This window comes from Pelophylax lessonae, assembly GCF_965119305.1.
Source record: "Pelophylax lessonae genome assembly, chromosome: 6".
In the NCBI taxonomy this organism is placed as follows: domain Eukaryota; kingdom Metazoa; phylum Chordata; class Amphibia; order Anura; family Ranidae; genus Pelophylax; species Pelophylax lessonae.
Window position 1 is genome coordinate 75,749,392 of NC_138773.1, and position 72,089 is coordinate 75,821,480.

Here is a 72,089-nt window from a genome sequence, read left to right on the forward strand (position 1 = left end):
CATCTGTGCCATGCCTGTGCCATGCCTGTATCATGACCTGTACCATGCCTATACCATCACCTGTGCCATGCCTATACCATCACCTGTGCCATGCCTATACCATCATCTGTGCCATGCCTGTACCATGACCTCAAACTCACGCAATTTTTTACCACGTTTTTGCCGCAAAGCAATACCTATTACATTTTTCTTTTTGCGCCCAAAAAAAAAATTTTGAGCACTAGCCGCCACTGTCCAGCACATCCTTCCTGAGAACCAGTGCTCAGAACTGGATGGCATACTCAAGATGTGGCCGGACCAGAGTCTTGTAGAGTGGATTATTGCTTTATCAGTGGAGTGAATCCCCTTTTTATACATGCCAGTATTCTGTTGGCTTTGCTTGCAGCAGCTTGGCATTGCATGCCATTGCTGAGCCTGTTGTCTGCTAGGATCCCCAGGTCCTTTTCCATCCTAGATTCCCCCAGAGGTTCTCCCCCTAGTGAGTAATTCATGTTTGTATTTTTGGCACCCAAATGCATTACCTTACATTTTCCAACATTAATCCTCATTTGCCATGTTGCAGGAAAGAAATTCACATGTGTGTGGCCTGCTTTAGAATGAGTGAATCTTGAAAATGCTTCCGCAGGTACCCTCTGCATTATTGTAACATGACTAGATTGTTTGTGTCCCATGTAGTATACTTACATTAAGACCCCTTTCACACTACCGCGACTTGTCAGGCGACTGGTCAGCCTGACAAGTCGCGGTCCATGCAGTGCTACGGGAACCGTTCCAATAGGAGCGACTCAAGACGCTCCGACTTAGAAAAAAGTTCCTGTACTACTTCGGGGCGACATCGGAGCGACTTGCATAGACATTCATTATATGAAGTCCCCAAAGTCGTGCCGCGTTAGTGTGAACCGACACTAGGGCCCCTTTCACACTTGTGCAACCTAAAAGTCGTGCGATTTCACTGCAATTTTGCCACCGTGATTTTACCGCAATTTTAACGTGATTTTGACTGGACTTGAAGCAATGCCTATGTCTTTGGACCTCAAAATGCATTCAAATCGGGACTACTTTGAATTTGTTGCGACTTTTAAGTCGCACAGATATGAATGGTACTCATTGGAAATCATGGAGTACAACTTGTCATATGACTTTGCAGTCCCAAATCGCAGGACAAGTCTCACAAGTGTGAAAAGGGGCCTTACTGATAAATGAACCTTGTTGCAGTTCTGTTGGCTCTACTTAATACCTGAAAGTATTTCTATAACATATAAATGACTGATCGCTGTTGGAGTCTTGCACGACTTTCCCTGTTTGTTATATCTTTTTTTCTTCTCTCTGTTTCTGTATGATTCAGTGCCGGTTCACACATATGCGATGGGGGAACCCTGCGAATCCACTGTAGGTTCCCACATATCAATCAAATTGCAGGCAGTTCACACTGCCATATGCGAATCGCTGGGGGTGTCATGTCAATACAAAGCTAACGACACCCCCAGATCAGTTTGCATATTGCAGTGCGAACTGACAGTTCAGACATGAATTGGATTGCATTGGTGTGAACCACCATGCGATCCGATTCTGCTGCGGACCCAAAAAAGGGACCTGTGCGTGTTGTGTCTGAATCCGATGCGAATGCAGCCATACAATCTGTATGGCTAAATTTGCATTGCACAGACATTGCATGTGATTTTCAGAGCAGCGTGCTCCGAATCATATGTCTGTCATCGCTGTGAACCGGGACTCAATATAAAACCTTGTCATTCCAAAAAAAAGAAAGAAAAGAATGAGCGTATCTCCCAAACGGGGAAAAACAGACAGCAATAAAAACCTGACAGTGGTTCTAACCCCTCACCACTCCATCCCAAAAAAAATAAAATAAATAAGTTTTTCTGTTAGTCACAGGGTAAATACAGTTGTTCTGGATGCGTGTTAGCGGTCATCCTACAAGGCGGAGAAAGGGTTAACGCGGCCCTGTGGTCTGCAGTGACCAACATCTGGTAGTGATCAGGCTCAGTCTCCCCCCCATCCCTAATCCCTGCACTAGGGAAGGATCCGAAAAACCAAATCAGGGCTCTTTACAGCAACGTGTACATTAAAGGTTTCAGATTTCAGGGAAAAGTAAGAGACTTTTTTTTTTTTTTCCTTCTTCTGGCTTTCTGGGAATGAGGGGAGGAGAACAGGAAGCTGGGAAGGGTCTGGAAGCAGAATCTGGGTCAGACATGCGGTGGAGGAGGCAGGATGATCAGTAAGTTTGAGGGGGCCTATCATATGATCTATGGGGGGGGGGGGGGGCAGCTAGAGGATCCAACTCTGCCAAGCTCTGCTGGCTAGGATGATGGCAGGAAAAATACGTCACATTTCTTCTTTGAGTTCCATGCAAAGGTATTTCATGGACATCTTGTAAGTTCTGCAATCATTCTTATAGAGGATCATGGGATGCATTGCTCTGACGCATTACATAGGCGGCACTACATATATATACTCTATGCTGTTATCGCATTCTCTCTCTCATTTAATGTCATTTCAAAAGTCTCTTTCAATCTTTTTAAATCTCCAGCTTTTGTTAGAAGTAGAAAAATACGTGGAGATCCTGCCATCATGCTTCCAGCTCAGGTACTTCCTGTTATAGGGTGACAACACCCTCCTGCTATTTCCCAACATTGTTCCTGTGTTGTCACCCTGTCAAGCAGGCTTCTGCTGGGGACTGCATATTACACAGGCATGGTCCACTGCTGTCACCATCAGGAAACCTGCGCTATGGGTTGGATCACCCTTTCCGGGAAATGCACGGAAGTGCGCTGCCCTCTGCAGATGTGCGCAGGTACTATTCATTTTCTAACATGTGCATGCATCTAGCAAAGGTGGGTGTGTTTGCGGCCACCATAACACATGGTAGCGGGTGTGTTTACGGCCACCAAAACTCATGGCAGTGGGTGTGTTTGTGGCCACCAAAACTGATGGCAGTGGGTGTGTTTGTGGCCACCAAAACTCACAGTAGTGGGTGTGTTTGTGTACCAAAACAGATGGCAGTGGCTGTGTTTGCGGTCACCAAAACACATGGTAGCGGGTGTGTTTGCGGCCACCAAAACACATGGTAGCGGGTGTGTTTGCAGCCACTAAAACACATGGTAGCGGGTGGGTTTGCAGCCACCAAAACACATGGTAGCGGGTGGGTTTGCGGCCACCAAAACACATAGTAGCGGGTGTGTTTACGGCCACCAAAACTCAGGGCAGCGGGTGTGTTTGTGGCCACCAAAACTCACAGTAGCCGGTGTGTTTGCGTACCAAAACAGATGGCAGTGGGTGTGTTTGCGGCCACCAAAACTCATGGTAGCAGGTGGGTTTTCGGCCACCAAAACACATGGTAGCGGGTGGGTTTTCGGCCACCAAAACACATGGTAGCGGGTGTGTTTGCGGCCACCAAAACACATAGTAGCGGGTGTGTTTACGGCCACCAAAACTCATGGCAGCGGGTGTGTTTGTGGCCACCAAAACTGATGGCAGTGGGTGTGTTTGTGGCCACCAAAACTCACAGTAGTGGGTGTGTTTGTGTACCAAAACAGATGGCAGTGGCTGTGTTTGCGGTCACCAAAACACATGGTAGCGGGTGTGTTTGCGGCCACCAAAACACATGGTAGCGGGTGTGTTTGCAGCCACTAAAACACATGGTAGCGGGTGGGTTTGCAGCCACCAAAACACATGGTAGCGGGTGGGTTTGCGGCCACCAAAACACATAGTAGCGGGTGTGTTTACGGCCACCAAAACTCAGGGCAGCGGGTGTGTTTGTGGCCACCAAAACTCACAGTAGCCGGTGTGTTTGCGTACCAAAACAGATGGCAGTGGGTGTGTTTGCGGCCACCAAAACTCATGGTAGCAGGTGGGTTTTCGGCCACCAAAACACATGGTAGCGGGTGGGTTTTCGGCCACCAAAACACATGGTAGCGGGTGTGTTTGCGGCCACCAAAACACATAGTAGCGGGTGTGTTTACGGCCACCAAAACTCATGGCAGCGGGTGTGTTTGTGGCCACCAAAACTCACAGTAGTGAGTGTGTTTGTGTACCAAAACAGATGGCAGTGGGTGTGTTTGCGGCCACCAAAACTCATGGTAGCGGATGTGTTTGTGGCCACCAAAACTCACAGTAGCGGGTGTGTTTGCATACCAAAACAGAAGGCAGTGGGTGTGTTTGCGATCACCAAAACACATAGTAGCGGGTGTGTTTGCGGCCACCAAAACACATGGTAGCGGGTGGGTTTTCGGCCACCAAAACACATGGTAATGGGTGTGTTTGCGGCCACCAAAACACATAGTAGCGGGTGTGTTTGTGACCACCAAAACTCACAGTAGTGGGTGTGTTTGCGTACCAAAACAGATGGCAGTGGGTGTGTTTGCGGTCACCAAAACACATAGTAGCATGTGGTTAATGTAGCACGATTTTAAATATTGTAATTAAATGCTGTTGTTCTGTCAGAATAGCGCTACCTATCAGATTCTGCTACCGCAAGTGACATACGGATTAGAATAACTTACTGCGCATGCGCCATGCGTTCCAACATGGCCGCTATGCGCTCCAATAGGTTTCCTAATGTGACAAAACATGAAACAGAGGCAGACATCTTCTTACACCCATGCAAGTCTTGAATTTTACATTTATTTTAGCAGTAAACTCACCTTATATAATGAAATAGACTATTTTAGACGACCAAGTAAAATAGTCTATTTCATTATATAATCAGTTTGTCGCTGAGCAGTGCGGGGTGTACCAAGATGGCCGTCGCCACCTTCTACCTGCAGGTTTCTCGCTATACTTAGTAGAATACAATAATAATAGAAATGTAACACTGTGATTCAGTATATAAGGTGCGTTTACTGCTAAAATAAATGTAAAATTCAAGACTTGTGTGGGTGTAGGAAGTTTTCTGCCTCTGCTTTGTGTTCTGTCACATTAGGAAACCTATTGGAACGCATAGTGGCCATGTTGGAATGCATGGAGCATGCGCAGTAGGTTGTTCTAGTCAGTACATCACTTCCAGTAGCAGAATTTGATGGACTAGCTGTATTCTGACAGAACACCGTACTTTGTAGAATGTTCCTGTGCGTTTGGCAGCCAAAAATAAATGGGCTGATGGTTAAAAAAAAAAAAAAAAAAAAGCGCATGCTTGGATGCGCATATATGGTTTGAGGGAGCCCTGCAGCCATCTCTGAGGTACATGCATATAGAAAGGAAGTGCATACAAAGGGGCTGCAGGAGATCAGCAGCATGGAGATGCAGCAAAGGATAAGAAAATGTGAGAGCAAATATTTTATAGGGAAAAATGGTAACTATTTATAATACAAAGTGGCTTAGCAAACTTAGAGTAGAATTATAGCCAAAACATTTTTTTTTTCAAAAGAATATGGGGGGGGGGGGTTATAACCCCTGTAAGATTTTTTTTTTTGTTCACCATCTGTGTCCCATTGCAGAGATTTCCCTTCACTTCCTGCCCCATAGCTGAAACAGGAATTGAGAGGAAATTTCATACAAATTAAGGAAATCCCTTGGGGACCCCCAGGTGACCAGAACTAGTGTCCCCCATTGGAAGATTTCCCCTCAATTACTTTTCTGGGGACAACCCACAATTTGGGATTTTCTTTTACTTTCACTTTCAATGATAACAGTAAACAGGACAAATAGAGAGAGTGAATCTGCTTAACGGGGGCACAGACAGCAATAACAACTGACAGGGGTTCTAATCCCTCTCCACTCTATCCAAAACTGAAAAAAAAGTTTTGCCATTAGTAATACTTTAAAGCGATTGTAAAAAGTCACCTTGTAAAGCAGCCCATTCAGTTTAAAATAGAAATGTAATTCAAAACATTTTTGTATAGCTATAAAAAAGCATTATAAATACCTTTTTCCCTTTTTTGTAAGTGATCACATTCCCTCTGTTCTCAGCTACATAAGAGCTGGGGGAGGAGAAACAACAGGACACTAATCTTCCCAGTGAAAGGCTTTGCGGGGGTCAGAACAAGTCTGATCATTGGGGGAAAGCACACTTAGTTCCCAGCACAGCTAGAGAACTGACCACGGTGTGCTCTCCTGCTTAGTGTGGTCAGTTTTTTAACAGAAAAGCAAGGGGACTGGCAGGAACACCAGGGATTCCACATAAAGGAAGCAATACAAATAGAACAGAATACTTTCTCATACAAGTACATGGTACAGCAGGCACATATCACAAATATGAAATGTTGGGGTAACAAATGCTTTAAGTATAACTAAAGCTCTTTTTTCTTTTTGACAGAGTGCAGAATGAGTTGAACTCTTGTCAGGTTTTTATTGCTGTCTGTGCCCCCATTAGTCTGTGCCCCCATTAGTCTGTTCCCCCATCGTTCTGTGCCCCCATCGTTTTGTGCCCCCATCGTTCTCACTCAACGCGGTTTTGAAATCATGCGAGTTCAGGAGAGTAGTGCAGGAATTACATTTGGCAATTGGTGTGGCGCCGCAAAGCCGGCGTCGCACCCATTGGGACTCACCCATTGCCGGCAATAGGCTGCGATTTGACATGCGATTTACCTTGTCAAATTGCACCAATGTGAACGGGGGCTTAGAGAGATTTAAGAATTTCTATATTTATATTCCTCCTGTTTACTGTTATCACCGAAAGTGAAACCAAAAGAAAATCCCAAATTTTGGATTGTCGCCAGAACAGTGAGGGGAAATTTTCCAATGGGGACACTAGTTCTAGTGACAACCAGGGATTCTCTCAATTTTGAGGGATTTCCTTTTACTTTCTGTTTTGGCTATGGGACAGGAAGTGAAGGAAAATCTCCCTATTGGGGAAAAGATGTAAAAAAAAAAACTGAGGGGGTATAACCCTCCCTTACTCTATCCTTTGCCAAAAGTTCTACTTTAAGGCCTCATTCAAACTGGTGTCCTGTCGAAATAGCCAACTCGTCAAAATCTCCAACCACGTTACTTTCGGTGCGGCCCAAGTCATGATTAGTTGGCGTGACGTCAACACTGCGCAGATCGTCGAAGGTTGAGGAAAACTCGCCGCCGCCATGTTGGTACACTCAAAACATTTCGGTTTTCCCGTCCTATTGGTAAACTCAAAGGAGCAGTTGATCGTCCTCCATAGTTCTATAGAAGGGTCTTTACCGACAGGCCGTCATGTTATAATAAAATTCCAGTGAGCGGCCGATGTTTACCCGAGTTTTCCAAGGTAGGTGTACCGCCATGTTAGTACACCCAAAACATTTCTGTTTTCCCCTCCTATTGTTAAACTTGGGAGCAGCTGATCTTCCTCCATAGTTCTATGAAAGGGTATTTGCCGCCATGTTATAATAAAATTCCAGCGAGCGGCCGCTGTTTACCCGGGTTTACCAATAGGACGGGAAATAAGAGATGTTTTAGGTGTACCGCCATGTTAGTATACCCAGAACATTTCTGTTTTTCCCTCCTATTGGTAAACTCAGGAGCAGCTGATCTTCCTCCATAGTTCTATGAAAGGGAATTTGGTGACAGGCGGCCATGTTATAATAAAATTCCAGCGAGCGGCCGTTGTTTACCTGAGTTTACCAAGGTAGGTGTACCGCCATGCTAGTACACCCAAAAACATTTCTGTTTTCCCCTCCTATTGGTAAACTTGGGAGCAGCTGATCTTCCTCCATAGTTATATGAAAGGGTCTTTGCCGCCAGGTCGCCATGTTATAATAAAATTCCAGCGAGCGGCCGCTGTTTACCCGAGTTTACCAATAGGGAATCAGAAATGTTTTAGGTGTACCAACATGGCGGTGTTCTATAATTTTCCTTGACCTGCGGTGATCTGCGTATGCCCAGTGTTGATGTCATGCCAGCTGATCGTGACTCAGCTGCACCGGAAGTGACGTAGTTGGAGGTTTTGAAAATTTGGCTTCTTCGACAGCACACCGGCACTGTCAAACCTGCATTTACATGCTGTTAAATGACATTTCTAAATGCATATAAATGCAGTCATGTAATTTGCCAATGAAGCCATTCACACTGAGTGTTTACCTGCATTTAGGTGTCATCAGTTTAGAGAAAACAGAATTCTGTGTGTCCAGGATCCGATTAGACACTCTAAGCACATGTAAACGCGACAAAACATATGTAAACACACCTAAACCTACAGGGCTCATTTATACAGAAACCCTTGCATTCAGTATGCAGTTCTGCATGTGTGTTTGCCTGCATTTGTGGTGCACTATTTCCCATTATTTTTTATTTTTTATTTTTTTTACTGAGCTGCTTTTATGTGCATTTGCATCTTGAAAAACGCAGCACGTTGTACTTTTTTTACCCACTTCTGGAGCGGAAGATTTTCCCCCTTAATGACCAGGCCATTTTTCCCAATTCTGCACTGCGTTACTTTAATGGACAATTGCGTGGTCATGCCACGCTGTACCCAAATAAATTTGATGTCCTTTTCCCCCCCAAAAATAGAGCTTTCTTTTGGTGCTATTTGCTCACCTGTGCGTTTTTTTTTCTTTTTGGGGCTATAAACAAAAAATGTGACAATTTTGAAAAAAAAAAAACAATATATTTTACTTTCTGCTATATAACATTCCCATGCTACATATTTTTGGTAAAAAAAATCCCAATAAGTGTATATTGATTGGTTTGCGCAAAAGCTATCGTGTCTACAAACTAAGGGAAAGATTTATGTTATTTTTATTTATTTATTTTTACTAGTAATAGCGGCGATCGGCAATTTTTCACGGGACTGCGACATTGCGGCGGACAGATCGGACCCCTAAGTGACATTTTTTACACTTTTGGGGGACCTTACTACAGTAATCAGTGCTAAAAATGTGCATTGTTACTGTAATAATGACACTGGCAGGGAAGGGGTTAACACCAGGGGCAATCAAAGGGTTAAATGTGAGCTTAGGGGGTGATTTCTAACTGTAGGGGGATGGGCTTTTGGAATCAACACAGAGACCTATGTTTCTAAACAGGGGGAACAGAGGAGCTCTGTTATGATTCCAGAGAGAACGGTCTGCTGTGTTCAGCAGACCGCCGTTCTCTCTCCACAGGGAGCAATCGCGGGTGACCGGTGGCAATTGTGGCCACCTGCCCTGTGCATCATCTTCCCCTGTAGCGAATGGGGGCAGGCGCACACATGCCCCAGGAGCGCTCCCGTGAACCGCTGTACAATAACGGAGAGTCGCAGGGACCTGCCGCTGTATTTTGACGACGGTTGGTCGGGAAGTGGTTAAACCCACATGAAACACCGCAATGGTGTAAACTAGGCTCATTGAAGTTCATTTTTGAAAATTTTGAAATACAATATAAATAAAATGTTATATATAAAAAATTCCACAGAGTGCCAAAAGATTGAATCAGAATCTTCCACCTCGGTGTATGGTTCGCAAAATGTGAGTGCGGTCCGCCACCACCATCAATACACACGCTGTCTCTTACCACAGCAAATGAACCATTATTCCCATAATGGTCAATAGGGGGTTGAGTGATTCAAGAGGATCACACAGCCTATAATCCAGATCGATCTTGTGTCCGGATCACTTGTTAACCTCCAGGACAGGGCACATATGAATCAGGGAAAAGCCAGTGAAAAAAGTCTCATAGTGTAGTAGCTTAAAATCAGTTTTATTAGCAGTTTTATTTATTTATTTTTAATATTTGTATTATTTATAGGTTTTTATTTATAGGTTGCACTCACCAAAAGGTAGACAAAAAATAACGCCTGTAGCACATTAACGAACGGTGTATCAATCCGACAAAATGACTGACCTCCGAACGTGAAGTCGTGTGTGCAGAACCAGCTCCGCGTTTCGTCACATAGACGTCATCAGGGGGCGTGGCTCTGCATACGCTCAACGTCATTTTATACCAGCGGGGACGGAACTGAATTCGCAACATACGTGGTACGTTCCAAACGAGAGCCGGCAGCAACCAACTCGAGCCGGACCCCGAAGAGGAACTACATCACAGATGTTGCGTTCCAGACAGAACACGGCAAAAACCAGCAAAAGTCATATCCCGGAAATATATGCATCCGTACTCAAATATAACTAATAATTAGATAATCCCCTCTGGGAAAAGTCAATAACAGACACAAGTAAAAAAGAGGTGGCCAGATCATTAGATTCATGCTAAATTAAAAAAGTTGTCAGATACGGAGGTCTGACAACAAATAGCAGCAACTAGTGGACAAAGACTACATATACAGCTCATATCAATAGGCCATAATGTAAACCATAAAGGCTAGTAATAATATTCATAAACCCTTAAAAGGTTGACAATAAAAGTAAAATTAGATTAAAATAGATATAAAAGGGAGAACAGTATATAGGTGGAACACTTAGCCATAGTTAATAAATGCATTGACATCCCACTCCATGTTTAACCCAAAAGGTCTATAGCATTTCAGCCTGTAAATCCACTTGGTTTCCAACCTAGAGATTTCCCTTCTGACATGACTTGGATTCTGTGCCTCTCCACTCTTCCTCCAGACTCTGGGACCTTGATTTTCAAATGAAATGCAAAAGTTTCCACAGTCAGTGATGATTTGGCAGCCATGTCATCTGCTGGTGTTGGTCCACTGTGTTTTATCAAGTCCAAAGTCAGTGCTGCCCTCTACCAGGAAATTCAGAACACTGCAAGCGAAAGAAGCTACCCTGAAACAGGAAACCAGGGGCAGTGGTCATGACAACAGCTTACTGTAGGCAAGGATTAAAGATAAAGCAACTACATACTCAGTAAGGGATTACCTTAGTTGCTGAAAGTGCCTAAAAATTAGGGTTTGATATCACCTTAAGCCCCTTTCACACTTGTGCGACTTGTCCTGCAACTTGGGACTGCAAAGTCGCATGAGAAGTCAGTACTATTCACTTTAAGTCGCAGCGACTTTAAAGTAGTCCCTGCAGTACTTTGGTCCGACTTTGATGTGACTTGAGGTCCATAGGCCTCAAGATTACACAGGCAAATTCGCGGCAAAGTCGCACGAGTGTGAAAGGGGCCTTAAACACTAATGTGAAACAATAATGTATGGTAACCACAGCGCTGCCCTAATAAGGGGCATCCAAACGTCTCATATGATACAAAATAAACATTAGATAAAGGGCTAAAAAATAAAGTGCTGAAAGTGTTGAAAAAGTGTTAATAATAAAAGTGCTTTGTGCAATATCAAATCAAACAAATAGTCCATAAACATAAAAAAAATTCCATAAACTTTGGGTCTTGCTGCAATGTGAGTCCAAAGTGACGTGCTCCCCTCCTATGTGCTCCCACTCACCAGCTGTATGTACAAAACAGGCTGCGGTAATATATACGCCTTCCTCCACTCTTTGTACGTGGTGATGGTGTGCTCTTAAAGAGGTTGTAAACCCTCAAAAAAAATAAAAAACCCTGTAAGACAAAGGCATAATGAGCTAGTATGCATCGCATACTAGCTCATTATGAAATACTCACCTTAGAATGAAGCCCCCGCAGTGCCGCCCGCTCACCGGTGACACTGCTCGCATGTTTGGCCGTCCTGCTTCCTAGTTAGTGTCCTCCGGCTATCTGATTGGCCGGAGGCGCAATGACATTACCCTCGCGCATACGCGCGGGAGCCACCATTTAGGGCACAGGGCTCTTAAGGAACGGCACCGGTGGTAAAGTAAAGCACATCCTACTTCACTTTAGTGCGGCAAATTGGCTCGGCTGCACGAAACAACGTAGCCCTACATCAGTCGCGCGCGTGATGCTGAGGGGACAAGTGCGCCCTGCCCCCACTAGGCAGCATTGATGCCGATCCTCCGGACCGGCGGGCCTGATTGCCGCCGGGCACCCGCCATCGCTCCCCCGCTGAGAGAGGACGGTCAGCTGTTGTAAACACAGCCGACCGCTGTTCTCTCTGAACTGATCACAGAGCACCTGTGATCCTTCTATATAGGTTCACAGGTCTCTATGGTCATTTCACAAGCCCAACCCCCCCCCCACAGGTAGATAACACTCCCCTAGGCTCACATTTAACCCTTTGATCACCCCTAGGTTAACCCCTTCCCTGTCAGCGTCATTATTACAGTAAGGGCTCTTTCACACGGAGCGGAGCGCATTGCGATCCGCTCCGGCACTTTTTTTTTTTCACGGAGCGGATGACACTTGTGTCATGCGCTCCGTATGTCCGCATATGATCCCATCCGTTTGCGGATGATATACGGACATAATGTAAGTCTATGGGCATTGCAGATGTCAGCGGATGACACAGCTGACATCCGATTTTCCTTCCTTTCCGTTTTTTGAACGGAGGAAAAATAGGGTTCTGTTCCGTTCCAAAAAAACGGAACAAAACTGAAAGGAAGAAAATCAGATGTCAGCGGATGGTCAGCGGATGGTATTCCGCTGACATCCGCAATGCCATTGACATACATTATGTCCGTAAATCAAAAAAATAGGATGATTTGCGGACATACAGAGCGCCCGTGTGAAAGGGCCCTTACAGTGCATATTTTTAGCACTAATTACTGCAGTAATGTCACTGGACCCCCCAAAAGTGTCAAAAATGTCAGTTAGATTTGTCCGCCCCCTGTCTGCTAAAAATCGAAGATTGCTGCCATTACTAGTAAAAAAATAAATAAATAAATATGACATAAATCTTTCCCCTAGTTTGTAGGCACGATAACTTTTGCGCAAACCAATCAAAATACGCTTATTGGGATTGTTTTTTTTACCAAAAAATATGTAGCAGAATACAAATTGGCCTAAAAGGATGAAAAATCTAGATTTTTAAATAGTTTTTTGGAAATGTTATATAGCAGAATGTGAAAAATATATATATATATTTTTTTGTTTTTTTTAGAATTGTCGCTTTATTTTTATTTATAGCGCAAAAAATAAAAATCGCACAGTTGACCAAATACCACTAAAAGAAAGCTCTATTTGTGGGAAAAAAAAAGACATCAATTTTATTTGGGTACAGCGTCGCACGACGGCACAATTGTCCGTTAATGTAACGCAGTGCCAAATCGCAAAAAATGGCCTGGTCATTAAGGTCCACAAGTGATTAACAAGAGCAACGCCTACTGACTGGAGGTTGTAAGTATTGTCCAAGGAAATAAAACCTAGAAAAGCACTCATAATGTCGGAGTGCATTGGCCTCATTTACACTTCCCAATGAGGCCCTAATCTATGGATATCTGCTTCTGCTTTAATTTCGTTTCTCTTCGGCCAAACGGAAAAGAGCCAACTGTGGATTTCACAATATTTCATAATTGTTCTTCCATTATTGTGGCAAATTTGTGTAATTATAGAAAGTGATTTCTTTTTACAAACACAGCCCCGATTGGTACAGATTCTGTGAATCATCTCTGCCATTGAGTCATCAGAATAGCACTACTTGTATCTTGTGTTTAATTGACTCAGAAAGAGAAAGACGTCTATGACCTCTTCTTCCTCGCCCATGCACTCCTCTCCAGTCCTCTCCTCTCCATCCCTGAGGATCTGTTTACGGTTAGTTAGAAAATTCCTCTTTCCATCATCTCATCGTTTTTCTTTCCTTCTGTCTGTAGTTTGTGACTTCTTCCAGTTTCGAAGCCAGGATTCGCAGGAGCTGAGCGCAGATGGCTGTATGTGTGTATGTCTTTACCTTGGTGTCTATTGATACTTGCATCTGTCTCTACATTCTTAACCACTTCTGGACCGGAAGGATTTGCCCCCTAAACCACTTAAGCCCCGGAGGATTTGGCTGCTCAAAGACCAGGCACTATTTCGCGATTCGGCACTGCGTGAATTTAACGGACAATTGCGCGGTCGTGCGACGCTGTACCCAAATAAAATTGATGTCCTTTTTTCCCATAAATAGAGCTTTCTTTTGGTGGTATTTGATCACCTCTGCGATTTTTATTTTTTGCGCTATAAACAAAAAAAGAGCGACAATTCTGAAAAAAAAAAAAAACAATAATTTTCACTTTCTGCTATATAACATTGCTATATAACATTCCCAAATAAAATATTTACAAATCAAAATGTTTTAACATTGTAGGCAAATTTGTATTCTGCTACATATTTTTGGTAAAAAAAAATCGCAATAAGCCTGTTTTGATTGGTTTGCACAAAAGTTATTGCGTCTACTAACTACAGGAAAGATTTATGTCATTTTTATTGTTTTTTTTTTACTAGTAATGGTGGTGATCTGCGATTTTTTGTGGGACTGCGACATTGGGGCGGACAAATCGGACCCCTAACTGACATTTTTGACACTTTTGGGGGGACCAGTGACATTGCTACAATAATCAGTGCTAAAAATATGCACTGTTACTGTAATAATGACATTGGCATAACACAGTAAGTGATCAAGGGGTTAAACGTGTACCTAGGGGCGTGTTTATAACTGTATGGGGGCAGGGCTTGTGAAATGATCACAGAGACCTGTGATCCTACATAGAAGGATCACAGGAGCTCTGTGATCATTCCAGAGAGAACGGTCAGCTGTGTTTACAACAGCTGACCGTTCTTCTCTCTCAGCAGGGAGTGATCGCGGGTGGCAGGCGGCAATCGGAAGCCACCTGCCCCGTGCATCGGAGTCCCTGCTGACAAGTGGGGGCGGCGCGTGCTTGCCCCTAGCTGCAGGCGCGCGACCGACGTATACCTACGTCGGTTCTCGCAGGAGGGGCTGTCTGCCGCAGTAAGACTGCGGCGTGCAGTCCGGAAGTGGTTAAATAGAGTATGTCACAAAGAGAAGAGCTCTTTTGGCATGCAGAACTTCATCGTCATTATTTTTATCATGCAGGATTTATATAGCGCTGACATTTTACGCAGCGCTTTACAACATAAGGGCAGACAGTACAATTACAATACATTTTAATACAGTAGAAATCAGAGAGCCTTGCTCATCAGACCTTACGTCATCAAATAAATTAAAGAGGAGTTTTTTTATTAAAGTGGTATTTAACCCAAAACCAAAAATGTAATAAATTTCAGCTTACCAACTGTTTGACGTGGTGGTTGCATTAGTTTTCTTTTTTTAGGCTTAGGCCAGTAACACACCACCTGTATTCGAGTGTCTCCACTCTGAATGAAGGAGCACAGGGCATACCTTCGGACAGCAGCATTGTCAGTCTGATGGAGAGGATTGTTAGTGCTTTTTAAAATCTAGACCTAAGACTAGCACAGCCCCATTTTTACTTATAGGCCCCATGCACACGGGACGTTTTTACAGCCACTGGCCAGTGGTTGTGGGGGTTTGCGGGCAGGGGGCTCATCAGAATCTGGAAGCCCCCTTGAACAAGGGGGCCCCCCAGATCCCGGACCCCCTCCCTATGTGAATGGGTATGGGGTACATTGTACCCCTACCCATTCACCCCATAAAAGGCAGTGTATTTGAATAATGACAGGAGACGTTTTGGAAAGTTTATTAAAAATCTTCATCCGGTCTTCTCCACTCCGGTCTTCTCCACTCTGCTCTTCTCCCCCTCCGCTCTTCTGCTCTTTTGCTGTCCGCTCTTCTGCTCTTTTGCCCTTGGCTCTTCTTCTTTCTCCGGTCCTCCTCAGACGATGTCTCCGGTGATTATGCCGTTCTCCAGTCTCTGCAGCTTATTATATAGCCATTAGGGGCGTGGCATCTCGATGACGTCACCGGGAGGCCCCACCCCCTTATGTCACAGCCGACGTCGTCTGTGGGGGTGCACAGGGGAGCCTGAAGGAATGGAGGATTGCGTAAGTAAAAGTGCTTTTAAATCCCCTAGACCCACCTTTTTTCAATCAGGGTGCCCAGGCACCCTGAGGTGCCTTCAGGTTTCTTCAGGGGTGCCTTGGCAAATGAAGAAAAATTGCTCAAAAATGTAAGCCAGTGACTGGATGAAGCCTGCCTTTTAGTTACACAAAGCCAGAGGTTATCATTATGCACCATTACAACTTTCTACCTGCCAGCATCCTAAAAACCATTGACATCATCAGGCGCTTGCACATCATCCCTGTGCAACTAGACTGGTGCCAACTTCCTCTTCTCCTCCATGCCCCTGTGGTCAAAGGTCCTCTGGCATCATGAAGACCACTGTCAACTCCATAGCCCTACATTGGATGTGAGGACACCGAGGGACAATCTTCCGCCACAGCATGGGGGAACACCATCTGAAAGGGAGTGGAGGATCAGGTAAATAACAGTGACAAAGAGCATGACAAAGAGATGAGCCTATCAGCATGCTGTTTATCCTTTAACTACCTAGTCATGGGTTGGGGGTGGATCAAGACCTATGCTACTTAACTGCACCAGAAAAAACAATCAGATCTTCAGACTGAGTCCTACTGTTTGGCAGAAAGGAAGGGACAGAAATAAAATTCCTTTGTCAGGTAAAACAGCCCTGTATGTATTTTGCGTGTGCATTTATTGTTTGCATTAATAATATTCTGTATATTATCTTCTAGAATAAAATTATGTTTTTTTTAGATTCCCGAAATGTCGAAGCACATGTCTTAGAACACTTTCTCCGGACATTTGTTCACGCTGCTCTATTTACATATTCCATTGACTCCAACCTGTTTTGAACTGTTCAACACCATTAATCAGAACAAGTAAAAAACTTTTTAAAAAGAGATTTCAATATGGTAGCCTCAAAGTCTTCAGTAATTTGGTTATTATGGACATTGTTAATAGTGAATTCCCAAAACCTTATTAAGAACTTCAAGGAAGTAAGCTTGGAACATCAACTCCTAATTAGCGAAGTGAATCCTGATAACCCGGGTCATGACACAGCTGAATTTATTGAACTTCGTCACACTAGTGGTCAGAATGTATCACTCGATGGCTACACACTGGTTTTGTACAATGGAAAAACAAACACGGCCTACAAAGTGTTCAACTTAATGGGATATTCCACAGATAGAAAAGGTTTCTTCTTAATTGGATCATTGGCAGTCAAACCTAACATTGTTCTACCACCCAACACCATCCAAAATGGACCTGATGCCATAGCTCTTTATTTTGAAAAGGGTCCTTACAAAGAGTCAATGCAAGTTACTAGTGATGGGTTAATTGACGTACTTGTGCATAAGTCTAAGAGCTCTGACCAAGCCGAAGGTCTTCTTAGCATCCTCACACCAGGGAAGGAGGCTTTCCTGGAAGATGCCAATTTTCACTCAGCTGATGAATCGATTGGGAGGTGCCTGGACATAGGAGGTCAATGGACTTTTTACTTGACACATCTCTCCCCAGGCAGTGAGAATCACTGTAAGGGCATTCCATTTATGATCAATGAGGTGTCCTCGCCTTATGCTGAAGATCTATATGTGGAGATCTATGGCCCACCATCCACTTCACTCTCTGGATTAACTATAGGATTTATTAGTGGTATGGACCAGCAAGTCTATTTTTCTACGGATATCAGGGGCCAAACTGATCCCAGTGGGTTGTTTTTGCTTGTGAATGAGAGGCACGACAATCGAGGTAACTACTAGACTAATGAAAAGAACAGTGTACATAACATTCAAACAGATTCTACCATTTTGTAACCAGGGCTTGGACATGGGATCATATCAATTGCTGTTGGCAATTTAGAAATGCTGTTTTGTTTCATTTTTTTAAAATATACCTGAGGCCTTGCTCTGTAGCTACAAGCACAGGGGAGCAATTTACTCCCAAAGCTCATGGCAGAGGCACCAATATTGGGTTGTAGTTGGTTTCCTTATAGATTTGAAAGCACCTGCTTAGTGTTTACATTAGAAGACTGTCAAGTAGCTGAGAAGGGGATCAGGGAGAGATAAGTTGTAACTTTAGTGTGTCTGCTGTGAATTTTAAAGATTATTTTCTCAACAGTGCCTGCAGCTACAGAGGTTAATGAGGACTTGATTTAAAGTTTGTATGATGCAAATTAAGAATATGTAAATATTTTATCGGCCATTGCCTGGTCACAGGTTCAGTATTGTACAGAGTTGCTCTGGTATTCATTTTCACCCATTGTCATCTGTGTTTGGTCTTTTTCCCAAAGCTCAGCAGACTCTTCCCAACAATGCCCACCTGTTAAAAAAGGGAGGTGGTGCCGTAGCACTGTACCTGGGGAAGAATAGTGAAGTTTTGCTGAAGAATCGGTATACCACCAGTGGTTTAATGAATGCTTTGGTATACGGTGATTATGAAGATATGGGACCACATTCCCTTCAGGACCTGACCACAGGCAATAATATAATTTACTGGCATACATGGTGAGAAAAAAAAACAAACAAACCGTTGTCTTCTTAAAGTTAATGCTTTTCTAAAAAAAAAAAAACGTAAATCTAATATATTGCAGCTGACTAGCACTTTATGTGTAATTTTAGTCAAATGCTAACTAAGCCTAAACCTACTACTACCCCATTTTAAACCTATTATAACTACCCTGTAAAGAAAATAAGTCTATACTTAATTATGAGGCGGCTATGGTCTAGCCACAGGATAGGGTCCCAGCACTGGCTTCATAGTTCAGGAGGGACAGCTGACAAGGGATGTCCCATAGTAAGCCTATAGCTGACCTCATCACTCAGGCTCTGCAGCCGTTGTCAGCGATCCATCCTCTTCACTGAAACCGCCAACTGGAGAGATCATGTGACCAGACCAGATCGCTCTCAGAATAGGTAAGTATGTGGGGTAGGTGGGGTGTGGTAGTCGTCCCATCCTCCATGCTTCCCTCCTAGTTGGGCTGGGTTCTTCTGGAATATCCAAGACACCTGTCACAGGATCACTTTGCTACACATTAGCTACCTTTGCTCTTGTGCCATTTCATCAATGCCTTGGGACAAGACTGAAGCTGCCGTGGGGAATACTTGACCTTAAGGCAGACCTCTTCTTTTAGAGATGAATGTACGCCATGTACTCTTGCACTGTAACTGTTCTCCAGGGAACTCTTGGATCCCCATGACAATGTACACCTTCTCTGTAACTTGCATTTAGGAGGGACACGTTGAGCCTTGTCTAAATCCACCTGTCCAGTATATTACCACTACCTCTTTCCCAGTAACTGTAAGGGGTCCCACCATGCACATAGCAAGGACTCCATGCATGCATTAAATTTCACTTGACTCTTCCGTACTTGGGCACAGGCTGGGGACCTCTGCAGTGTGAGTCTGCTGCTGTTGCTATGGGAGACAGGCCACTAATGGAGAGAGTGCCGACAACAACTCCTTCCGGCAAGAGGCTATCCCACCTATCACAGGTACACGCTTAACAACAGGCTGGTTATAACTTCGGTTACCCTAGGTAACCCTTGTGTCTTCACACTGTACTACTCTCTTAAAGATGTCTTCGTACCCCAAAGTACCTTAGCAACCTGTATCATGGGATGGTGCTGGTTACTTGCATTACACCCCTTTAGTAACTTCAGACCAGGTGGGAATACGATTTCAAAACTTCAGTTAGAAAAGGGCGAAAGGCATTACATACAAAGTCCAACATGCAAAGACATTATTCTCTCCTACATCCCTAACCCTTACTCAGGCTATATGCTGCCCCGGCATACCTGCAAAGGTAGAGTAAATGTAAAGTACAGAGCCCATCAGTGGCATTCTCCAGCAGCTTGTGTCTTTGGGGAGAACTCATGATTTGATGACCTTTACATCCCGGTAGTAGCAAGCGACATTCTTCTCCCTCACAGGTTCTGTTCTCTGCCTCTTTCCCTTACGGCACTGGGCTTCTCTGGGGAAACTCTCAGATCTACCCATGCAGTCCTCCTTCCTACAGGGTTCATACGGTCCTGGAAATCCTGAAAAAGTTTTGGAATTTTTAGATGACACTTTCCAGGCCTGGAAAGGTCATGGAAAATTAGGAAACACACTAGGTTTTGGAAAAGTCATGGAATTAAATTACTTTTGAGGAGCGGGGAGCGGCTGGGAGCAGATGCTTAATTATTTTAATTATTTTATGATAATTATATTGCCACATATTGTATTTACATTTCGCTGTATTAGCATCCTTCCGGGTCTGCGGTATGCGCGTGCTGTCATTGACCAGCAGCAGCCGAAGAGATGACCCAATCAGGCAGCGGGGAGGGCCGGCCGCGGTTTGCCTGGAGACACTGTGACTGGCTAGCAGCAGCAGTAACAGCCGGGAGATTATCAACCAATGAGGCAGCGGAAGCGTCACTGGAGGGCGGGCCGGCCGCATGAACGCCATGATGACACGGAAGGGGGCGGTAACCGTTTTTCATCCACTGTAAAACAGGGGACCATTTTGAGTCACGCTGTATCCAGAAACAAAACCCTAACTGCAGAGGTACTGTACACTACAAAGATTGTCATTTATTTTAGTAAAAATATGCTGGGTGTGACATGGATTTTCTTCTTATTTAACATGTATACGTAGACATTTCATGAAACATTAGGTCATGAATATTTACGTGAAGTCATGGAAAAGTCATGGAAAAGTCGTGGAATTTTATTGGTGAAAATGTGTATGAACCCTGTTCCTAATCTCTCAGGCCTTTTACAGGCCCTGGACCTCTCTCCGCTCCAGACCACTGTCCCTCTTTAATAACAAGGAAACAGTGGGTTGGACCCAGAGAAAAACCCACCAAAATCTATTTCCAACCCACTTACAATTTTAACTGGTTTTCCTTGCAGGGTAGTTAGAATAGGCTTAGAATGGGGGTGGGAGCAGGTTTAGGCTTAGTTAGTATTTGACTAGATTTACACTCCATGTGGTGGATGCATTTGTTGTTTTTTTTTTCCAGGCTTTTTTCCCTCTATTTCCTCCAGGTTATCCTGCAAATAACACTTTCTGTCCCTTTGTATCTATGCTCATTTCTACACTTTATCTGTGGAGGGGACCAAGATTGTCATACAGATTGGACTTCAAACATGTCTGCCTTTGCCCTTCTCCGTTACATGGGAGGTGATGGTATAAATAGTTTATACAAGAAAGATAATGCGTTTTGCTTTAAGTTATGCTCACAGAAAGTGACAGGAACACTTCATTTCTGCCACTATCAGCAGGTATTTTCTGTATTTGCTGAAAATGTTCTTAACCTAAATAAAGAAAACGAATGCAGCCACCAAATCTAAGGTAAGCTGCAATATATTAAATTTTTGTTCTTGGGTTTATTTAGCTCAAATATATTGTGCATCTCCTCCCCTCAGCTCTTCTTTTTGTTCTTTCCATGTATTCTTTGTTTTCTTTCTCTCCCTTTCTTTCCATCCCCATCTTCCACCCTTTCTTCTTTCTTGCATTACCTTCAGTTCTTTCTGTGATGTCGTACAATGGTAACCCTCGTCTACCAAGTTCCCCTCTGCATTCCAGTAGATGTCTGCACTGCTGTTGCCCCACTCCAGCCCCCTCTGCCTTACACCCTATTTTCCTCCTGCTGTTTGCCCAGCCCCTGTTCACCCTTGACACCTGCAACACCCTTACCAGCCTATGATAATGTATTAATGCTCCTGGCTGAAATCTGGAACCTCACTGCTGTGGGGTTCATACTGAAACTTGTTCCTCACTGCAGTCAATAAGAAGGTTAAGAGATGCTTTCTCATTGATGCTGCAACCCTGGCCAGAAGGCCTCTCAGAATGGTAAAGCATAGGTGGTTGCCTCTAAATCTTGGACTAAAATGGAATTGGAATTGCAGCTTGATTATTGCTTTGGACCAGTGGACTCCAAACTGTGGCCCTTAGGCCGAATGCAGCCTTTTACTTGCCTTTATACTGCTCTTGGGGCACCATTTCTCCCACTGACACCAGCAATAGGGCACTACTCCTCCTGCTGAAACCAATGATAGTGCACTATTCCTCCCAATGACAATAATGATAGGGCACTAATCCTCCCAATGACACCAACTATGGGGCACTATTCCTCCTTCTTACAACAGCAATGGGGCACTATTCCTCCAAAAGACACCAATGATCGGGCACTATTCCCCCCAATGACACCAACGATGGGGTTCTATTCCTCCCAATGACTCCAATGATGGGGCACAATTCCTCCCAATGACACCAACAATGGGGCACTATTCCTTCCAATGATACCAACGATGGGGCACTATTCCTTCCAATGACACCAACAATGGGGCACTATTCCTTCCAATGACACCAACAATGGGGCACTATTCCTTCCAATGATACCAGCGATGGGGCACTTTTCCCCTCAATGACGTCAACGATGGAATACTATTCCTCCAATACCAATGATGGGGCACTATTCTTGCTCCTACTGAGCAAAGGTGCTGTGTCTTTTTTTTTTTTTTACTCCCACTGACAACCTAGCCAGAGACCTTGTTTATTTCTCCTGATGCTGGGGCATTTTCTACTCCCTGGGGACCACCCTAATGTTTGATAGATAGTAAACTGGCCCTTTGCTTGGAAATTTTGGGGACTGCTGGTTTAGAACAGAGTGTGGAAGGGTCAGATTAAGTTCTTACTTCAATTACTTAAAAAAAGACACCCAGCATATTGCCGTGATTGCCATGTGCTGTTTCTTCACTCTGGAGTGTACTGACCATGTGCTTTTGAGGGATATCAACCAGGAAACTATTGTTATGCCCCATACACACGTGCAGATTATCTGCAGACTTTTGTCTGCAGACTTACCTTTTCTATGTAGTGCAAGGGCCTGCCGGATTGCATACAAATTGAAAGTGTTTAGATTTGACCTCATATTATATGGTTTTGGTAAGTCTGCAGACAAAAGTCTGCAGATAATCTGCACGTGTGTATGGGGCATTAATGTCACATCAAGCTTCTGATGGGATGGGTTGAGTAACTAAATCAGAATCAGAATCAAGCTTGGTTCCATAAGATTTGACCAATTAATGAACATGACCAACTCATGTGCCAAACATCACCCGATCCAGTCTGTCATTCAATTGTTTCTTTTTTTCCATAGGGACGTAAATATATCTGCCAGCCTTTGTAGCCAAGGAGAGGGCATGCCTGCACTGTTCATGCTCGGAGGCAGCACTCCTGGGCAAGTTAATGACTGCCCCCCAGTGGCTGCCCACCAGAATGTAACACTATGTTTCAAGATAAATACTGGTAAGTGTCCCTGGATTAGTCTGTGCAGTACACCCCAAAATGCCTGATCTGCTCAGTCACTCACCCACACTAAATACAGTACATGCAGTATACTGGCACATTGTTTTGAAAGTGGTTGGCATTTAGCATGCATTCCCTTATTTTATGTCCCAAAAGATTTATTTGGTATCATACAGGCAAAAATATGATGTTTAGTAGACATTATTCAGGTTAACAGACTCATGTTCTTTTTAATATGATATACAGCATTTTCCATGTATAATAAGGATAAAAAAAGCAATAATACATCTTTAGCAAACAGGAAACAAACTTTGCCGTCAGTAATGTATGCTACAATGACATATAAAGTTAGCTATTAGAAAATGTTTATTACAATAATGAAATGCTGCAGTAACACATGACTAAATTTAGGATCAAAACCCAACCGAAACTTCAGTTTAACCAGTTGCCGACCACCCGCCGCAGTTTTACTGCGGCAAAGTGGCTAGGCTGCGCAAACCGGCGTACCTGTACATCGGTCGAGCAGGGGGGTAGAAGGCACTTGCCTGACGTCCCCACGATGTGCTGATTCGGTTCATAACCGATCAGTCATCAGGTGATCAGTTCTGACCAATGATGCAATCTCCTTTCCTGGAGGCCTTTTCAGTCTCCAGCGTGAGAGGAGAGAGCATCTACCGTGAGAACACAAGCACTACACTGACACCAGTACACATAGGCACATAATTAACCCCTTGATCACACCCCAGTTAACCCCTTCACTCCCTGTTGTCACAGTGTCACTATATACAGTATACAGATAATTTACTGATCACTGTATTAGTGTCTTTTGTGACGTTAGTGTCAGCAGCAGCTAGTGCTAATTAGTGGCAGTCCCAGATAGGTTTAGGGTATCCGCCATATATCCCCTAATAAAGGTTTAACCCCCCTGATCACCCCCAGTTAACCCCTTCACTGCCCTGTCACAGTGTCATTATTATAGTGTACAGATCTTTTTTTATGATCACTGTATTATTGTCACAGGTGTGTGTTTTAGCAAATGTTTTTTTATGAAGCTAAATTGTTTGTAACTTGGTTTTAAGGGGTCAATCCACCCAAAACTGATATTTCACTTTTAAATAGTTTTTAGGGAGTTTTTTTAGGGAGTGACGGCACAGGGCTCTGAAGACTGATGTGAATGTACAATCTATATGTAAAACGCTGCGTAAATTGTTGCCACTATATAAGTGCCTGAAATAAAAAAAACAGAGTCAAGGGGGAAAGCTAACACTAAGATCGAAAATTTAACCGGCTGAATTTAATCAGTGTATGGGCAGCTTAAGTAGGGACATGCTCTCTCTTTTTGTTGCTTTTCCGGGAAGGCAAATAAAGGTAAGGTGGTGATTTACTAAAGGCAAATAGACTGTGCGCTTTACAAAGTGCTGTTGCACTCTGCAAGTGCAGTTGCTCCAGAGCTTAATAATTGAGGGGAAGCTCTGCTGACTTCCATCATCCAATCATGTGCAAGCAAAAATGCTGTTTTTTTTTCCTTGCATGTGATTGGGTATTATTTGTGAAGGGACGCTTTACCTCATTTACTAAGCTCTGGAGCAACTGCACTTGCAGAGTGCACAGTCTATTTGCCTTTAGTAAATCAACCCCTAAATATCAAAACATAGACTGCAAAAAATAAACTGACAAGGATTTTAGCCCTTCCCTTCTCTATCGGAGACTAAAAAAAAGAGTTTTGGCTATGCATACAATTTATTCTTCCTGGATCTTTGGGTTAGAATCTTTGTACTTATTTTTTGGGGGGCTCTGTACGCCTGCCATAGCCCCCACTTACACTGATGGATTTTTTATGCTTTTAATTTACACTATGAAGATGCATCATCTACTAAAATATGTACTGATATATTTACAATAATGCAAACCTATCCAGTTTAGCGTCTGTTACCGGTGCAGTCGCTTGCATAGGCGTTTCATCTGTAAGCACTTTCACATTTGTCATTGCAGACTGCTCCCTCTGGAAGGGTGGTGAGGACCTCTCCGACCTTCTGACTGCTGTGGTTCAATCATTACAGACTCACTGCAGATGTCATGTATCAGTCAGCATGTTTACAGGTAAAATATCGACTGAAAAATGTTCAGATGGTTCAAGCGGCAATATTTTAAATAAGATAGATAGGGAAATTAACCAGTTTATTCGTTTACTATGTTATGAAACATACCCAGACCTGAGGTATCCAACCAACAAGTCATGTTTTGGAGACTTCTGCCGAGGGAAAGCTGTGGTTATTACCAATACAATGACACAAAAATAAGAAAATCCCAAAAACATGACCTGTATAGAGTGCTGTAGGGCTAGAATTGAGAAACAATGCATGTAGAAATCTATCTGTCCTTCTTAAATAGGGGCATACATCCAGAAACATACTGGGGTTGATTTACTAAAGGCAAATAGACTTTGCACTTTGCAGTTGCTTCAGAGCATACTAAATGAGCAGAAGCTCTGCTGACTTCCATCATCCAATCGCGTGCAAGCAAATATGCAGTATATTTTATCTTCCTTTCACATGATTGGGTACTCTTTGCAAAGTAAAGCTTTACCTCATTTACTAAGGTCTGGAGGAACTGCACTTGCAAAGGGCAATTGCAATTTGTAAAGTGCACAGTCTATTTGCCTTTAGTAAATCAACCCCACTGTGTTGGGGTTTTTGAAGAACCATCCTATTCACAAAGGAAAGATACCATGACTGTTTTTTTTTATTTGCTGCTGTCCCAAAATAAGCATGGTGTCATAGTAAGAAAACCAAATAAATCCTTGTGGCAAACACATAAACATTTATAGATTTAAATACAAAAACCCATAATCTCTCTTACGAGTGTGTGTCCCATAAGTGTTGGCATTGGTTCTTATCACTACAGTGCATACTAGAACAGTGAGGATCCACTGAAAATTTCCAATTGAGTTTCATGTAGAGGAGACCTTATAAATTCTCATACTATGTTCATGGTACTGTGATTATTTGTGACCTGATTTTTGCAAAACAGGACAATGAAGACTTTTTTAAAGCTAAAGTTTAGGTATGGCAATTTTTACATAGTTACAGTACATTGGTCCAGCCTGGATCAGTGTAAATGTGTATGTGTTGTACCTGGGGGATCCTGTTAGAAGCTGGAAATCACTGTAGTGGCCACTACTAATATCATGATAGCCACTAGCTTTACGGTCCTATGCCAAGCAGCTGCTCTGCTTCATTGTGAACACAGGAGGTCGCTTGCTCAGCACTGGTGCCATTCAGGGAACATTTTGCGTTTGCTCAATCAATGCAAAGCATGCTCTGATCGGATGAAGGGAAGATGTCACAATCTCCACCTCATCCAATCAGAGATTTATTTACATTTATTGAGAAAATGCAGAGTGTTTTTCTGAATAGTGCCCGTGCCAAGTGGGCTACTTTCTGTGCTTCATAAGCAACAGTGCAGCCTCTCGGCACAGGATCCGGAAGCTAGTGGGGACCACTGTACTAGCAGTGCCTACTACATTGGTTTCCCGCTACTGCAAGGATCCACAGGTATGGCACATAAATACTTACATTGGTTCAAGCTAATGTAAAAATTGCCATGCTTAAACTTCAGCTTTAAGCTAGGGTTGCACTGATACCAACAGCAGTATCAGTAACGATGCCAAAGCTCCGATACCCGAAACTGATACCTTTGCGGTGAGATTTCAGCCCATACAAAATGAATGGGCTCAAATCGCACTGCAAAGAATCACATGTGATCTTTAACAGGAATGCAGTGCGATTCCTGTCTGAGTCACATGCGGTTTCCTGCACCTCTCCTGTGAGAACCCAGGCTTGTCAAACTGACTTCATTTTGTAGACGCTCAAATCGCACTGCAAAGGTATCAGTACTTAATAGAAATAGTAAAAATCAGCGCAAACTGGGAATAATTGACCTCAAAATAAATAAATACTCTACACAATAAAAACGTGATATTAAATATAGTGTTAAAGATAAGTGTATACAAAAAGAGTTCCCCTTGTGGTATGGGACTATAAATGCCGCTGAACACTGTATACTGCATAAAATAATCTTTATTGATACAAAATAGGACAAATCATAAAAAACACAATATATAGAAAAAGACACAATTGCACATACAGGGCATTAAAAATGCATGCATTTGACAGACCGAATACCGAACCAGGATGGGGACGCTAGGTACATAGGGCAATCATGGAACCGGAACCGACCCTACGCGTTTCGGGCATGGAATCAGCCCTTCCTCAGGGGTCACCCAGAGTTCCAGGTAGAGCGCCTAGTGTATCCTTTGTGTCCAACCAGTGGATTGTATCGGTCTGTCGAATAAAAACGGTATTGCTACCGTGTGGAGGGATGCCCAAGTTTCCCAGAGCCCATTCAGGGCAAGAGAACTCCGTGAGAGTATGGAAAGTATAGTAGCCGTAGCTGCCCGGAGGGACCAGCAGGGCACCACGATGACCAGTCAGTAATGGCTCAGCATGGACCGCTCACATATAAGAGAGTATAATCATTTGTGATACCTTTAGTATGTGAAGTAAGTGCGACCGCAGAGGGTCAAATGAAGTGGCTATGGTACAGGTCTTATATTGGCGTAGACATAATTGTGATAGTTGTTGTCCCTGAGTGTTCGTGGGCTTGGCATCCTCTGCCAAAGGAGAGGATGCCAAGCCCACGAACACTCAGGGACAACAACTATCACAATTATGTCTACGCCAATATAAGACCTGTACCATAGCCACTTCATTTGACCCTCTGCGGTCGCACTTACTTCACATACTAAAGGTATCACAAATGATTATACTCTCTTATATGTGAGCGGTCCATGCTGAGCCATTACTGACTGGTCATCGTGGTGCCCTGCTGGTCCCTCCGGGCAGCTACTGCTACTATACTTTCCATACTCTCACGGAGTTCTCTTGCCCTGAATGGGCTCTGGGAAACTTGGGCATCCCTCCACACGGTAGCAATACCGTTTTTATTCGACAGACCGATACAATCCACTGGTTGGACACAAAGGATACACTAGGCGCTCTACCTGGAACTCTGGGTGACCCCTGAGGAAGGGCTGATTCCATGCCCGAAACGCGTAGGGTCGGTTCCGGTTCCATGATTGCCCTATGTACCTAGCGTCCCCATCCTGGTTCGGTATTCGGTCTGTCAAATGCATGCATTTTTAATGCCCTGTATGTGCAATTGTGTCTTTTTCTATATATTGTGTTTTTTATGATTTGTCCTATTTTGTATCAATAAAGATTATTTTATGCAGTATACAGTGTTCAGCGGCATTTATAGTCCCATACCACAAGGGGAACTCTTTTTGTATACACTTTGACTAGGGATGATGGCCGCTGACACTGGGCACCGAGTATGAGAATACTTTCTGTCTCTAGTGTTAAAGATAAGGTACAATCAGCAGAGCGGCTGCTATTACTAAGTATGTTTCACTGCATACCAAATATAAAAAAACGGATCCAAAAGAGTGCAGCACCACTTGATTGAATATATATATGTTATAAATACATTTCATAAATATAAGTAAATCTAAGTGAAATAAATAAATAATTTTTCATTCATATTGAATAAATACAAATAGTGCAAAAAAGTATTTTAAAGTGAATAAATATTGAAAAAATCTTTCAAAAAGAGCAAATATATAAATATAAAAGTCCTGTGATATAAAAGTGTGCAAAAGTGGTGCAAAATGACCAAAAATATCACAAAATAGAAAAGTGCCAGTGCTTGAAAGTGAATCATCTGAGGTGCAATCCTTCACCAATAAAGTGGCTCCTCACTTCCCGTTCTGACCCCTGTGTTACCTGTGGGTCAGAAATAGCTGTTCCCAAAGAGGGATATATTCCTAAGGGTGATGACTGGCCGATGATCCTTCAATCTCCAAGCTTGTATCCCCTTAGCTGTGTCTCCAATATAAGACAAAAAACTGGACAGATCTAGTACTCTCCGTGTAACAAAATGTATTGGAAAACAAATAACAAAGTAACAGTCTCACATTAAAAAGCACATCAAGGCTGTGCGAGCCAGACAAGCTCAATTGGAATACTCCGATATCTCATCAGTATAATCAGCGGGGAGACATCCGACAGCAGGCTCCTTCCCCTATACGCGTATCGTCATTAACTTGACTTCGTCAGTAGGGGTCGAACTACTGATGAAGTTATGACGATGCTACTACTCAGGGTCAGTGAGTACATGACTGAAGTATCAGTACCTGTACTAGCCAGTAAACAAAACAGTATCGGTGCAACCCTACTTTAAGCCATATCACAGCTTGTGCTCTTGGACTGGGAAGTCTTTGCAGAAAACTGGAAACATTTCTGATGTCATTTTCCCCTTATGCAGATATATTTACTTGATTCATTACTGTATTTGTGTGCAGATACCAGTCTTACCTGTCAACCTAACTTGTTGACCCTTCATGCCAAGCAAAACGCAACATTGACTCCTCAAAGTATTGACCTGGAAGATATCCAGCTGTTTGTAACAACAGGGATTGAACTGAATGTGCGCAATAAAAGTGCCACGGTGACATCAGTCTGCACCCAACCCACGACAATTACAACACCTACAGGTAAGAGGTGCTTTACTATAGTAGCCTCCTATATCTTGTTAGGGAGACCTATTGGCTACCTTTAATATATCTGTGCAGTAGCTCAGTGTTTTTTTTTCTATAGACTTCCTGTGTACCAGAGCATGGCCAATCTTTATGGGGGCCATACACTTTGAAAAACCGTTTGATGTACTTGTCATAAGGCTTGTAATATAAACAGGTATTCTTGTATTGGTGGTCTATACATGTGGGGAGATGCAGAAAACACTCAGAGTCCCAGTGCTGAGAAACAGAAATATATTGCAACTGAAGTTCAGCAATACAAAACAGGCCCAGCGAGAAAGCAACCCGACCAGGAGCTCTGACAGTGCCTGTCTCGAGGAGCAAAATGCAGTCTGGCCGGTCTGTACCTAAGTGGGGAGGCTTCCAGATAGGATGACATGTCCCTGCACTTTCCCTATTCCTCCAGGAAACTTCTCCTTGACACTAAGCACTTTCCTTGTCAGATAGGTAATTTGTCCCTACTCTAGCCACACGCAAAATGTGCACCAAGTTTAGGGGCCAGGGCCTTAAATAGACTCTGCCTGACACAAGATGGCTGCCAGAGTCCCCTCCCTCTGCAATGCCGCTGTAGTTGAGTGCCACCTACAGTGGAGAAAGCAGACTGCACCTGCCTACATGCATGTTTGTGCCCATTTGGCCATTCCTGATTATGACTTATCTAAGAAAAAAGATTGGACAAAATATTCATACTTGTTTTATTGATCTAAAAGTCCCTTGGATTGGTTGACCGGAGCTATCTGGTGATAACCATACACATGGTAACCTCAAAGCAGGGAAACTTTCAAGACCAATGGCACAATGTCTAATTCCTTATTAAAAACTTTAGAAAACCACAACCCATTCTGCACAAGCAAATGGTTAGTTTTAGAAAATCAGATGACTAGAATTAAATTCACTGATCACTTATAACTAACTCCATGAAATTCCAGAATGGCTTGTGTGTAAATATGTAACACAATGTATATTTTATATAATTTTCTTTATTATAGTAGTGGGTATTATTATTATTCTTCTTCTTCAGGATTTATCTAGCACCAACGGTTTGTGCAGCACTTTTACATTATAAAGGGAGACAATACAGTAACACCACAATTCAGTACAAGAGGGTTAACCCTAAAACATAACCCTAAAGTGGGAAGGTAAAAATGTCCCAGTAGTTGTATTGCACCCCCCCACCCCCCCCCCCCCCACACACACACACCTTCCTATATACTTACCTGAGTACTATCTAGATTCAGCGCTGGTCTCTGTTCCTCTAATCACAAGACACAGAGGCAGCAGAGGCTCCTGCTGCTGTCAATAAAATTCTGTGAGGAGGTAGGTGGGGGCAGGGTTAAGCCACTCTGTGTGTGCAGGGCTTAGGAGCATGCCTGTGCATGTGCCCCCGTAGCACACAGCTTCCAATGGCAGCAGACACAGAAGAGTTGAGAGGACTGTCGGGGGACCCCAGAAGGTTTGGGGCTAACTGAGGTTCAGGGCGACTCTGTGCAATACCATTGCACAGAGCATGTAAGTATACCCAGTTTATTATTTCAGAAAAAAAAAAAATAACCTTTACAATTGCTTTAAAGCTCATTACTGAACTAATTTTTCTAAAAGGTCCTTTGCTGCAATAAATTGCTTTTGCAATACTTTGGAGGACACCTTTAAACTGGGGCTGTCTCCCAAAGTAGCTATCCCTATCACAGCATGTCCTCAACCTGAAAGTCTGAGGAAAGACTGTGAGTGCTGTGCAGGACACCATGGCCTCCCCCGGGGAGCACAGCACCCTGCACACACAGGAAGACATTTACTGCAGGCAGCCAGTAAAAGTCCATGGCAGGCTGTGGATAAATGCTGGACTGAGTGATACCCACGTTTAGGGCCCCCCTATGAACTATAGACTTTAACAGGCTTTCTGCTGCACCTCTCCCTCCAGGGTGCACTAAAACATCGGGAGGGACGCACTGCACCTAGATGGCCCCTTGTGCAAAGGGCCTTACCCCAACTCTAAATAACCCCATCCTCTGCATACTCGTTCATTCCGGCGTTGACAACGTCTGCGCCAAACCTTTACACTGTCTGTGATGAAAGGAAACAATGGCGCTTTCCACAGCTGAAAACAACCGCTCCTGGTTTTCACAATTAACAAAGACATTCATTCTAAGTTCAGAATTTCGAAAGAGGAAGAATCAGAGCTTTATACAACACGTTTGTGTTTTTTTGCAGAACTCTTTGCACGGCTGTACTTCTTTTGTGGTAGGAAGAGCTATAGGTGTTATATTATAATGACTCTTTTTATCTTTTTGCAAGATATTGCTTCTGTGCCAGTTAATGTCCGGAAGCTGTCTGTTGAGAAAATTGTGCAATTCTGTTTTGTAAGCTCTTGTCTTGCCGGGTGTACAGTATGTGTACAGTACGTGTTCCCAATAACTCTCACAATGCAAATGTAATGCTACTCCCATAGGAGCCGCAGGATTACTGTCCAGGTCTTCCCTACCAGCTTTGCCCTGTAGCCAGGCACACAGACTCATTCACACATACACTATATTGTCAAAAGTTTTGGGACACCTGCCTTACATGCACATGAACTTTAATGGCATCCCAATTTTAATCCGTAGGGTTCAATATCGAGTTGGCCCACCCTTTGCAGCTATAACAGCTTCAACTCTTCTGGGAAGGCTGTCCACAAGGTTTAGGAGTGTGTCTATGGGAATGCTTGACCATTCTTCCAGAAGTGCATTTGTGAGGTCAGGCACTGATGTTGGAGGAGAAGGACTGGTTCGCAGTCTCCGCTCTAATTCATCCCAAAGGTGTTCTATCGGGTTGAGGTCAGGACAGTCAAGTTCCTGCACCCCATACTTGCTAATTAATGTCTTTATGGACCTTGTTTTTGCACTGGTCCAAATCATTTGGTGGAGCGGGGATTATGGTGCCGGAATGTAAACTGAGCTGTGCATGCAATTTTGTCACTCTCTAGTTCCACACGTACAAACGATCAGAAAATTGTACAAAAAATTCCACTTTCTAAGCGATCATCCAATAATCTGATCATTAGTACACAGCTTTCAAGAGTCAATCATGACAATTCAAGTGAAATTTGTCCAATGTAACAAGCCTCCACTCTAATTCATCCCAAATGTGTTCTATCGGGTTGAGATTAGGACTCTGTGAAGGTCAGTCAAGTTCCTCCACCCCCAAATTCTTTATGGACCTTGATTTGTGCACTGGTCCAAATCATTTGGTGGAGGGGGGATTATGGTGTGGGATTGTCTTTCAGGGGTTGGGCTTGGCCCCTTTGTTCCAGTGATGGGAACTCTTAAAGCGTCAGCATACCAAGACGTTTTTGACAATTTCATGCTCCCAACTTTGTGGGAACACTTTGGGGATGTGTCCTACCTGTTCCAACATGACTGCACACCAGTGCACAAAGCAAGGTCCATAAAGACATAGATGAGCGAGTTTGGGGTGGAGGAACTTGACTGGCCTGCACAGAGTCCTAACCTCAACCTGATAGAACACCTTTGGGATAAATTAGAGCGCAGAGTGCGAGCCAGGCCATCTAGTCCAACATCGGTGCCTGAACTAACAATTGCGCTTCTGAAAGAATGCTCAAATATTTCCATAGACACACTCCTAAACCTTGTGGACAGCCTTCCCAGAAGAGTCGACACTAATAGAGATGCATAGGATGGGCCGACGCAATATTGAACCCTACGGACTAGGACTGGGATGCCTCTAAAGTTTATGTACATGTAAAGGCCGGCGTCCCAATACTTTTGGTAATATAGGTTAAGTCACATAAAGCTTTACAGAAAAATCATTATGTTGAATCTTAAATATACAAAGAGACATGTGGATAACAATGATCAAATCCCATGCTGTGATACATTGCCTAGGGTAGTAGCAATCCTTAATCATGTCAGATGTATGCATATGTCGCATAGGGGTTAACTTACTAAAACTGGAGTGTGTAAAATCTGGAGCAGCTGTGCATGGTAGCCAATCGGCTTCTAACTTCAGCTTGTTCAATTAGGCTTTGATAATAAAACCTGGAAGCTGATTGGTTTCTTAGCAGAGCTGCACCAGAACTTGCACACACCAGTTTTAGTAAATCAACCCCATATTGTCCCTTCTTTTATATCCCCCCCTGCAGAAATGACTACAACTGCGTCTCCACCTTTTAATCCTGGCCTCCTACTCATTAATGAAGTCAATCCCAATACTCCAGGCTCAGCTGAGGATACGGAATATGTAGAACTTTACCACACAAGCAACAGTTCCGTTAGCTTGGCTGGCTACTGGCTGGTCTTATACAACGGCAAGAACAACCTGGCTTACACCATCCTTAATCTGAAAGGCTACAACACAGACAAGAATGGCTTCTTCCTGATTGGCAGCACCAAGATGACTCCAAAGCCTCACATTCCGCTACGTGCCAACACCATTCAGAACGGGGCAGATGCCATTGCGCTCTATTACCGTCTGGGGAAGGTTGGCTACACTGTAAATATGCCTGTGACAGCAGATGGCTTGGTAGATGCCATGGTATATGTATCTCAAGCAAGGGATGATGCCTCTGGCCTCTTGAAGGTGTTAACCCCGGGACAGGAAGCTGTACATGAGGATGAGGGGTTTATTCTGGAAGACGAATCATTGAGCCGATGCCAAGGACTGAAGCCGCTGGACCACTCCGCCTATCAGGTAAGGGCAGAGGAAGGCTAGCAAGGTGGGAAAGAGGCCAGAAGTCGGGCCTCTCTTGTTTTGTCAGAAGTCGGGTCTCTTTTGTTTTGTCAGATCCCCCATCCTAAAAAAAAAAAGATAATAAATGCACCTGTATTTGCAAAAAAAATTAGCATTTTTTATTTTTGTTGCAAAAGAGCCTGCAAAACATTACAACCGGCAACCGCAATCAATAAATTGCGGGTGCAATGCCAGGCTCCTGCAGACTCTTTCTCCAACTCTCTGCCTGTACCAAAGTATAGAACTTCAGTTAGAGAACTGGAGGAAGTGGCAAAGGACTACAAGTGTGGTGATCATTGCACTTCTGTTCCATTGACTTCAAGTCTGTCTGCCGTGGTGGTTTATTCATTTACAGATCTCAGTACACTTTCAGAGGGGGGCCGTTTTGGGGGTGTGGGATCCAGTTTGGCACCATGTTACATTTTACACCCTAAATAGGGTGTAACATGGTCTTAAAGGGGGAATTATCCTTTAAATCTTGTGTTCACCCAGCCCAACCAAAGTTTACTTTTCCTCCTCCAGCTAATCACGCAATTAAAAAGAAAACTACAGTTAATTCCCCAAGTACTCACCTTAATCCATAGATAAATAAAGCACTTCTCAAAAAAGGGTCAGGTGTGGTTTTTTGTGCACCCCTGTGCATTTGCACCCTATTCAACCCTATTCTATTTGGGCTTCCGTAAAATTTACACACCAAGCTGGCCTAGCCAGCAGACTTACAATGAGATTAAAATATTACCAATACACTACACTGTTTAGCACTACTAAACACCTATATATATATATATATATATATATATATATATATATATATATATACTGTATATTTGTTTATATATAATGGCCAAATCTGCCTGTCCCCCATGATGTACAAGCAAAACATAATGACAGACTATTCTTAAGCCTACACTGAGCAAATAATGTAGGAAACTGGGAAGAAAATTTCCTGCCGAGTAGCACAGGCATCCAATCAGATGCAGGCAATATTTGGGTATACTGACAGCTGGCAGAGCCAGCTGGCAGAATCAGTGTTATTTTAATCAAAAAAATATTTTCGTCAACTAAATTAACACTATTTTAGTCAACTAAAATACGACTAAAACTAAAACAATTCAGATGACTAAAATACAACCAAAACTAAAATGGCAAATTTGATTGAAATTTGATGTCAAAATTAACACTGGTTATATATCTCAAAGGCAAAACCTGTGTCTGTAGTGCATGTTCAAACCTTAATGCCATAAACAATACCATGTTATTAGATTTTTACTCCAGGAGTATACAGTATAATGAGTTTAGAAACTCTAGTGAAATGCCTAACGTGATTATCAAGTCTCAAGGTTTTTCACCCCAATACATTCCATGTATTAAGGAGAAAACCCTTCTTTGCTGCAGCTACCCCCAGACACCCCCCCCCTTTTTCTTACCTGAGCCCGATCGAGCGATGTGTGGACAGATTGATAGCCATTGGCTTCCGCTGCTGTCAATCAAATCCAGTGACACGGTAGCAGGGGGCAGGACTGAGTCCCACTGTCTGTGTCAATGAAAACAACAGCAAGACTTGGGGGCATGCCTGCACGGGTGCCCCCATGGAAAGCAGATTTCTATGGGGGCACCTGATGAAGGGGAGGAGCCAGGAGCGCTGGCAGGAAACCTCAGAAGAGGAGAAACGGGGCTGCTCTATGCAAAACCCTTGCACAGAGCAGGTAATAATGGGCATGTTTGTAAGTTTTTATTGAAAAAATTAACCTTTACAACTCATTTAAATAATGCATCACAATTTAATTAAACCTAATCCACTTAGTCACATTACATACTGGAGATTTTAGTCGACTAAAATACGACTAAAACAATACAGATGACTAAAATCAGACTAAAACTAAAATGGCATTTTAGTCAAAAGGCCGTGACTAAAACTAAATCTAAATTTAATATCAAAATTAACACTGGACAGAATACATTAGTCATTTGCATTTTTTTAGTGGGGATTAAGGAATCTGTGAAATGTATTTTATTCAGCCCAGTGTATGGGTGTATGTCCATACCCTAACCTTAGGGTGTAACCCTAACCCTAAGACCCAAAATGTGTAAGTCATATATAACCTTATAATGATCTGTACAGTAAGAGGAGAGGGGAACACTTCTCATGGGAATACATGAAATAAAGCAAAAATGGCTTAATTGATGTAAGAATACATATATATACTATTATTAGCAATTAAAGAAAGTGTAGAGCAGCCCAGTCCATCTATATGACTTTTTAAAGTAAATTTTTTTCCTATATAAATATTCGATTTTACTTGCCTATTTTAGTGTCTAATAAATTCAACTCTAACAGTAAACTTTAAAGTAGAACTTAAAGCAAAACTTTTTTTTTCATTTTTTTCTTGTTTAAAGATTTTATTGAAAATAACACATTAGTGTACAGGCACTTACAAATCAAGTTATTGTGCAATTCACTCCATAATTAACAGATTGTAATTTTACAAAATGTGTGCCCATCTCTGCACATCGCCTAAAAGAGTGTGGGGAGTAGGTGGGAAGCATTTTTGCAATTCTAGCCGGGGCCAGATATCATCTAGTTAAGACTTTAAAGAGGTTGTAAAGTCAGAAGGTTTTTTATCTTAAAGCGGAGTTCCACCCAAAAGTGGAACTTCCGCTTTAAATAGTCCTAACCCCCTGACATGCCACATTTGGCATGTCATTTTTGGGGGGAGCGGGTACCTAGTTTTGACAGGTACCCGTTCCCACTTCCGCTCGGAGCGCCGCGGCACCCTGAGTGGAAGTTCTCCTCTCTCCCTCCCTCCCTGCAATCTTCTGGGACATGTCAGAGGTCCCAGAAGATTGCCGGGCAATCACGACGCATAGCGCAACTCGCGCATGCGCAGTGCGTACCCGACTGTCAAGCCGCAAACTGTCACAGCTGGGTGCACCGCAGAGCAGAGAGGGAGAAGACGGCGCATCGCTGGACCGTGGGACAGGTGAGTGCGCGGTTAAGCTGGAACTCCGCTTTAATGTATTCTATTCATTAGATGGGTATGTTATTTCATTAAGCCAGTGGGGTTGAACGAAAAAAAAAAAATGACCAGACTCCACTATCTATACATTCCAGATGGATGGGGGATTCCTCCCGTTGTGTCATTGTATTCTGACAGCGGGGAGACTTCCCCACTGTCAGAATACACAGATCAGTGCTGCAGACTATAGCCTGCGGTCCTGATCAAGAGGAAATTTTCCAGCAGGGCAGTTTTACAGAACTCCAACCACATTGTCCATAAATGGATTTAAATTTGGCATTCTCAGCAGAGACTGAATTTTGATCCATCCATGGGCGGCTTTACTCACGTATAATGATGTATATGGTCTTTACTCACACCTAATGATGTGTATGATCTTTATTTACACCTAAAGCGGTAGTAAATCGCAATTAGTGAAAAAAAAAAGCATTGCATATTAGCACAGTACTAGTTTAGGAGATATTCACAATAACTACCTTATATAGGCTTACCTGTAGGTATACAGTGAGGAAAAAGAGTATTTGATTCCCTACTGATTTTGTACGTTTGCCCACTGACAAAGAAATGATCAGTCTATAATTTTAATGGTAGGTTTATTTTAACAGTGAGAGACAGAATAACAACAAAATTATCCAGAAAAACGCATTTGAAAAAAATTATAAATTGATTTGCATTTTAATGAGTGAAATAAGTATTTGACCCCTTTGCAAAACATGACTTAGTACTTGGTGGCAAAATCCTTGATGGCAATCCCAGAGGTCAGATGTTTCTTGTAGTTGGCCACCAGGTTTGCACACTTCTCAGGAGGGATTTTGTCCCACTCCTCTTAGCAGATCCTCTCCAAGTCATTAAGGTTTCAAAGCTGACATTTGGTAACTCAGCTCCCTCTACATATTATCTATGGGATTAAGGTCTGGAGACCTTAAGGTCTGCTTCTCCTTGAGCCACTCCTTTGTTGTCTTGGCCATGTGTTTTGGGTCGTTGTCATGCTGGAATACCCATCCACGACCCATTTTTCAATGCCCTGGCGGAGGGAAGGAGGTTCTCACCCAAGATTTGACGACACATGGCCCCATCCATCGTTCCTTTAATGCGGTGAAGTTGTCCTCTCCCCTTAACAGAAAAACACCCCCAAAGCATAATGTTTCTACCTCCATTTTTGACAGTGGGGATGGTGTGCACCAATCATAAAATCAATCATTTTCTCAGTACAGGCCCCATTTATGACATGCGTATAACATGACCATTTTCTTTGCAGGTCACCAAGACCACCCCCCTTACTATGAATGACTGTGAGGCTCCAAATATTTTCCCATTTGGCACCTCCAGACCTGGAACTTCGTCTCAACCTACCACCCCTACCTTTCCTATAACTCTGCTGATCAGTGAAGTGGGGGTAATGCGTGGATCTGAGCCATATAGCTTCATTGAGCTAAAGGGACCTGCCGGAGGACGCATCCGGGATTACACTCTGGTCATGTACAATAGAGAAGGAAAGGTTTTTGAGAAGATTGGTGTGCAAGGCGTGATTAGAGACAGTGGATTGTACGTTATCAGCACCAATGGCACCGGTGGTATGTGGTTTGGTTATTTGATTTTTTTATTTATTGATTTTTTTAAATTTGGTTTTGCATGATCCATTGACTAAAAATAGTTTATCTGCATTAACTGAGAACATGTGGGTGTCTTCCACCCTATTATATATCTCCTATATGTTGCATGATCCATTAAGTGCTGCAGAAATCTGACATTTGTAGACCATGTTTCCAAACTAGAACAGGTTTTTGCAGAATTATCAAAGATGTCAAATTTTGGCAAACTTCTAGACAACTTTAAAGTGGACCCATCTTCAAATAGGGACCCCCTGCTTCTCTGTTCACCCCATGACCTGAATGTCATAAAAGGTAACAGAGGGTATAAAATACCTTTGGGGGAATCAAAAATGGAGAAAGATCTGGGAGTCTTAGTAGAGGATAGACTTGGCAATAGCATGTAATGTCAAGCTGCAGCTGCCAAAGCCGGCAGAATATTAGCATGCATTATGAAGGGGATGTATTCCCGAGATAAGACCAGGGGCAGACTGGCAACTTTCGGCCCAGGGAGCAAGTACAAACCAGAGGCCCATGGTGCAGCAACTCAGGAACTCGGGTTCCCTCCCACTCTCCCTCATCCTGTCCTCCTCCTGACCCCCATTTCAGGCTGAAGCTCCTTTCCAGGTACTCTCTGCTTACTGGCTGAATTCAAGTTCCCAACCTGGCCAGCAGGGGGTAGTTGGGGGGGGGGGGCAGGGACAGCTCGGTTGGGGCTGGCCAGGGGAGGAGAGTCTCCAGTGGGGCATAGAACCGGCCTCTGCGCAGACACAGTTTACACCATTCATGCTGGGGGGGAGGCCTGCGCTCTGTCCTTGTCTTCAACCTGCACTCAGTAGGTCAGCGGTGGGGAATTTTTACTTCTCTTCACCAGGAATCCTTTAGGCATGTTTGTGACAGAAGCAGTGCAGCCTTTTTACAGGACATCAGAGTGGCCCAGGGGGCAATTGCCTCCCTGCCCCCTGGCCCAGCCCTCCCCTGGATAAGACTATAATCCTTCCACTTTATAAAACTCTGGTCCGACCACATCTGGAGTATTCTGTCCAGTTCTGGTCGCCAGTCCTCAGGAGGGATGTGTTGGAGAGAGTCCAGAGAAGGGCAACTAAAATGATTAGGGGATTGGAGGACCTTAATTATGAGGAGTGTTTACAATCGCTTGATTTATTCTCCCTGGAGAAGAGACGCCTGAGAGGGGACATGATAGCAATTTACAAATACCTCAATGGTGATCTCAGCATAGAAAAAAAGCTATTCAGTCGCAAGGATTGCATGAGGACACGAGGACATACAATGCGATTAGAGGAGAAGCGTTTTAACCTCAGGCAACGTAGGGGGTTCTTCACTGTTAGGGCTACAAGACTGTGGAATTCTCTACCACAAGAGGTAGTTACTGCAGGAAGTATGGCTACTTTCAAAAGACTCTTGGACGTACATCTCAAGGCTCAGAACATTAAGGGGTATGAGAGATAATTACGGCCACACACACCTACACAGGTTGAACTGGATGGACTGTTGTCTTTATTCAACCTCAACCACTATGTAACTATGTAAATACTCACCTTTGTTGCACAAAATGCTGATGTTGCAGGACTTCATAGTGATTGATCATGTGATAAAATGCCTAGGCGTTTTGCCTTGTAAACATTTCTCCAGAGGAAGATGAACATTCAAATTTGTTGACTCAACCCTTTAGCAGATATCACGTGATCAATATTAGGTCACATGACTGACGGCCCTGGGATCCTAGAGAAGAGGTTGCACAAGATGAACTGGCTAGTAGGCCTCACACCTTTTCCATGTCAAGAACACAAGCAAAATTGGACCCTTTCCTGATATGCACAGAAATGCACTGCCCTTTAGCAGACGCGCGGCGGTGACATTAATTGTTAACCGCACCCCCAAGCATCCGCTAACGTGCGTGTTTTTTGCATGCACCAAATTGCATGGTCCCGCAGCACAGCATGTTTTTGGAAAAGGGTCTGAGACTTCTTTTCCATGTTTCTTGGACATAGTGCAACCCATTGAAATTAATTGGCTATAACGTGCAAAAATAAGTGGAAAATGCACAGAAGCGTGCGGTCTCTGTCACACCTGTATAGTGTGAACCTAGCCTAAGTATTTATAAGACGTAACACTGTAAATTGTTGATACAAAGAATATCCAATTGTGTGAAGAATCAGGAAGGAATTTTTTTTTTCCTGTTGGAACACATTTTTTTTCGTTGATCAGCTGCAAGTTTAGGTCTCTGAGGATGCTGATTTTATATATTTGTTTTAACCTGAATAGTTTCCTTAAACCAGAATTGACAAGTAAATTCCTTTATGCCAGCTGTTTAGCCGGTGCTTTAAATGGGCTCTGAGGCTGGTAAAAGGGACTTCCTTGTCTGTCTGCACTTACAATAAATTGGCTGCACAGTGCTGGTGTCATTTGGAGCCCATTTTTACCCAAATCCTGATTGTCAGTATGCGACCATGAGCTGTCAGTGATGTATATACACTATGTTGTCAAAAGTATTGGGACGCCTGCCTTCCACGCACATGAACTTTAATGGCATCCCAGTCTTACTCCGTATTGTCCAATATTGTGTTGGCCCACCCTTTGCAGCTATAACAACTTCAACTCTTCTGGGAAGGCTGTCCACAAGGTTTAGGAGTGTGTCTATGGGAATGTTTCACCATTCTTCCAGAAGTGCATTTGTGAGGCCACGCACTGATGTTGAACAAGAAGGCCTGGCTCGCAGTGTCCGCTCTAAATCATCCCAAAGGTGTTCTATCGGGTTGAGGTCAGGACTCTGTGCAGGCCAGTCAGGTTCCTCCACCCCAAACTCGCTCACCCATGTCTTTATGGACCTTGCTTTGTGCACTGGTTCAAATCATTTGGTGGAGGGGGGATTATGGTGTGGGGTTGTTTTTCAGGGGTTGGGCTTGACCCCTTAGTTCCAGTGAATGGAACTCTTAAGGCTTCAGAATCCTGAGACATTTTGGACAGTTTCATGCTCCCAGCTTTGTGGGAACGGTTTGGGGATGGACCCTTCCTGTTCCAACATGACTGCACACCAGTGCACAAAGCAAGGTCCATAAAGACATGGATGAGGGAGTTTGGGGTGGAGGAACTTGACTGGCCTGCACAGAGTCCTGACCTCAACCCGATAGAACACCTCTGGGATGAATTAGAGTAGAGAATGCGAGCCAGGCCTTCACTCCAACATCAGTGCCTTACCTCATAAATGCGTTTCTGGAAGAATGGTCAAACATTCCCATAGAAACACTCATAAACCTTGTGGACAGCCTTCCCAGAAGAGTTGAAGCTGTTATAGCTGCAAAGGGTGGGCCAAATCAATATTGAACCCTATGGACTAAGACTGCAATATCATTAAAGTTCATGTGTGTGTGTAAAGGCAGGTGTCCCAATACGTTTGACAATAGAGAACTGTATGTGGCGGCTGGGCATGTATGTGGTGGCTGGGCATGTATGTGGCGGCTGCTGCCACATATATGCATATAGAGGTTGCAAAATGGGTTCAAGAAGACCATGCTGATAATTAATAAGAGAAATCACTGTCTCTTGTATTTAGAGGTCTTATGAATCCTATGGATGGATAACAGACTTGTAAGAAGTGACATATGGAAGTGTGGCACAGAGTGGGGGGATTACCCAGAATTGCAGTATCAGGTATTAGGTACACTCTGCAAGCCATGCTATTCTTAGTGCTTTGTTGGGTAACGGCCAGGACAGCCATCCAGCTGACATCCTATTGGCTGGCTCGCACTGTGCTGAGCTGATGGGCACCAGCTGCACATATACATTACTCATATCATGTATTGGTTTCTCTTCTGAGGTCTTACATTAAAGGAAAACTGTAACATATTTGCAATAATCATTGCATCATCGATGTAAAGGTAAGTTTTAAATTAAATTTTTTACGTGCTATTCCATAATTTCATGGGACTGTCTATAAAGTCTATAAATCAGACAATGCAATGAGCATCCTTGCTGAATAAGTTACAGGATAAGCCTTCCAATAGTTCTAACTGATAGACTTGCATCGAGCAAAAGCAACAGTAAGGAACAATTAATGTACAGTAATTCTAAGCAGGTAGTGGCACCTAAATGTGTAATACACACAGCGAAAAAAAAAATATACAAAGAAATAAATGTTTTTTTTTTTAATCACATACCTTAATAAGTATACAGTAAATCCATCACATTGATATATGTATTGCTCACCATACACCTACAATCTCCTTTAGATTCGTCCAATCAGGGAAGCCCTAGTACTACATAGAGTTGTTTTTCACCACACATGTAACAATATCCTTTAGATCTACCAACCAACAACTATGTAGTGCAAGGGTCTCTCGGATCTGATACAAATTGTTTGGATCATTTAGGTAGGTCTTCGGATTACAGAGTTTTGGTAAATCTAAGGTTCATTGTATAAAGATTGTATGGCCAGATTATATGGGGACCCATATATAGTGCGATTTTCTTTTCTGATACCATGGGTTGCTATAAAGAAAATCACCATTAACACAGACTCCCTCCCACTGAGCTTTTGTGTTCTCCCGGCAGGGGGCGTAGGGAGCGGGGAGCTTTCCCTGCTGGGAGAACACAGTGACTATTTCTAACGGATAGAGCCACTGGCAATAATTGCATGCTGAAAATTCAAGATGCTGGCTGTACCCAAGTCAATCGATGGATTGACTTGGGTGTATTCAGCCTGCCCATAGATGATTTGAATCAGTCCCTGCTGAATCTACCAAGATTCGATCCATCAATGACCAACTTAAAGGAGGTTGTAGAGTCAGATTGTAACTTGTTTGGTAAGCTTAAAATTTTAAAAAAAAGCTATGTCTGGCCATAAACGATTAGGTATCTTTTGTTCAACCTGTAGGTCGAACGAATGAAATCTAATAGTTTCCTCCATCCACACTAAACAGATGGCATAGACGAATATCCTGCTGCGGCTATCTGATTGGATGTAGATGGTGTTTATGGGACAATTTCCCACCTAGCTACTTAGACAAAAGTAGATTGAAAAACGGACTTTTGACGATCCGGATTTTGCCGACAGGGCCACCAGCGGAATGCATTTTGTCAGATTCAGCAGGAATTGGGTGAAATTTGATGTGTGAAATGTCTGCCTAAAGAGTTTTATTAAAGCACAGCTGTCACGGGAAAAAAAAAAAAAAAAAATATATATATATATATATAAACATATATGATCATCAGTTTGAAAACAATTTTTAATAATATATACATTACTGTATATGGAATAAAATTGACCTTAATCCCTTCTGCATTTTCTCTTGCTGTCTATCTGTAGATCAGCAGCTCCCTGTTTTCTCCAGGCCATACACCCTCAGTCCTGAGGCCTTGGTTCTCTATAAGGGAAGTCCTGATTCATTTTCTATAGGGTCCGTCTTGAGCCAAAAGGATTTTGTGGATGCGTTTGTTTATACGTGGGAAAGTAGCACACCATCTGATGTTCTCAGGAGCCTGAATACACTGTCCAGCATATTGTATGGAGAACACCGGTGAGTAACACAAATCATACCTTAATTCATTTTTGTTTGGTTTTCGCTCGGACTGGGGAGATTTACATAGAGTCACCAGGACAAAGATCCAAAATTTTACAATTATGACCATAATAATATGAGACTCCAATGGGAACACCTGCTTTGAAAACAATTGTCTAGGAGGGATTTTCTCCTTTATGCCTTTATAGGGATTTCCTCTCACATCCTGTTGCATTTCTGGGACATAAATGAGAAATCTCCCCAGCTAGGACAGAAATAAAGAGAAATCTCCCCAGCTAGACAAAGATCTAAAGAAAATGAATTGACGGGATTTAATCCTTACTTACTCTGCCCAAAATTGGCTATACATGCACTTACATCAGAATTTACTTGTGCTTGTTGTGCATGTGTGTTAAAAGTGCCTTGTCTGACAGAAAGGACATTGTTGTAGCAGTCATAGTTTTCCTTTCAGAATTGTTACATATGAAAATAATGACAACTGGAGTCTGATTGGTTGCTGTGGGCAGCAGTGACACTCAGGAAAAGGGTGTTCAAAGCTAAAGGAACATTGTTACAGAGGAGCCTTGTTAACCTAGTATCTGAAATCCTGTAAAATATTTCTATAAATAAGTGAAAGTTTAGGTGTGGCAAATTTTACAAAGTTACATTGGTCCAGCCTGGACCAATGTAAGTATGTACTGTATGTGCCATAGCAATGGGATCTATGTGGAAGCTGGAAATCACTGTAGTAGGTACTGCTATCACACCCTGTTCAGAACATTGTGAAGGCAGGAGGTCTTTTGGCACTGGTGCCATTTAAGGAACAGAGCTTTCTCTGATTGGACAAGGTTAAGAGGTGGTGATGTCACAATTTCTGCCTTGTCCAATCACATAACACTTTTCATTAATTGAGAAAATGTAGAGTTCTATCTGAATGGCGCCCATGCCAAGTGGGCTACCTACTGTGTTCAGTAAGCAAAAGGGTAGCTGCTCGGTACAGGATGCAGAAGCTAGTTGAGATTACTGTACTGTAGTAGCTGTGTCTACTACATTGATTTCCAACTTACACAGGGATCCCACATACACTATATTACTAAAAGTTTTGGGACGCCTGCCTTGGCACACACATGAACTTTAATGGCATCCCAGTCTTAGTCCGTGGGGGTTCATTATTGAGTAGGCCCACCCTTTGCAGCTATAACAGCTTAAATGGAAGGCTGTCCAAAAGGTTTAGTAATGTGTCTATGGGAATGTTTGACCTTTTCTCCAGAAGCACATTTGTGAGGTCAGGCACTGATGTTGGACAAGAATGCCTTGCTCGCAGTCTCCGCTCTTATTTATCCCAAAGGTGTTCTATCAGGTTAAGGTCAGGACTCTATCAGGTGCAGGCCAGTCAAGTTCCTCCACCTCAGACTTGCTCATCAATGTCTTTATGGACCTTGCTTTGTGCACTGGTTTAAATAATTTGGTGGAGGGGGGATTATGGTGTGGAGTTGTTTTTAAGGGCTTGAGCCTGGCCCGTTAGTTCCAGTGAAAGGAACTCTTAAGGCGTCAGCATACCAAGACATTTTGGACAATTTCATGCTCCCAACTTTGTGGGAACAGTTTGGGGATGGCTCCTTCCTGTTCCAACATGACTGCACACCAGTGCACAAAGCAAGGCCCATAAAGACATGGATGAGCGAGTTTTGGGTGGAGGAACTTGACTGGCCTGCGCAGAATCCTGACTTCAACCCAATAGAACACCTTTGGGATGAATTAGAGTGGAGACTGTGAGCCAGGCCTTCTGGTCCACATCAGTGACCTCACAAATGCGCTTCTGGAAGAATGGTCAAACATTTCCATAGACACACTCCTAAACCTTGTGGACAGCCTTCCCAGAAGAGTTGAAGCTGTTATAACTGCAAAGGGTGGGTCAACACAATAATAAACCCTATGGACTAAGACTGGGATGCCATTAAAGTTCATGTGCGTGTAAAGGCAGGCATCCCTAAACTTTTGGTAATGTAGTGTATATAGCACATATAGTACATACTTACATTGGTCCAAGCTGGACCAATGTAACTATATAAAAATTTCAGCTAAACTTCAGCTTTAATGGTTTTTATGTGCCTACAATGATTGTCCCTTTTCATATCTGTTGTGTCATTGCTACAAGGCCTCTCTTGTGTTATTTTAGGTTAGTGTCTCTAAGCCGTTGCAGTCTCTCTGACGGATCCTCTACTGCACTACTGCCTGTCCAACAACCTAGCCCTGGCTCAGAAAACATATGTCCCTCCACAGTCACCTCGATAAAGCTTGACCTGTGTATGAAGGACTCCAACCTAGGTAATTTGGCAGCCACTTTGTTTTCTTACATTGGAATCTGCAATTGGTTTTTAAAAGTTGCTGTAGAGTAGATATGTGTCAGAATTAAAACATATGTTATATATATACTAGATTGCTCTGAATGGATGACAATGGAGCCTTCTACACTGGACAGAATTAAAATCCTGCTAAGCCATTCTATTGAAAATCACTGTTCGTGTACTGTACCTCCTTCATATATACAAGGTTAGTACCCTCCTAATCCTGGCTTACAGAAATCAGATGTCTTATATTCAAGGTCATCTCACAGGTACTATTATCAAAGACCTTGTCTAGGGGCCCCAAAAAAAACAGGATTAGCATTTATATGTCAATGGTTGTGGTTTTGCAGATGTCAGAAGCTCATGCAAATAGTCGTGTCACTATCTGTGCACCCTAGATCCATGGTTGCAAAGAGGCATTGATGCAATCCACAATGCTTACTCATGGGCTTCTACTACCAGTAAAAGACCTGTGACCTAATTAGATGTAGGCATTCAAACTTTGTTGACCTTTCGTGGCAGCTAGAGGCTTAATAGGAGGCAACCTTGAAATAGTAATTCCTTGTTGTTTAGGACCTCTCTGCATTACCACTCCTATCATGGCACACCTCTCTACCCAACATGGGGGGATCTGGGGCATGCCTCTATAATTAGGATGCAAAAAAGGGAACTTTTTAGTTACAGTATTTTCCTGGGCTTAACATATATCTAAATCCTTTTTTTGAGTAAGAAATGGATAAAACCTCTATACGTTTTTCTGCGTTCCGTGTCCCCTTCACTTTCTGTCCTATATGCACATGCTCGTGTAGTCACTTTATACATGACCAACGTTTGCTAGCCGTGGTTTCTGTTGTTCCTTTTAACCATGGCATATCTATTGTATGTATATGTCTTTATGCTATTTTAACATGTTTGTACAATAAAATTATACTTTTTATTTAAATTTGTACATTCATTTAGATGTTCAGGTCGCCCACATAATCCCACATCCTTAGGGGAATTCTGCATGCTACAATTTTTGGGATGATGGCCACCTGCATCTAAGTATTCATGATAAGGCATCTGTATTTATACTATATGCACAATAAAACGAGAGATTAACTTGGATTGTAAATATGTATCTTTTCTAAAATTATTAATAAAAATGTTAATTGTTAAAAAAAAAGAGAGAGATGAAGTCTCTCCAAAATGCTGAAAATGACCTCGAAGGCCCTTTTCACACGAGCGATCCGATCAGATTCGCCTGTCAGTTTTTTAGGCGGATCTGATCGGATCCCCCATGTATCCCTATGGGGCAGCGGATGTCAGCGGTGACATCTCCCTTGCCACCCGCATCCGATCCTGTCCGTGAAATCCTGACGAATGGAAACCCTATTTTCCATCCGTCCAGGGGATCGAATCAAATGGGACCGGATGAGAGCGGACAGGCGGTCCGCTCTCATCCGATTCCCCCATAGAGATGCATGGGGCTCTGAAACCTACCTCTCCGCACACAGAGCGGAGAGGGAGCTGTCACCTGCCTGCTCAGCGGGGATCTGTGTTTATAATCCCCTGCTGAGCAGCACAGATCCGCCTACGGAGGCGGACCGTGTGAAAGAGCCCTAAGACAGTTATCATTAGAACATGGATCCACACTTAAAGACCTAACCTTTATTACCATTCTGGTGACAACTCAAAATTTGGGATTATCCCTAAAATGAAGTCCTGATGAGAGTGTATATTTCCCTGACAGGGACACAGACAGAAATAAAAAAACAGGACTGGGGTTCTAACCCTTCGCCACTCTATCCAGAATTACAAAAAATAATATGACTGATTACTAAAAAATACAGCTTTTGTCTGATTGGCTACTGCAATTAACACAACATTCTCCATATTTTAGAAAACAGCAACTGTTGTTTGAATATTTGTTTTTTAACTCAATTTTTTATTTTCTTCCCTTAGAGCTGAATGTCATGTGTATGCAGGACAAGCTGTCTCTCTCCGCTGACATCTTGAGTGCTCACAGTGACCAACTCCTTATACATAGATGGAACAATGACCTCGTCAATCAATCCCAGGTCTTTACCTTCCAGGACAAATCCCTTGGGTCTTTTACAGGATGCCTAATGGTGGAAAAGAGACAAGGTAACAAATGTACAGAGCTGTCCAGAAGTAGTTTTTGAGGTTGTTAGTACTGAACTTAGGCTGGCCATACATGTTCAATCCCCTTGTACAATTTTCCTGTAGATTTACCAAAAACCATATAATACGAGGTAAAGACAAAATAACTTTTAAGTGTATCCAATTAGGCAGGCCCTTGCACTACATAGATTAAGGTAAATCTAAAAGAAAATTTTGCAAGAAAACTGAACATGTATGACCAGCCTTACAGTATCTTTACATTTTTACCGTTAAGAACCAAACCAAAGATATCTCCTTCCCCACTTCACCTTGGCACAGTCATAGCACTGGGAGTTTTCACAGTGAGATATTCAATCAGTGCATAGAGCCAGTGAGTGAAAAGAGCCCCTGCCCTTTAACAGCGACCACATGTCCTGACACTGACAACTGAAGGATGTGTGGTGCTTCTGGTAGGTTTTAGACAGCCCTGCATATTAGGTGATAGGGAAGGGGAGCAGAAAAGTGTACACATACATAATATAAATTAAAGTGGACCTGTTCTTTATCCTTGCAGGTCAAAGCAACACGTTAGCTTAAAGGGTAACAAAAAATAGCAAATAAAGGAAAAATAATATAGCATATACAATTGCGGCACAAGTCCTATTGTAATTGAATGTTATTAAAAATTGCCTTTCCTTTTCAATCTGCAGCCGCTGTAATTTTCTGTAAGATGCAATACATTATGGCTACCTCAAGGTGTTTTGTACACAGAATGTGTACAGACCGCCTCCCAGCAACATCATTTAAGCTTCTTTGATCACCAATTTTCCCATAAGTCTGCACTAAGATACAAGTCAGGTTTTAGGCATTCCCTGCAACAAAAATGGCACTCCAATTAGGAAATCACGTCTAAAGGGATGCAGACCCTGCAAATTTCCTCATTAGTGCCTTGCAGGTACTTCAGCTGATTTATAATTATGAAATTACTCCCATTATATTCACTTTCTCACATGGCCACAGACAAACACGCAGGAATCTGCAACAAAGTTTGTTAAAGCGGAGTTCCACCCAAAAGTTGAACTTCCGCTTTAAGGCCTCCTGACCCCCTGACATGCCACATTTGGCATGTCATTTTTTTTTTGGGGGGGGGGGGTGGGTACCAAGATTTGACAGGTACACGCTCCCACTTTCGCTAGGGCTGTATAGGAGGCTCGAGCGGAAGTTCTCCTCTCCCCCTCCCTCCCTGCAATCTTTTGAGGCACATCACAGGTCCTAGGAGATTGCCCGTCCACTCAGCACGCGCAGCGCGACTCGCACATGCGCAGTGCGCGCCCGGCTGTGAAGCCACAAGCTGTCACAGCTGAGTGCCCACACTAGTGATGCCAGCGCCACGGGCAGAAGAAGGAGAGAACTGAGGCTCCCGTCGGCCACATCGCTGGAGCGTGGGATAGATGAGTGTGTTTATTAAAAGTCAGCAGCTACACTTTTTGTAGCTGCTGACTTTTAATAAACACAAAAACGGGTGCAACTCCGCTTTAAGATCCTTGCAATGTACATAGTTCACCCAGAAGGGAATCGTTTTTTCTCAACAAAAGTGGAGTTACTCTTTAAATGTTCTCCTACTCAGCAGTCCATAATCAACTCTCGGTCACTCCCCCTTCCTTCCCAAGTTGCATATACTCACCTTTTCTTATACCACCCCCTTCCCCATTAGCCCATACTCAACTCTCTTTCACTCCACCCTTCCCTATCAGATCATACTCACCTCTCCTTCACTCCCCCCTTCCCCAGCAGCCCATACTCACCTATCCTTCACTCCCCCCTTCCCCAGCAGCCCATACTCACCTGTCCTTCACTCCACCCTTCCCTATCAGCCCATACTCAACTCTCCTTCACTCCACCCTTCCCTATCAGCCCATACTCAACTCTCCTTCACTCCACCCTTCCCCAGCAGCTCATACTCACATCTCCTTCACTCCACCCTTTCCCAGCAGTCCATACTCACTTATCCTTCACTCCACCCTTCCCTATCAGCCCATACTCACATCTCCTTCACTCGCCCCTTCCCCAGCAGCCCATACTCACTTATCCTTCACTCCACCCTTCCCTATCAGCCCATACTCACCTCTCCTTCACTCCACCCTTCCCCAGCATCCCATATTCACTTCTCCTTCACTTCTCTCTTCCCTACCAGCCCATGCTCACCTCTCCTTCACTCCACCCTTCCCCAGCAGCCCATACTCACCTATCCTTCACTCCACCCTTCCCTATCAGTACATACTCACCTCTGTTTCACTCCACCCTTCCCCAGCAGCCCATAGTCACCTATCCTTCACTCCTCCCTTCCCCAGCAGCCCATACTCACTTATCCTTCACTCCACCCTTCCCCAGCATCCCATATTCACTTCTCCTTCACTTCTCTCTTCCCTACCAGCCCATGCTCACCTCTCCTTTACTCTTCCCTTCCCAAGCATCCCATAGTCATCTCTCCTTCGCTCCACCTTTCCCTACCAGCCGAAAATCACCTCCCCTTCACTCCATTCTTCCCCAGTAGCCCATACTCACTTCTCCTTTACTACACCTTTCCTTATCAGCCCATACTCACGTCTCTTTCACTCTTTCCTTTCCTACCAGCCCATAATCATCTCTCCTTCACTCTTCCCTTCCCAAGCAGGCTATAGCCACATCTCCTCCACTCTATCCTTCCCCAGCAGTCCATACTAATCTCTCCTTCACTTTTCTCTTCCCCTGCAACCCATACTCTTCTATCCTTTACTCCACATTTCCCGTGAGCCCATACTCACCTGTCCTTCATTCTTCTCTTTTATCCAGCAGCCCATACTCAGCTCTCTTTCACTCCATCCTCCTCCAGCAACATATACTCACCTTTTATTTACTACCCCCTGCCCAAGCAGTCCATATTCATCTCTATTTCTCTCACCAGCCATCTTGGGCAAGCAACAGAAGCTTGTCTTATCTGTGATTTTCTCTAGTCAGGGCTTACATACGGTTGATAATTGTCTCTTTGTGACAATATGTCTCTCTATGTGGACAGCACTGGATCAATCACCAAGCACAGGCATATGAGTGAAAAGGGAATTGAGTCACTTGCTCCTCCATATGCCAAATTATAAACTGTTTTTTTTTTTTTTGCATTGACAAAGAACAGATTTGCCTAATATAAAAGAAAAAGAAGAAAGGGGACATAGACAACAACAAAAACAGAAGTTTTAAAAGCATCTGAGCCACCATTACCATTCCCCATAGTAACGGTATTTATTGTGCTTCTAAAACTGCCCATATACTGCACAAATTTCAGACGATTCACAGTAGCTGGTTGAAATTCGAGCCACGGGTGGTCCTGACAAAGTTACCTGGGTTGACAAACTTTGACTAAGAAAAGGAGCCTGGATGAAAAAAGCTGACCAAACAGTGATGGCATGGCAGCCTCTGTTCAAGTATTCCAACATTTGCAGGTGCTAGTGGTCAGAATACAATGGCCAGCAGTAGAAAATCCATCCTTGCACTCTATTGAGCATGGATGGGGGAATCCATAGATATAGGGCTGAACAAGAGAATTTTTTACATATATGGCCAGTTTAAAGCCCCGTACACACGATCCGTTTTTTGTGGCATGCTAGTCTGATGTGGAAAGTGAAGAGGTTATTTTCATACAAATTTTCCCGTACGACAAAATTCTACTTCAGAAGTGATGTCATGTGTTGGATTGCTTTGTATGTGTTCTTTCATCTCTGAGCATGCCTAGTCTTGCTCTTAAGATTTTTTTCCGTCGAAATCTGTACTAATGAGACAAAAATCGGACATTGTATTACGGACGACAAAAATTATATAGCCTGCACATCAGGATTTTGTCAGCCGAAAAGTCGGAGTTGGCTGTCGAAAGCATTATACTAACAATCCGAAAATCGGCAGATCGGTCGTCGGACGAATTTTCCCTACAGATTTTCTTATCGTGTGTACGGGCCTTAATATACCCGCTATCTTTGACATCATCCAAACCTTAGTACAGAACTCTGTTTACTGGCTATAAATGCTCACATGAGCTGGAGATGAGATAGAACTGAATCAAAACAGGCTGTGTAGATTTCTGTTGCATATATAAACCCATCACTAAATACATTTTATATATCTAGAAATAGATGTCAGAGTGAAAACCTGTTAGAAAGTGACTTGCACTTCCAAATGCTTAGTCAAGAATAACAAACAGTATTTGTAAATGAATATGAAGATTCCATATTATCTGGTTCTTTAATTTTTTATTTTCCTCTTTAAGCCTGACCTTTTATATGGAGGATAGCCATGTACTTGGCATGAGTCCTTGACCTCTGTCGTTCTGCTACTGACATGATTTTAATAAGGAGCCAAAGAGAGACATCCAATCCTTGACTATTTATAATACAACCTAGATGATAGCTCAGACAGAAATGATGGATGATGAAGCCCATGCCTCGTCTGCATTTAGGCTTATAGCTTCCCAATATGTTTCTGTTTTTCTTTTTTTGCACACAGTTTTATCCCTTCAGCCTTTTTAATAAAGAGTGTTAAAGAGGTTGTTAAGTCACATACCCCCATTATTTGTATCTTCTCTATTTTATGAAGAACTAAAGTACTGTGTGTCAGTTTTCTTTAAATTATAATCCTAAATACCTTTTCTCAATGCACCGCTCGGCTCTTCTTCCTGGGTCTAAGTAGAGCAGCGGGGGAAGCTGAGATTCCCCTCTGATGTCAGCCGGCGAGCAGAGGGAGGTCACGTGACTGTAGAGCGGAGCTGTAAAAAGAGGGTATTTAGGATTAAAATAAAAAAAAAATTAAAAAACACACACAGGCCTTTAGATCAGGGGTCTCCAAACTTTCTATACAAGGGCCAGTTTACTGTCCTACAAACTTTAGGGGGGCAGGTCTGTGGCCAGCGGGAGCAGAAAAATGTCTTGTTGTGTGTGGGAGTAAACAGTGTCCCCTCTTTGGTATTAGAGGAAGATGTAATGTCCTTTCGTTGATGTCAGTGGGAAGAATAGTGCCCCACCTTTTGTATTAGGGGGAGAAATAGTAACCCATTATTGGTTTCAGTGGGAAAAATTGTGCCCCATCATTAATGTCAGTGGGAGGATTAGTGCCCCGGTGTCAGTGACAGGAACTATGTCCCAAGGGCCACATAAAATTTAAGTGAAGGGCTGCATCTGGCCCCCGGGCCACAGTTTGGAGACCACTGCTTTAGATCTTCAAAAAACAGAGATGATACAAGTAATGGGGATATGTATTGCAGCGGAAATAGTGGCAGGAGAAGAGGGGAGAGGGAGCAGATGGACTCTCACAGACAGACTTAGCTGACAGGCAGGGAGGGAGGGGGAGAGGGAGAGACTGCGGGCTGATGGAGCCACGTAAACTGACCATGGTACAGGAACAGGCAGGATCAACCAGATATTGTAGAACATAGAAAGGGACAAATTACACCGCAACAGCACAAGTCTGTAGTGCTATAGCTGTAACCAATAGCAAACAATCAAGAATTGCATTGCTGAGTTCAGACCAAGACTCATTAAACATGAGATAGACAAGATAAATTAATGCTTGGTTGATTTGTGTTATTGCATTTAAAGTAGTATTAAACCCTCAGCATTTTTAGCCTAAAACACTGAGCACGATAAAATAAAAATTCCCAAGATAACCCAAAATTGCTTAAAATTCATACCCCAGTGCTTTCAATTTATAACTTTCAGTGCTGCTTTCTTGAACTTCCACAGTTTCCAGCAGGTCTTTTAGCTTAAGGAAGGAGGGAGAATAGGAGAGACACAGCAAGTATAAACACAATACTGGGACTTTAACTCCTTCCCGCCATCGCTATAGCCGAAAGACGGCTACAGCGCGGGCTTAGAATGCCAGGAGGGCCTCCATGCCTGCCCACAAGCCTTTGGATTCAGCTGATCATGGATCAGGGTAAAGGGCCTATGATAGCGACCCTTTACAACGTGATCAGCTGTCAGTCAGTGATAGCTGGATCGCGGAAGTAAACAGAAGCTGGTTATCAGCTTTTTTTCCCCCCCTCACGCTGTAGAAGAAACCTGTTAACTGGCTTCTGTTAAAGGGACATCGGTCCCAACATAGTCTGACCAGTGCTGCTAATCAGTGCCCATCAGTGCTGCCAATCAGTGCCTATCAGTGCCTCATCATCAGTGTCACTTATCAGTGCTGCCTATCAGTGCCCTTTAGTTTCGCCTATCATTGCCACCCATCAGTGCCTCCAGATCAGTGCCCATCTGTGCTGCCTCATCAGTCCCACCTATCAGTGCCCATCAGTGCAGCCTCATCAGCACACTTCAGTGAAGGAGAAAAATTACCAAAGCAAACTATGAAAATAAAAAGCCCAGTAAAGAGTATGTGAGTATGTGCAGCCGAATCTATGGAATCTGGATGGGGTAAAGACTATGTGAGTATGTGCAGCCCAATCTATGGAATCTGGTTGGGGTAAAGAGTATGTGAGTATGTGCAGCCCAATCTATGAAATCTGGTTGGGGTAAAGAGTATGTGAGTATGTGCTGCCCAATCTATGAAATCTGGTTGGGGTAAAGAGTATGTGAGTATGTGCTGCCCAATTTGTGGAATCCAATTGGGACAAAGAGTATATGAGTATGTGCAGCTCAATCTATGGAATCCAGTTGCACAGCTCCTAAACTGCACCTGGCATTTTCATTAAAACATTAGGTGCTGCTGTGATTGGAATCTATTTATTGTATTATTTATTTATTTTAGGTACTTGTATAGCACCATCAATTTATGCAGCGCTTTAAATGTATATTGTACATTCACATCAGTCCCTGCCCTCATGGAGCTTACAATCTAAGGTCGCTAACTCACATTCATACATACACATACCAGGGCCAGTTTACACAGGATCCAATTTCCTACCAGCATGTGTTTGGAGTAAGGGAGAAAACCGGAGTATTCAGAGGAAACCCTCACAGGCACAGGGAGAACATAAAAACTCCAGGCAGGTAGTGTCATGTTTGGGATTTGAACTGGTGACCCTAGTGTAGACAGAAGTGCCAACCACTTAGCCACTGTGCAAGGTATACTGTTCTACTGATCCCAGAAGAGGAGGTTCGGGGCTTCTCTGTGTAATACCATTGCATAGAGCAGGTGAGTATGCCATATTTATTATTTTAATTTACAAAAAAATGTACCTTTAGTAAAAATTGAATGAGTTAGGCTAAAAAATGCTGAGGGTTTAATACTACTTTAAAGCAGAATTAAAGTCCGCCATACTTACCACTTCTTCAACAGTCCAAGGTCCCTACCTTTGCTGGCACTGGCTCCCCCCCCCCCCCGGCTTCTTCTGGATGCCAGGCTGCAGCCATCTTGATTGGCCAATGCGAGATGATAGCATTACTGCTAATGCACAGAAATGTAGTAATCCGGGAAACGCTGGATCTGTGCCAGAATTTAAACTGAGCTGCACATGCACAGCTTGGTGTACATTCTAAAGAAGACTGCAAGCAGGTAGGTAGGTTCATTTTATTGCAGAGGAGACGTTGCACGTCTCTTCTGCTATAAAGAGCCTGCTGGCAATTTTTAATTAATTGGAGATTATTAGCTCCACTTTGAAGGCATGATAGCTAGGAGAAAACCTCTGTGGTGCCCCCTTTCCTTGGTGCCCTAAGCACAGGCCTTATTTTTTTTAATGGATAATCCAGCCCAGATCAAAGGGGTAAACAGTAATGGCAAGTATTTGCTGGCATAATGACTCAGCACAGCACTGAAGACATAGACAAATCATTGTGAAACCTGCCCACCTTTCATTTTGATTGTGCTGGATGTGAATGTTGAGAACTGCTGGTCTCCAAGAACTGTGAAACCCACTAAAATATAATTATTTAACCTGGTTTTTCTTTTTTTTTTTTTGTCAGGATCCTTTAAGGTTTGGCAGGTCTGTCTTCTTGTGCTGCTGTTGCTGCTAATAATATGTGGAGCAGTCGGATTTATAATTTACCTGCGCAAGAGGTGAGCTGACACATATGACAGAGTTGCAGATTTAAGGCACCATTATAGTGAAAAATATATTATAGTCTCATAACTGTATTGGGTTGTTGTGATAGCATTCACTATTTAAATCTTTTTTTTTTTTTTCACAGGCTTTATTTATATATTCCTCCATCTTTACATGCAGCAAAAGTGACAGCTGGGAAAAATGATTATACTTATGGGGTGCTTACAATGCTCAGCTTGTCCCCTGCAAGCATGATGCATAGAAGAACCTTGACCTCTGTGTGGAAGCAGTAGTCTTTCTGCAGAGGTTCCACCATGATGTTGCTGGGTCAGAGCTAGAGCTCTCCAACCATCAGAGCACATTAACTTTCCTGATTGCATTAGGCGTGTTGATCCTCTGCAAAGAGACCACTGCTTCCACACAGAGAGTAAAGCCCCGTACACATGAGTCGAAATTCGGCCGGGAATTTTCGTCCGACGACCGATCTGCTGATTTTCGGCATGTTAGTATGATGCTTCCGACAACCGACTCCGACTTTTCGGCCGAAAAAAATCTGGTGTGCAGGCTATAAAATTTTTGTCCTCCGTCAAAACACGTCCGATTTTCGTGCAGTCAGTACAGATTTCGACAGGGAAAAATCTTATGAGCAAGACTGGGCATGCTCAGAGAGGAAAGAACACAAAGAAAGCAAACCAACACATGACATCACTTCTGAAGTAGAATTTTGTCGTGCGGGAAAATTCGTGTGCAGTCTAAGCACATTCCAACCAACAAAACACCACTCTGGACAAAAGATGGATGACCGGTCGGCGGAAATTCGTTGCGTGTGTACTAGGCTTAAGGGTCCTTCTTTGCAACATGCTGGCAGGACACAGACTTTTCTATTAGACTGTAGCTGCTATCTAAAAAAAACCTAAGGCTGGGTTCATACTAGCTATTGCTGCGGGTCCCAGCAAGGAATTCGGTGCGTTCCTGTTCTCCGTTTCAGGTGCGAATAAGGTCCGAATTTTTGGGTGAATTCGCACTTGAAATGGACCAGAAGACGCACATGACCCTTTTCCAGTGTGGACCGCGGCCGCCCCGGAGCTGTGTGAATCGGCTCCATTGAGAGCGATCACACCCTCCTGTCATGCGAATTGGATGCAGGGAGACCCACATCCAATTCGCATCATTGTGAACCCAGCCATACTATAAGCTGTTGTTTTATCCCGACTGGAGTTTCTGAGTACATTAAACACGTGTAGAGCTTTTTATGGGGTTTCAAATTAAAGCAAACTAAGTTCTGACATATTCATGTTATTTATGGTATAATGATGTTAATAAATATACATGAAAATCTATTCTTTTCTAAAAAGAGGGAAAATCCACATTCATCTGATGCCTGATCTCCACCAAAGGATTCTGAGAAACCGAAGGTGTGAAAGAGCCAACCAGTAGCCATGTCTGCCAAAATCAGTACCTGAGTTCCTTTGCATCAGCAGAGACCACAGATATTATTAGATTTTGACTTCTACTTTATGTTGTCTTTTATCCTTTCAGTATGATCTATGACAGGGATCCTCAAACTCTGGCCCTCCAGCTGTTGTGAAACTACACATCCCATGAGGCATTGTAAAACTCTGACATTCACAGACATGACTAGGCATGATGGGAATTATAGTTTCTGAACAACTGGAGGGCCATAGTTTGAAGACCCCTGGCCTACGAGATATATGGAAAATAGTTGCAGTTTTATGCCAGATCAAGATCACAGCTAATAATGAAAGACAAGCTTGTGTTTCTATAGTGCTACTGAATGAAACTGCTGGATTACCCATTTTATCCTTTACCCCTGCAGGACGCCACAGAACTACACTAGCATTGAAATGAATGCACACAGAGAGTTGACTCTAGACTATTGATCATCAGAGAAAAAAAAGCAAAGAGACTATGGACCAAATAAAGAGGCCTGTTGTAGGCCCAGCTATTCTGTAGGCTCAGCCTGATAAGCATGGCCTTGTTGGGTCAGCACTGCAGCTTGCAACACCAAAGAAGTATTGGCACCCTCAAAACCAGAGCAGGAAATTGATGCACCTGCTGCATATATGGGACTACACTCCTCTTGGAATATGGAAAAGGAGCCATTGATTGGTTTTGGAGCAGGAAAAATATCTGTTGCTTTGTATGAAACATACTTTTTGTAACAATTGCAACTATTGCCAGTTGTGGAACATTTCTAAAGTGGACTATAAAGACTGTTAATCTCTTAATACTTCGTACTTCGTACTGATCACAGTTTTTAAGACAAGAGCATATTTGGTGACATCTTCACAAGTATAAGAGCAGATCTTCCAACATGGCCAACTCCAGTATGTACAGTATATCAGGTTTCTAAATTTCTCTCTATCTTTCAAATTAGAATTTCATGTTAAGTCAGTGAATTCATGTAAAGTCATTGAAATAGTACCATTTCAGGAAAGAAATAGGAGATCTTCCGAAGTTGACTTGTCTTTAAAATTGCTTATGTTGACTTTTTACCAGCAAATGCTTATGAATCTCTGTTCCCAATAAACCCCAACAGTCATGGGTGGCCCTAATATAGTAAGCTGACTGGATATCCATTTGGCCTGCTTTCTATGCCTGGCCAAGGGCAGAAGGGTCTAGGGAATGGATGTCAATTTAGGCTGGTCTGTAACGGATGGCAGAGATGTAAAATTGGGCCTGTTTTGTTGTCTCCCTTTAAAGAGCACCTAGCCTGATGATCAAGCAGTTGCCTCTTCCAGCTCCCCCAATGTACAGAGCTACAAAGTATTTCAGGGTAGATCCCTGCCATTTCTGATGTCCCTGGCACCTCTTTGCCCTAACCATGGATTTGTACTTCCATGAGTTGTGGTCTGCTCAAGGTTGCTCTTGGTATAAAAACAGGATGCATCCTACCTCTGCATAGACACCTGGAGAAGAGACGCCTGAGAGGGGACATGATAGCAATTTATAAATATCTCAATGGGGATCTCGGCACAGAAAAACAGCTATTCAGTCGAAGGGATTGCATGAGGACTCGAGGGCATACAATGCGATTAGAGGAGAAGCGTTTTAACCTCAGGCAACGTGGGGGGTTCTTTACTGTTAGGGCTACAAGATTGTGGAATTCTCTACCACAAGAGGTGATTTCTGCGGGAAGTATGGTGGCTTTCAAAAGACTCTTAGACGTACATCTCAAGGATCAGAACATTTAGGGCTATGTGAGATGATTACAGCCACACACACCTATACAGGTTGAACTGGATGGACTATTGTCTTTATTCAACCTCACCTACTATATAACTATATATCCATCTTCTATGTGTGTCCCTCTGGCAGGGCTTGAAACTTCCAACCAAAATGCACATTCCTGCAGCCAGGCACAGGGGAAAGCTTTCATTTATCACCCTCAGATGTGAGCTCTATAGCTTATATGGATTTGGGACTAGGTATAAATTAAAGGTAAAATGCCCGGGTCCCTTCTATTCCCAACCAAACAGAAAACCAGGTCTTTGCAGCTGGGACTGTGGAAGAGGAGCTCCACAAATGCAGAGATAACACATCCTACAACATATAGAATCAGTTAGTGATAGAGCTCTTTAAAAAGTGCATTGGAAGAACACTAAAAAGCCTGACTTGAAGAAAAAAGGTCACTTTGTCTATTAACGGCTGAATGGCAATGTGTCCTGATAGCTGCCCTCCCAGCCAGATATACTTACTTACATCTATGATCCCTAATTGCTTGCTACAGGAATAAGCTGTCTAAGCCCTCTCTCTATTTCAGCAATACAGCAAACCTCTGATAGAATAGGGGAGCAGCGATGGAGCTCAGATGGTTAAGTATGGTCTGCTGGGAAGGTGGGCTATCAGAAGGCACCATCACTATCAGAAGGCACATCACAAGAGTGAAGTGACAGTGTCCGATTCTGTCTCATTCAAGGCTCTGAGTCTCTTTGGATCCCAACCCCAGACCTGTCTATACTTACCTGGCCCATCATCCGTCACTACTATGTTACTCCATTGGAGCAACCAAAAAATATCTAGTGTTTCTGAGCAGCTATTCACCAGGTCCAAAAATGTGAGAGAGGGATACCATCATCAACCAATATGGAGCTTGAATAGGGTTATGACTGCTGTGGCAGGGGAGCGCTGGGAATAGGATGAAGGTGGTTGGGTTTAAAGAGACTCTGTCACTTTGCCATCTCTTATGCTCCAACTTCAAAGTTGACCTACCAGCTCATTAAGCATCCCAGCGGTCACTATAATGCCTCGTTTCCACTGAGTGGTACAGTACGGTACAGTTCAAAATGGTACACCTTGCGTTTCCACTGCCAATATTACCCTTTCATAATAGGCGTGGTGTAGCAGGAAAGCTGTGATGGACAATTCTCTGTCAACCAATCAAAGTTCTGCAGAGTGTAGCTCCGCCCTGTTGGTACGGTACTAATGTGCTTGGTATCCCAACAAAAGGGTCCCAAAAAAGTGGTACGGTACGGTTCGGAATTAGGGTACCATTCACAATGGAAACGGCAAAAATAGCGTACCGTACCGAACCGAACCGTACCGTACCGCTCAGTGTAAACGAGCCTTAAAGGCTGTGAATGGATGCAGGGCATATTATAAGCATGCTTAGTCCACAGTGCAATGTATTGGGCAGGAGATAAGACCAATGCCTTTACTCCTTTTAGAAGTAACTGTTAAGATGCTTTTCATACCTGGATGATTCAGGTCCACCATCCTATAGATCATTGCTAGTTTTTGAAACTATTGTTTTGTTAAGACAAAATTCCACTATTGTCATAGGTGCTGTACTATACAGATAATATAATGTTGAGATATGGTGATTTTAAGAGTTTATCTTGAGACATTATATCATCATATAAATGCATTGAGGTTATGACAAATACATTCTATTGAGAAGATTAAACTAGTCAATATGCAACAACTCATGCCTTCAGCTTAAAAGCATCTACAAAGCTAAATGTGTTGGATGTAGGAAGAGAAAGGCTGCCATGTGTTCTGCTATTGTATACAAAAAGGAATCTCTGGTATACCTTTAGATGTGAATCTCCTTGCTCACCCCCAGTTGCCTTAGCAAGTCCAAGCCTATTGAGAATGTACCTATTAGGGGTATGCCAGGAGTTCCCTCTTTCTTTCTCCAACTAAAATGCACGAGAGCGGGACATCAAGTAAAAATGATTGCACTGATCGAAAATGTCATATTAAAAGAGTTACAAGTGCACTTATTCATTTTTGGTACATTTACATTTTAAGTTCTTCCGGTCCAATCTGCACCTTAGAATTCAGGGCTCTGCCACAATTGCAGGAATCTGATTGCAGTCAGAGAGACAGAGATGTAGACATCTGGGTGTACCTAGTTGTGTTCAAAATTATTCAACCCCCACTGAAATTGATTGTTTTGGCCAGTTTGACATTGATTTTGATCATTCAGTCATCCTGCTTACAATTAAATCAAAGAGGCACGTGTAGGTCAGACAAATCTAACATAACATTTATAATGAAATAGCCACAAATGTCTTTTCTGTGCTCACATCATTATCAGTTTTATTCAACCCCCAAGTGACATTCAATCTTAGTACTTAGTACAACATCCTTTTACAGTTATAACAGCTTTTAAACGTGAAGCATAGCTTGACACAAGTGTCTTGCAGCGATCTAGGGGTATCTTCGCCCATTCGTCATGGGCAAAAGCTTCCAGTTCAGTCACATTCTTAGGCTTGTGCACTGCAACTGCTTTCTTTAAGTCCCACCAGAGGTTCTCAATCGGATTTAAGTCTGGTGACTGTGATGGCCACTCCAAAATGTTCCAGCCTTTAATCTGCAACCATGCTCTAGTGGACTTGGAGGTATGCTTGGGATCAGCGTCCTGTTGAAAGGTCCAACGTCTCCCAAGCCTCAGGTTTGTGACGGACTGCATCACATTGTCATCCAATATCTCCTGGGACTGAAGAGAATTCATGGTACCTTGCACACGCTGAAGCTTCCCTGTTCCTGCAGAAGCAAAACAGCCCCAAAGCATGATTGACCCCCCGCCATGCTTCACAGTAGGCAAGGTGTTCTTTTCTTCATAGGCCTTGTTCTTCCTCCTCCAAACATAGCGTTGATCCATGGGCCCAAACAGTTCTAATTTTGTTTCATCAGTCCACAGAACACTATCCCAAAACTTCTGTGGTTTGTCCACATGAATTTTGGCATACTGCAGTCGACTCTTCTTATTCTTTGGAGACAGCAAGGGGGTGCGCCTGGGAGTTCTGGCATAGAGGCCTTCATTACGCAGTGTGCGCCGTATTGTCTGAGCAGAAACTTCAGTACCCACATCTGACAAATCTTTTCTCAGTTCTTCAGCAGTCACATGGGGACTTTTCTCCACTCTACGCTTCAGGTAGTGCACAGCAGTCGAAGTCAGCATCTTCTTTCTGCCACGACCAGGTAGCGTTTCAACAGTGCCCTTTGCCTTGAATTTGCGAATGATGCTTCCTATGGTGTCTCTTCGTATGTTTAACATATTTGCAATCTTCTTATAGCCATTGCCCTTCCTGTGAAGAGTAATCACCTCTTCTCTTTTCTTCCTGGACCATTCTCTTGACTTTACCATGTTTGTAACCACACCAGTAAATGTCTAGAAGGAGCTGAGTATCATTTTAAAGCTGCCTAATTGGTGCTTATTAGGCTTTATTGCTGCTCCCTGACATCCACAGGTGTTTTCAATACCTGATTGAAAACACTTCAATGAACCCCTGTTCTTCAGAGTGATAGTCTTTAAGGGGTTGAATAATTGTGTCAATGAAGAATTCACAAAAGAAACATTTACAATTGTATTACAAAACCAATTGATGTCATTTTAGTTGCATATGGTTCTTTAAGAAGTCCTTGTAGGATTTCATTCTGAATACAATTACAAATGTACACTAAATTCCCTAAAACCCTTTACAGCATTGGGGGTTGAATAATTTTGAACACAACTGTAGGTAGATGTGCTGTAATAGGCTATCATATGGCTGAACTAAGATTTATCCAGTTTGTTTTATGCCTGACTGCATTTGTTGTAAATCAGATAGGAAACAGATATATTTTATGTACATTGCCTTTGACAGATGATTTTTTTAAATAAAGTTTTGCATATTTTTGTTGTTAAAATAAATACTTGATGTTTTAGTCATTTAAGCTTTGTTTAAGTGTATGTAAACCCTAACCATGAACTTCTCTTATTTGGTCTATTTTGATCTGTCAAAGTGATATTAAAGACAGATTAAAAAAATAAAAATAAAAAACATCTCATACTTACCTGCAGAGCAGCCCTGATCCTCCTCTTCTCGGGTCCCCCGCTGGAGCTTCTGTCCCCTCCCTACTACTGAGTGCCCCCTTAGCAAGCAGCTTGCTATGGAGGCACCCGAGCAGGCTCGCTCCTCAGCCGCTGCTCTGTGTGTCCTTTCCCTAATGAAGCGTGGCTTGGCCCCACTCCTGCTCTCCCCCTATTGGTTTACTGGCTGTGATTGACAGTAGTGGGAGCCAATGGCTCCTGCTGCTGTCTCAGCCAATGAGGAGGAAGAGACCTGGGAGAACTGCTGCTCTTGTGCACATTGCTGGATTGAGATGGGGCTCAGGTAAGCATTAGGTGGGGCAACTGCACACAGAAGGTTTTTTAACTTCATGCATAGAATGCATAAAGGCAAACAACCTTGAGCCTTTACAACCACTTTAAATATGCCATTGAAAGCATGCAAGTGAAGTGCAAAAAATACCTGTTGATATTGCCAGAAAACGTGACAGCTGGTGACTTCCTGTGCTGAACTCCTACCAGCAGTTTCTCTCTTAGAACTTCAGAAACCTCCCCAATATATTATAGAAAAGAATAAGAAAGGGAGGACCCCAGGATGGGAATTGTGTTACTGGCAGAATAACATGGTGAAAATAAATGAAACAAAAGCCTGAAAAAAAAGAAAACGAGCGCAGCTAAGGACTGGCAAGCTGCAATATACACTGCTCAAAAAAATTGAAGGAACAATTTTTATTTAAAGTATAGCATTAAGTCAATTAAACTCCCGGGATATTGATCTGGTCAGTTAAGTAGCAGAGGGGGTTGTTAATCAGTTTCAGCTGCTTTGGTGTGAATGAAATTAACAACAGGGGCACTAGATGGGCAAAAATTAGATGACACCCCCAAAACAGGAATGGTTTTGCAGGTGGAAGCCAATTACATTTTTTTCCCTACTCATATTTTCTGACTGTTTTTCACCAGTTTTGTATTTGTCTAGGGTCGGTGTCACTACTGGTAGCATGAGGAGATACCTGGACCCTATAGAGGTTGCACAGGCAGTTCAACTCTTCCAGGATGGCACATCAATGCATGCCATTGCCAGGTTTGCTGTGTCTCCCAACCAGAGTTGTATAAAGTACTCGAAAGTCATACTTGAGTAAAAGTACAAGTGCTCGATCAAAAAGTGACTTGAGTAGAAGTGGAAGTGCTCGATCAAAAAGTGACTTGAGTAGAAGTACTAAAGTATTCAACATTTTTTGTACTTAAGTATTGCAAGTAGTTTTTTTTAAAAAATTTGCTACTCAAGTACTGAAAGTAAAAGTACAAGTACTATGTTATGTAGTTATTAAAGAAAGAATTCAAAAGTTTGAACATCATATTGTTTTTTATTATTTCAAATGCAGCTTTTATTTATACATACAGTACCTTTTATTTTCGTATGCGCTGATAATACACATGTTTTGAGCTTCATGAAACCTGCCATCTACTGTTCTGGCAGTGGTAATTTTTATAATTGTTACGAGTAACTATGCAGCACAAAAAAAAAATATTGGAGTAGAAGTATTGAAATCATTGAAAAAATGTAGTGAAATAAAAGTGGAAGTAGAAGAAAAAAATTCTACTCTAGGAAAGTACAGATACCGCCTTTCGGTACTTAAGTACAGTAGTGAAGTAGTTCTACTTAGTTACTATACATCTCTGCTCCCAACACTGTCTCAAGAGCATAGAGGAGATTCCAGGAGACAGGCAGTTACTCTAGGAGAGCTGGACAGGGCCATAGAAGGTCCTTAAAGAGGAAGTAAACTCTCCTCTGTAACTTTTACCTATAGGTAAGCCTATATTTAGGCTTACCTATAGGTACTGTAAATATCTCCTAAACATGCACCGTTTAGGAGATATTTACCTTACATGCAGCCCGTGACGTCACTGGCACATGCGCTCTGAAGGAACGGCCGCTGGTGCTCCTTCAGAGTCCCGTGCCGTAACCGTCGTCTCCCGCGCGCGTGCGCGGGAGTGACGTCACCGCGGCTCCGGCCAATCAGATGGCCGGATGCCGCGATCCCGGAAGATGGGCGACTGAACATGTGACTGAATCAAGGTGAGTGAGCGGCACGGCGGGGGCTCGTTGTAAGGTAAGTATTTCATAATGAGCTAGTATGCGATGCATACTGGCTCATTATGTGTTTGTCTTTCAGGTTGTAAAAAAAAAAAATTTAAACGAGTTTACAACCTCTTTAACCCATCAGCAGGGCCATTATCTGCTCCTTTATGCAAGGAGGAACAGGATGAGCACTGCCAGAACCCTCCATCTGACTCCACCAGGTTGCACCTCAGTCTGTTCAGGAGCTCAGTGATGCCCTGGTCCAGATTTGGAAGGAAATACCCCAGGACACCATCCGTCATCTCATTAGGAGCATGCCCTGACGTTTTCAGGCATGCATACAAGCACGTGGGGACCATTTTGAGTTACTGCAATAAAATTTCAGCAAAATGGACAAGCCTGCTGCATAATTTTTTCACTTTGATTTTCGGGGTGTCTTTGAATTCAGCCCTCTGTAGAGTGATAATTTTCATTTCCGTCAAACGTTGTGGTATCCTTTCAATGTGTTCCTTTAATTTTTGTTGAGCAGTGTATATATAGGTTCTCATACCTGTAAATAATTTCTTTGTGGTTTAGTGCACAGTCCCATTGCTAGTCAGAAATCCAGCCTTCTTTATTCTGCGAGGAGCCCTCTGTTTCCCTCATATCCTGTTTAGTAGACCAGTGGCTGCTGTGCCCGCGATCCCCCTGGCCACCAATATTGTAAATCCCCCCTTTTAGTTCTCAGTAAAGTGATTGGTGAGCTGAATACATCACAACTCACTGAATTGCATCCCATACATGCACACAGTACCGCCTACATTGTCACCCATTTAGACTGTGGGTGTATCAGACTGGGCGTCTGAGACTATCTGGTCCGCCCAATGCATCAAGAGCTTGCTTCACTGAGAATTACAGTCTGAATGGGCGGCAATGTGGGCTGGACAGTGGGGGTGTATGGGATGAATCAGACTCCTAGCTTGTCCATTTAAAGCGGAGTTCCGGGCACAGAATAATTTTTTTTTTATGTCCCCCAAACAGTGACCCTTAGACCTCTATACATCCGCTAATCCTGTTTCATACATTGAAATAATCGGTTTGCAAGCATAAAATCTTGTGATGAGCGCCGCCTTCTTTGTCCTGGATCGCCGAGTCCATTGTGGGGAAATGTCTTCCCTTCTTCCTGGTTCTAGTGGACGGAGGCCGGTGAATCCAGCGCGAAATCTCGCGCATGCCCAGTACTATGCAATCGGCATCGCCGTCCGCACTGTGCTCCTCCTAACATCGCGTCATTTCCTGTTTTGAAATAACGCGATGAGAAGAGCGGCCGGTGTTGTCAAATTTTGTCGGACCCGTGAAAAAATCGGACCTCGTCACTTCCGGTGGACAGAGCATCACAAAACAGCTGATGAGAGTCGTCCGTGCGCATGCGCAGAAGAAATTTTTAGAGGTTTGCCAAAATTATAACAGAGAGCGGACAGCTGATTGAGAGGAGGCGGGGCTGAGGTGCGACGGAGGACACCGCCGCTTCACTGAAACATTACAGGGACGGAGGCACATCTGCAGAGCTGAATAGAGGAGGCGGGACGGAGGTGCGGCCGTGTAATAAATGTAGGACTTAAGCGACTCCTTCTGTTTTATTATCTTTAGTAATTATCGTATTATTTATCCTTAGGATTTCATTACATTTAGTATTTCTTATTTTGTATTATAGAAATACTAAATGTTATTAAATCCTAAGGATGAATAATACGATAATTACTAAAGATAATAAAACAGAAGGAGTCGCTTAAGCCCTGCATCTATTACGGCCGCACCTCCGTCCCGCCTCCTCTATTCAGCTCTGCAGATGACGCGGCGGTGTCTTCCGTCCCACCTCAGCCCCGCCTTCTCTCAGTCAGCTGCCCGCTATGTGTTATAATTTTACCAAACCAAGATAATGTCTTGTGCGCATGCGCACTTGAGACTCCATCAGCTGTTTCATGACGTAGGACCACCGGAAGTGACGAGGTCCGATTTTCTCATGGGTCCGAGGAAATTTTAGAACACCGGCCGCCTTCGTCACTGCCCATTGCATCCTGGGAGCCACGAGTAAGAGCTCCCAGGACGCATTGCGGGACAGGAAGTGACGGCGCGGGCCGCGGCCGAGGAAGGAGGAAGTCGATGGAAAGGTGAGTATATTATCCCCTCTAAAAAGGTAAGAAAAAAAAAAAAAAAAGGCCGGGAATATCCAATTCGGGCACAGGAAAGGATAAGGAAGCGGATGCCTTGAAATCTACAGACACGATTCTGTGCCTGGAACTCCGCTTTAACTATGCTGTACAGTGGGCGGATCAGACCAGAAGTCTGAGATTCTCAGGTCCGCCCACTTTACAGCAAAGTTAGACAGACAAGCCAGGAATCTGATTCATTCCATACATGCCCTCAGTCCAGACCACACTGCCACCCATTCATACTCTAAATCCCAAGGCATGGTGGGATTTGTAGTCTTAGTATGTGGTGACAAACACTAACAGGAAGTGATGTCACCACTTCAGAGATCCCTCCTCCTGGAGCCCAGAAATAGAGAAAATTCTGTGTACAGAGATGATGTCACTGCTTTTGAAAACGAGTTTTGTACACAGGCTGCGATTTTAATCACATTAGCATTTTTTGCTTAACTAAGTACACATGCATCAAGGTATGAAATAATTACCAAGGCATTGAATTATAAAATAAATTACATTTTTATTGAATGATGAAATTATAGCTATTACTATACTTCTGGTGCTCTGAGACTGGACCTTTGGGTCTACTACACTGCAGCTACACTGCCTGCCCCTCCTCTCCCTTATCCATTCACAGAAGACTTTGTATTTTGTGAATGGGTTCATATATCAAAACACTTTATCTGACTGGGTAAGAGGAGAGAATGGTCAGACCAGTGCCAGGACAAGATCATCTGGAGCCCAGAGCAAACATGCCTAAATCCCCCCCCCCCCCCAAGATGTATGAGCATTACGTGTCAGCAAAAATCTCCCCACAAAAACACTGAGCACTAAACTGTATGCTTACCCCCTAAGCATAAATTCCCCTTCCTCCTAGTACAAATCCACCCCCCTACTGAAATGCCCCCCCCCCCAAAAAAAAATTCACCCCTTTTAGCACAAATACTCTACCCCTTATTTCCCCTACTGGTACACATCCTCTCCCTCCCACTTCAAATCTCCCCCTCCCAGCACATATTTCTCCTATAAACCCCCACTAAGCACAAATCTCCCCCCCCCCCATCACAAAATCCCCCTAAATCACCAGTCTTAGCACCCCCCCTCTAATTTCTCCTCTTAGAACAATACGTACCCTCTGCAGTCCTCCAAATTCCCCCGTCCAACACAAATCCTCGCCCCCAACCTCCTTGTGGTGCCCCCCCCCACCTCACATTATACCACAGTGCCCAGGGCAGCCGTCCCTTCTGCCCACCCCTTGTCCCGGCCCTGGGTCAGACAGACTCTGTGGTTGCTGTGGAGGAGATCTAAAGCACCAGTAACAGAGCCATGGAAGCAATAGCTATACTTTCAGCGCTCAATAAATATGTAAATTATAAATAAATGAGAGAAATCCAGGAGGTGACATACACCTCATTGGACTTAACCCATTGTAAGCAGCACATTAAAATTGTGAGTTAATTCCTGGCTTTTTCTTGTTCTTTAAAACCCAACTTCAGATGTGGGTAGAGTGGGGAAGGGTAAGAACCTCTGTCAGATTTTTATTGCTGGCCAGGTCCTCAATGGGGAGATTTTCTCTCACTCCCTGTCCCAGTAAACAGGAACACATACCATAGTAAAAGGCTGGCAAAAGTTCTACCCCTTTCCTTCTGTCAGAAACTAAAACAAAAATTTTGACTGGAGTTGGGCTTTAATGATTTCTGTTACACTAGAATCAGCAAATTTTTCTTTTGAAGCAACTTTAGGAAACTTTTTACATAAAGTATTAGACTACAAAAGGATAGTGTAAATGAAAGTCAACGCCTACACATACACTTTTATAGAAAGTTTTTTGTGTCAGGAAATTCCTTATTCATACAATATGGGTTACTCGTGTCACAGAAAATTACTTTGTGATTGAGTCTTGAAAGAAAAATGCTGATTCCCGCATGTAATTGGCCTTGGTGTCATGTAATTTGAAGAAATTTTACGGGGATTTCCAAATTATAAAAAGTTATTTTCAAACATAGCAAATGTGCCAAAACTACTATCTGCAAATGTATCTTTTGTTAGGAGAAGGAAAGGATATGGAGATATACAGTAAGATGACCTAAATGCCAGGAACCCAGTTAGTCATTTTATTTGTCCACCCAGCTTGCACAAATGATACTAAACTCATAAAATGCATACTCAAGGATCAGTGCTAATGGTTTATGCTTCAGACATAATATCTTGATCTGTGAAAATGTAAAATAGTATATACCGTATTTATCGGTGTATAACACGCGCTGGTGTATGACACGCACCTCAATATTTGGAGAGAAATTTCAGGAAAAAAGCTTAAATTTAAAAAAAAAAGGCTTTGAACTCAGAACATTTATTTTTTTTAATCAAATGACATCTCACCAGTGCCCAGGGGCGTAACTACAGGGGTTGCGATCGCAACCGGGCCCCATGCTCCAGGGGGCCCGTGTGGCTCCCCTGTACAGCTGGATAGAATGGGCAGCGGGGGCAGCATGTAGAGAAATCACTGTCCTCCTTTGTCCTCCTGTAGCTGCAGGAGGAAAATGGAGGAGATTGGACCCTCTGTATGCTGCCCCTGCCACTCCTCCTATCCCAGTTCACTTGTGTTCTGCTGTCTTTGGGCCCGTGTGTGCTCCCCTGGTCCCCCCCCCCTCCACTGTGCTCCCTCCCCTCTCCTGCTGGCTGCTGCAGGGGATGTGTCACAATAGAGAAAGGAAGGGGTCAGTAAATATGTAATTTACCAGCTCCTTCCTTTTCTGAATGGACAGTCATAGTCAGTGACATTGTAAAAAAATACATAAAATAAAATGATAAAAAAATAATACAAAAAATACCAAAAAATAAAAACTACTGACACCAGTGGGTGAACTTCCAGGATCGCAAAGGTCACACTTGTGACCCGAGTCCTGGCATTGGTGGTGGGGAGTCCCCAAGATGGCAGGAATGGGACCCACTGCAGAACTTCGCAAAAGGGTCCCGGTGCGGGACCATAATAAAGGGCCCCGCAACGAGAGCAAAGGGCCCCAGTATCAGTGGGAAGAACCCCAGGCTTGAAGGGAAGGTCCCCGGGGGGCCCTTCATGGTTTCTTGCACCGGGGCCCTGAAGGTTCTAGTTACGCCTCTGCCAGTGCCCATGAATGCAGCCTCATCAGCAGTGTCCAGCAATGCATCCTCCTCAGCAGTGTCCATATATGCATCCTCATCAGCAGTGTCTGTCTATTATTATGCAGCCTCATCAGCAGTGTCTGTCCATTATTATGCAGCCTCATCAGCAGTGTCTGTCCATTATTATGCAGCCTCATCAGCAGTGTCTGTCCATTATTATGCATCCTCATCAGCAGTGTCTGTCCATTATTATGCAGCCTCATCAGCAGTGTCTGTCCATTATTATGCATCCTCATCAGCAGTGTCAGTCCATTATTATGCAGCCTCATCAGCAGTGAACTATCCGAATCTGTTTTTAAAAAAAACTGGGAAGCAGCGCCGAGAGCAGAAGGGGCGGGCCGGCCAAGGAGAAGGACGAGCTGTCATAAGAGCAGAAGGGGGCGGGCCGGGCCGAGGAGAAGGGAGAACGAGCGAGCGCAGTCATCGGAAGTCCCGCCTCCTCTGCCGAGACGTGTGACGTCTGTCATAGTCGGGACTTCCTA

At 43.3% G+C, this 72,089-nt stretch overlaps 1 protein-coding gene across 1 annotated transcript; it reads left to right on the top strand.

Moving 5' to 3' along the window:
- The first annotated feature begins 2,180 nt into the window (after positions 1-2,180).
- LOC309557518 (uncharacterized protein) lies at positions 2,181-59,227 on the top strand. The gene is made up of 15 exons (XM_082260264.1): positions 2,181-2,236; positions 13,506-13,562; positions 16,382-17,377; positions 17,919-18,132; positions 22,773-22,921; positions 24,914-25,021; positions 29,343-29,534; positions 33,712-34,259; positions 38,574-38,889; positions 44,231-44,441; positions 46,603-46,751; positions 46,863-46,976; positions 48,716-48,898; positions 56,797-56,890; positions 58,714-59,227. The coding sequence occupies exons 3-15, from the start codon at positions 16,537-16,539 to the stop codon at positions 58,775-58,777; spliced, it is 3,183 nt and encodes a 1,060-aa protein (XP_082116390.1). The 5' UTR covers positions 2,181-2,236; positions 13,506-13,562; positions 16,382-16,536; the 3' UTR covers positions 58,778-59,227.
- Positions 59,228-72,089: the final 12,862 nt, after the last annotated feature.

Excerpts from the sequence above, each read along its gene's own strand:
- LOC309557518 (XM_082260264.1), top strand. The coding sequence starts at position 16,537 with ATGGTAGCCTCAAAGTCTTCAGTAATTTGGTTATTATGGACATTGTTA. Across the intron at positions 17,378-17,918 it reads TGAGAGGCACGACAATCGAG|CTCAGCAGACTCTTCCCAAC; the intron begins GTAACTACTAGA and ends TTTTTCCCAAAG. Across the intron at positions 44,442-46,602 it reads ATATTGTATGGAGAACACCG|GTTAGTGTCTCTAAGCCGTT; the intron begins GTGAGTAACACA and ends GTGTTATTTTAG.